Source organism: Sphaerodactylus townsendi, linkage group LG01, assembly GCF_021028975.2.
Source record: "Sphaerodactylus townsendi isolate TG3544 linkage group LG01, MPM_Stown_v2.3, whole genome shotgun sequence".
Lineage (NCBI taxonomy): Eukaryota > Metazoa > Chordata > Lepidosauria > Squamata > Sphaerodactylidae > Sphaerodactylus > Sphaerodactylus townsendi.
Window position 1 is genome coordinate 17,673,993 of NC_059425.1, and position 69,475 is coordinate 17,743,467.

Here is a 69,475-nt window from a genome sequence, read left to right on the forward strand (position 1 = left end):
GTGGGTGGGGGTGGGAATCGTTTATTTATTTAGGAATTTGATATGTTGTCTTGCTCAAAAAAGGTTACGGCTGCTGTTGAGACCGTTTGTGGGACGGTTATGCAGACAAATGGCCGGGAAGGAGGGTAGAATTGTTATCCCCCTCAGCCTTGTGGGGAAAAGCTGGTAATAGCTCTTACCGCTCCCTTTTATTAACCTCTGGATTTTATATTCACAATAGGAGCACATTACAAAATTGGCTGTAGAGGTATCCACAAAGGGAGCTCATTAGCACGAGGCCATCTCTGGCTAATTAGCCCCCCTCAAGGGACCGTCTACATCCATTTCCATTCCTTTGTCATAAGCCTTGATTCTCCTCTGGCCGGTCTCTTGCGGGCGAACCAGAGTTATAGATCGCTTTCCAGTATTCTGGGTGGGGGGGGGGGGGGGTGGGGGGGGGGGGGGGTGGGGGGGGGGGGGGGTGGGGGGGGGGGGGGGTGGGGGGGGGGGGGGGTGGGGGGGGGGGGGGGTGGGGGGGGGGGGGGGTGGGGGGGGGGGGGGGTGGGGGGGGGGGGGGGTGGGGGGGGGGGGGGGTGGGGGGGGGGGGGGGTGGGGGGGGGGGGGGGTGGGGGGGGGGGGGGGTGGGGGGGGGGGGGGGTGGGGGGGGGGGGGGGTGGGGGGGGGGGGGGGTGGGGGGGGGGGGGGGTGGGGGGGGGGGGGGGTGGGGGGGGGGGGGGGTGGGGGGGGGGGGGGGTGGGGGGGGGGGGGGGTGGGGGGGGGGGGGGGTGGGGGGGGGGGGGGGTGGGGGGGGGGGGGGGTGGGGGGGGGGGGGGGTGGGGGGGGGGGGGGGTGGGGGGGGGGGGGGGTGGGGGGGGGGGGGGGTGGGGGGGGGGGGGGGTGGGGGGGGGGGGGGGTGGGGGGGGGGGGGGGTGGGGGGGGGGGGGGGTGGGGGGGGGGGGGGGTGGGGGGGGGGGGGGGTGGGGGGGGGGGGGGGTGGGGGGGGGGGGGGGTGGGGGGGGGGGGGGGTGGGGGGGGGGGGGGGTGGGGGGGGGGGGGGGTGGGGGGGGGGGGGGGTGGGGGGGGGGGGGGGTGGGGGGGGGGGGGGGTGGGGGGGGGGGGGGGTGGGGGGGGGGGGGGGTGGGGGGGGGGGGGGGTGGGGGGGGGGGGGGGTGGGGGGGGGGGGGGGTGGGGGGGGGGGGGGGTGGGGGGGGGGGGGGGTGGGGGGGGGGGGGGGTGGGGGGGGGGGGGGGTGGGGGGGGGGGGGGGTGGGGGGGGGGGGGGGTGGGGGGGGGGGGGGGTGGGGGGGGGGGGGGGTGGGGGGGGGGGGGGGTGGGGGGGGGGGGGGGTGGGGGGGGGGGGGGGTGGGGGGGGGGGGGGGTGGGGGGGGGGGGGGGTGGGGGGGGGGGGGGGTGGGGGGGGGGGGGGGTGGGGGGGGGGGGGGGTGGGGGGGGGGGGGGGTGGGGGGGGGGGGGGGTGGGGGGGGGGGGGGGTGGGGGGGGGGGGGGGTGGGGGGGGGGGGGGGTGGGGGGGGGGGGGGGTGGGGGGGGGGGGGGGTGGGGGGGGGGGGGGGTGGGGGGGGGGGGGGGTGGGGGGGGGGGGGGGTGGGGGGGGGGGGGGGTGGGGGGGGGGGGGGGTGGGGGGGGGGGGGGGTGGGGGGGGGGGGGGGTGGGGGGGGGGGGGGGTGGGGGGGGGGGGGGGTGGGGGGGGGGGGGGGTGGGGGGGGGGGGGGGTGGGGGGGGGGGGGGGTGGGGGGGGGGGGGGGTGGGGGGGGGGGGGGGTGGGGGGGGGGGGGGGTGGGGGGGGGGGGGGGTGGGGGGGGGGGGGGGTGGGGGGGGGGGGGGGTGGGGGGGGGGGGGGGTGGGGGGGGGGGGGGGTGGGGGGGGGGGGGGGTGGGGGGGGGGGGGGGTGGGGGGGGGGGGGGGTGGGGGGGGGGGGGGGTGGGGGGGGGGGGGGGTGGGGGGGGGGGGGGGTGGGGGGGGGGGGGGGTGGGGGGGGGGGGGGGTGGGGGGGGGGGGGGGTGGGGGGGGGGGGGGGTGGGGGGGGGGGGGGGTGGGGGGGGGGGGGGGTGGGGGGGGGGGGGGGTGGGGGGGGGGGGGGGTGGGGGGGGGGGGGGGTGGGGGGGGGGGGGGGTGGGGGGGGGGGGGGGTGGGGGGGGGGGGGGGTGGGGGGGGGGGGGGGTGGGGGGGGGGGGGGGTGGGGGGGGGGGGGGGTGGGGGGGGGGGGGGGTGGGGGGGGGGGGGGGTGGGGGGGGGGGGGGGTGGGGGGGGGGGGGGGTGGGGGGGGGGGGGGGTGGGGGGGGGGGGGGGTGGGGGGGGGGGGGGGTGGGGGGGGGGGGGGGTGGGGGGGGGGGGGGGTGGGGGGGGGGGGGGGTGGGGGGGGGGGGGGGTGGGGGGGGGGGGGGGTGGGGGGGGGGGGGGGTGGGGGGGGGGGGGGGTGGGGGGGGGGGGGGGTGGGGGGGGGGGGGGGTGGGGGGGGGGGGGGGTGGGGGGGGGGGGGGGTGGGGGGGGGGGGGGGTGGGGGGGGGGGGGGGTGGGGGGGGGGGGGGGTGGGGGGGGGGGGGGGTGGGGGGGGGGGGGGGTGGGGGGGGGGGGGGGTGGGGGGGGGGGGGGGTGGGGGGGGGGGGGGGTGGGGGGGGGGGGGGGTGGGGGGGGGGGGGGGTGGGGGGGGGGGGGGGTGGGGGGGGGGGGGGGTGGGGGGGGGGGGGGGTGGGGGGGGGGGGGGGTGGGGGGGGGGGGGGGTGGGGGGGGGGGGGGGTGGGGGGGGGGGGGGGTGGGGGGGGGGGGGGGTGGGGGGGGGGGGGGGTGGGGGGGGGGGGGGGTGGGGGGGGGGGGGGGTGGGGGGGGGGGGGGGTGGGGGGGGGGGGGGGTGGGGGGGGGGGGGGGTGGGGGGGGGGGGGGGTGGGGGGGGGGGGGGGTGGGGGGGGGGGGGGGTGGGGGGGGGGGGGGGTGGGGGGGGGGGGGGGTGGGGGGGGGGGGGGGTGGGGGGGGGGGGGGGTGGGGGGGGGGGGGGGTGGGGGGGGGGGGGGGTGGGGGGGGGGGGGGGTGGGGGGGGGGGGGGGTGGGGGGGGGGGGGGGTGGGGGGGGGGGGGGGTGGGGGGGGGGGGGGGTGGGGGGGGGGGGGGGTGGGGGGGGGGGGGGGTGGGGGGGGGGGGGGGTGGGGGGGGGGGGGGGTGGGGGGGGGGGGGGGTGGGGGGGGGGGGGGGTGGGGGGGGGGGGGGGTGGGGGGGGGGGGGGGTGGGGGGGGGGGGGGGTGGGGGGGGGGGGGGGTGGGGGGGGGGGGGGGTGGGGGGGGGGGGGGGTGGGGGGGGGGGGGGGTGGGGGGGGGGGGGGGTGGGGGGGGGGGGGGGTGGGGGGGGGGGGGGGTGGGGGGGGGGGGGGGTGGGGGGGGGGGGGGGTGGGGGGGGGGGGGGGTGGGGGGGGGGGGGGGTGGGGGGGGGGGGGGGTGGGGGGGGGGGGGGGTGGGGGGGGGGGGGGGTGGGGGGGGGGGGGGGTGGGGGGGGGGGGGGGTGGGGGGGGGGGGGGGTGGGGGGGGGGGGGGGTGGGGGGGGGGGGGGGTGGGGGGGGGGGGGGGTGGGGGGGGGGGGGGGTGGGGGGGGGGGGGGGTGGGGGGGGGGGGGGGTGGGGGGGGGGGGGGGTGGGGGGGGGGGGGGGTGGGGGGGGGGGGGGGTGGGGGGGGGGGGGGGTGGGGGGGGGGGGGGGTGGGGGGGGGGGGGGGTGGGGGGGGGGGGGGGTGGGGGGGGGGGGGGGTGGGGGGGGGGGGGGGTGGGGGGGGGGGGGGGTGGGGGGGGGGGGGGGTGGGGGGGGGGGGGGGTGGGGGGGGGGGGGGGTGGGGGGGGGGGGGGGTGGGGGGGGGGGGGGGTGGGGGGGGGGGGGGGTGGGGGGGGGGGGGGGTGGGGGGGGGGGGGGGTGGGGGGGGGGGGGGGTGGGGGGGGGGGGGGGTGGGGGGGGGGGGGGGTGGGGGGGGGGGGGGGTGGGGGGGGGGGGGGGTGGGGGGGGGGGGGGGTGGGGGGGGGGGGGGGTGGGGGGGGGGGGGGGTGGGGGGGGGGGGGGGTGGGGGGGGGGGGGGGTGGGGGGGGGGGGGGGTGGGGGGGGGGGGGGGTGGGGGGGGGGGGGGGTGGGGGGGGGGGGGGGTGGGGGGGGGGGGGGGTGGGGGGGGGGGGGGGTGGGGGGGGGGGGGGGTGGGGGGGGGGGGGGGTGGGGGGGGGGGGGGGTGGGGGGGGGGGGGGGTGGGGGGGGGGGGGGGTGGGGGGGGGGGGGGGTGGGGGGGGGGGGGGGTGGGGGGGGGGGGGGGTGGGGGGGGGGGGGGGTGGGGGGGGGGGGGGGTGGGGGGGGGGGGGGGTGGGGGGGGGGGGGGGTGGGGGGGGGGGGGGGTGGGGGGGGGGGGGGGTGGGGGGGGGGGGGGGTGGGGGGGGGGGGGGGTGGGGGGGGGGGGGGGTGGGGGGGGGGGGGGGTGGGGGGGGGGGGGGGTGGGGGGGGGGGGGGGTGGGGGGGGGGGGGGGTGGGGGGGGGGGGGGGTGGGGGGGGGGGGGGGTGGGGGGGGGGGGGGGTGGGGGGGGGGGGGGGTGGGGGGGGGGGGGGGTGGGGGGGGGGGGGGGTGGGGGGGGGGGGGGGTGGGGGGGGGGGGGGGTGGGGGGGGGGGGGGGTGGGGGGGGGGGGGGGTGGGGGGGGGGGGGGGTGGGGGGGGGGGGGGGTGGGGGGGGGGGGGGGTGGGGGGGGGGGGGGGTGGGGGGGGGGGGGGGTGGGGGGGGGGGGGGGTGGGGGGGGGGGGGGGTGGGGGGGGGGGGGGGTGGGGGGGGGGGGGGGTGGGGGGGGGGGGGGGTGGGGGGGGGGGGGGGTGGGGGGGGGGGGGGGTGGGGGGGGGGGGGGGTGGGGGGGGGGGGGGGTGGGGGGGGGGGGGGGTGGGGGGGGGGGGGGGTGGGGGGGGGGGGGGGTGGGGGGGGGGGGGGGTGGGGGGGGGGGGGGGTGGGGGGGGGGGGGGGTGGGGGGGGGGGGGGGTGGGGGGGGGGGGGGGTGGGGGGGGGGGGGGGTGGGGGGGGGGGGGGGTGGGGGGGGGGGGGGGTGGGGGGGGGGGGGGGTGGGGGGGGGGGGGGGTGGGGGGGGGGGGGGGTGGGGGGGGGGGGGGGTGGGGGGGGGGGGGGGTGGGGGGGGGGGGGGGTGGGGGGGGGGGGGGGTGGGGGGGGGGGGGGGTGGGGGGGGGGGGGGGTGGGGGGGGGGGGGGGTGGGGGGGGGGGGGGGTGGGGGGGGGGGGGGGTGGGGGGGGGGGGGGGTGGGGGGGGGGGGGGGTGGGGGGGGGGGGGGGTGGGGGGGGGGGGGGGTGGGGGGGGGGGGGGGTGGGGGGGGGGGGGGGTGGGGGGGGGGGGGGGTGGGGGGGGGGGGGGGTGGGGGGGGGGGGGGGTGGGGGGGGGGGGGGGTGGGGGGGGGGGGGGGTGGGGGGGGGGGGGGGTGGGGGGGGGGGGGGGTGGGGGGGGGGGGGGGTGGGGGGGGGGGGGGGTGGGGGGGGGGGGGGGTGGGGGGGGGGGGGGGTGGGGGGGGGGGGGGGTGGGGGGGGGGGGGGGTGGGGGGGGGGGGGGGTGGGGGGGGGGGGGGGTGGGGGGGGGGGGGGGTGGGGGGGGGGGGGGGTGGGGGGGGGGGGGGGTGGGGGGGGGGGGGGGTGGGGGGGGGGGGGGGTGGGGGGGGGGGGGGGTGGGGGGGGGGGGGGGTGGGGGGGGGGGGGGGTGGGGGGGGGGGGGGGTGGGGGGGGGGGGGGGTGGGGGGGGGGGGGGGTGGGGGGGGGGGGGGGTGGGGGGGGGGGGGGGTGGGGGGGGGGGGGGGTGGGGGGGGGGGGGGGTGGGGGGGGGGGGGGGTGGGGGGGGGGGGGGGTGGGGGGGGGGGGGGGTGGGGGGGGGGGGGGGTGGGGGGGGGGGGGGGTGGGGGGGGGGGGGGGTGGGGGGGGGGGGGGGTGGGGGGGGGGGGGGGTGGGGGGGGGGGGGGGTGGGGGGGGGGGGGGGTGGGGGGGGGGGGGGGTGGGGGGGGGGGGGGGTGGGGGGGGGGGGGGGTGGGGGGGGGGGGGGGTGGGGGGGGGGGGGGGTGGGGGGGGGGGGGGGTGGGGGGGGGGGGGGGTGGGGGGGGGGGGGGGTGGGGGGGGGGGGGGGTGGGGGGGGGGGGGGGTGGGGGGGGGGGGGGGTGGGGGGGGGGGGGGGTGGGGGGGGGGGGGGGTGGGGGGGGGGGGGGGTGGGGGGGGGGGGGGGTGGGGGGGGGGGGGGGTGGGGGGGGGGGGGGGTGGGGGGGGGGGGGGGTGGGGGGGGGGGGGGGTGGGGGGGGGGGGGGGTGGGGGGGGGGGGGGGTGGGGGGGGGGGGGGGTGGGGGGGGGGGGGGGTGGGGGGGGGGGGGGGTGGGGGGGGGGGGGGGTGGGGGGGGGGGGGGGTGGGGGGGGGGGGGGGTGGGGGGGGGGGGGGGTGGGGGGGGGGGGGGGTGGGGGGGGGGGGGGGTGGGGGGGGGGGGGGGTGGGGGGGGGGGGGGGTGGGGGGGGGGGGGGGTGGGGGGGGGGGGGGGTGGGGGGGGGGGGGGGTGGGGGGGGGGGGGGGTGGGGGGGGGGGGGGGTGGGGGGGGGGGGGGGTGGGGGGGGGGGGGGGTGGGGGGGGGGGGGGGTGGGGGGGGGGGGGGGTGGGGGGGGGGGGGGGTGGGGGGGGGGGGGGGTGGGGGGGGGGGGGGGTGGGGGGGGGGGGGGGTGGGGGGGGGGGGGGGTGGGGGGGGGGGGGGGTGGGGGGGGGGGGGGGTGGGGGGGGGGGGGGGTGGGGGGGGGGGGGGGTGGGGGGGGGGGGGGGTGGGGGGGGGGGGGGGTGGGGGGGGGGGGGGGTGGGGGGGGGGGGGGGTGGGGGGGGGGGGGGGTGGGGGGGGGGGGGGGTGGGGGGGGGGGGGGGTGGGGGGGGGGGGGGGTGGGGGGGGGGGGGGGTGGGGGGGGGGGGGGGTGGGGGGGGGGGGGGGTGGGGGGGGGGGGGGGTGGGGGGGGGGGGGGGTGGGGGGGGGGGGGGGTGGGGGGGGGGGGGGGTGGGGGGGGGGGGGGGTGGGGGGGGGGGGGGGTGGGGGGGGGGGGGGGTGGGGGGGGGGGGGGGTGGGGGGGGGGGGGGGTGGGGGGGGGGGGGGGTGGGGGGGGGGGGGGGTGGGGGGGGGGGGGGGTGGGGGGGGGGGGGGGTGGGGGGGGGGGGGGGTGGGGGGGGGGGGGGGTGGGGGGGGGGGGGGGTGGGGGGGGGGGGGGGTGGGGGGGGGGGGGGGTGGGGGGGGGGGGGGGTGGGGGGGGGGGGGGGTGGGGGGGGGGGGGGGTGGGGGGGGGGGGGGGTGGGGGGGGGGGGGGGTGGGGGGGGGGGGGGGTGGGGGGGGGGGGGGGTGGGGGGGGGGGGGGGTGGGGGGGGGGGGGGGTGGGGGGGGGGGGGGGTGGGGGGGGGGGGGGGTGGGGGGGGGGGGGGGTGGGGGGGGGGGGGGGTGGGGGGGGGGGGGGGTGGGGGGGGGGGGGGGTGGGGGGGGGGGGGGGTGGGGGGGGGGGGGGGTGGGGGGGGGGGGGGGTGGGGGGGGGGGGGGGTGGGGGGGGGGGGGGGTGGGGGGGGGGGGGGGTGGGGGGGGGGGGGGGTGGGGGGGGGGGGGGGTGGGGGGGGGGGGGGGTGGGGGGGGGGGGGGGTGGGGGGGGGGGGGGGTGGGGGGGGGGGGGGGTGGGGGGGGGGGGGGGTGGGGGGGGGGGGGGGTGGGGGGGGGGGGGGGTGGGGGGGGGGGGGGGTGGGGGGGGGGGGGGGTGGGGGGGGGGGGGGGTGGGGGGGGGGGGGGGTGGGGGGGGGGGGGGGTGGGGGGGGGGGGGGGTGGGGGGGGGGGGGGGTGGGGGGGGGGGGGGGTGGGGGGGGGGGGGGGTGGGGGGGGGGGGGGGTGGGGGGGGGGGGGGGTGGGGGGGGGGGGGGGTGGGGGGGGGGGGGGGTGGGGGGGGGGGGGGGTGGGGGGGGGGGGGGGTGGGGGGGGGGGGGGGTGGGGGGGGGGGGGGGTGGGGGGGGGGGGGGGTGGGGGGGGGGGGGGGTGGGGGGGGGGGGGGGTGGGGGGGGGGGGGGGTGGGGGGGGGGGGGGGTGGGGGGGGGGGGGGGTGGGGGGGGGGGGGGGTGGGGGGGGGGGGGGGTGGGGGGGGGGGGGGGTGGGGGGGGGGGGGGGTGGGGGGGGGGGGGGGTGGGGGGGGGGGGGGGTGGGGGGGGGGGGGGGTGGGGGGGGGGGGGGGTGGGGGGGGGGGGGGGTGGGGGGGGGGGGGGGTGGGGGGGGGGGGGGGTGGGGGGGGGGGGGGGTGGGGGGGGGGGGGGGTGGGGGGGGGGGGGGGTGGGGGGGGGGGGGGGTGGGGGGGGGGGGGGGTGGGGGGGGGGGGGGGTGGGGGGGGGGGGGGGTGGGGGGGGGGGGGGGTGGGGGGGGGGGGGGGTGGGGGGGGGGGGGGGTGGGGGGGGGGGGGGGTGGGGGGGGGGGGGGGTGGGGGGGGGGGGGGGTGGGGGGGGGGGGGGGTGGGGGGGGGGGGGGGTGGGGGGGGGGGGGGGTGGGGGGGGGGGGGGGTGGGGGGGGGGGGGGGTGGGGGGGGGGGGGGGTGGGGGGGGGGGGGGGTGGGGGGGGGGGGGGGTGGGGGGGGGGGGGGGTGGGGGGGGGGGGGGGTGGGGGGGGGGGGGGGTGGGGGGGGGGGGGGGTGGGGGGGGGGGGGGGTGGGGGGGGGGGGGGGTGGGGGGGGGGGGGGGTGGGGGGGGGGGGGGGTGGGGGGGGGGGGGGGTGGGGGGGGGGGGGGGTGGGGGGGGGGGGGGGTGGGGGGGGGGGGGGGTGGGGGGGGGGGGGGGTGGGGGGGGGGGGGGGTGGGGGGGGGGGGGGGTGGGGGGGGGGGGGGGTGGGGGGGGGGGGGGGTGGGGGGGGGGGGGGGTGGGGGGGGGGGGGGGTGGGGGGGGGGGGGGGTGGGGGGGGGGGGGGGTGGGGGGGGGGGGGGGTGGGGGGGGGGGGGGGTGGGGGGGGGGGGGGGTGGGGGGGGGGGGGGGTGGGGGGGGGGGGGGGTGGGGGGGGGGGGGGGTGGGGGGGGGGGGGGGTGGGGGGGGGGGGGGGTGGGGGGGGGGGGGGGTGGGGGGGGGGGGGGGTGGGGGGGGGGGGGGGTGGGGGGGGGGGGGGGTGGGGGGGGGGGGGGGTGGGGGGGGGGGGGGGTGGGGGGGGGGGGGGGTGGGGGGGGGGGGGGGTGGGGGGGGGGGGGGGTGGGGGGGGGGGGGGGTGGGGGGGGGGGGGGGTGGGGGGGGGGGGGGGTGGGGGGGGGGGGGGGTGGGGGGGGGGGGGGGTGGGGGGGGGGGGGGGTGGGGGGGGGGGGGGGTGGGGGGGGGGGGGGGTGGGGGGGGGGGGGGGTGGGGGGGGGGGGGGGTGGGGGGGGGGGGGGGTGGGGGGGGGGGGGGGTGGGGGGGGGGGGGGGTGGGGGGGGGGGGGGGTGGGGGGGGGGGGGGGTGGGGGGGGGGGGGGGTGGGGGGGGGGGGGGGTGGGGGGGGGGGGGGGTGGGGGGGGGGGGGGGTGGGGGGGGGGGGGGGTGGGGGGGGGGGGGGGTGGGGGGGGGGGGGGGTGGGGGGGGGGGGGGGTGGGGGGGGGGGGGGGTGGGGGGGGGGGGGGGTGGGGGGGGGGGGGGGTGGGGGGGGGGGGGGGTGGGGGGGGGGGGGGGTGGGGGGGGGGGGGGGTGGGGGGGGGGGGGGGTGGGGGGGGGGGGGGGTGGGGGGGGGGGGGGGTGGGGGGGGGGGGGGGTGGGGGGGGGGGGGGGTGGGGGGGGGGGGGGGTGGGGGGGGGGGGGGGTGGGGGGGGGGGGGGGTGGGGGGGGGGGGGGGTGGGGGGGGGGGGGGGTGGGGGGGGGGGGGGGTGGGGGGGGGGGGGGGTGGGGGGGGGGGGGGGTGGGGGGGGGGGGGGGTGGGGGGGGGGGGGGGTGGGGGGGGGGGGGGGTGGGGGGGGGGGGGGGTGGGGGGGGGGGGGGGTGGGGGGGGGGGGGGGTGGGGGGGGGGGGGGGTGGGGGGGGGGGGGGGTGGGGGGGGGGGGGGGTGGGGGGGGGGGGGGGTGGGGGGGGGGGGGGGTGGGGGGGGGGGGGGGTGGGGGGGGGGGGGGGTGGGGGGGGGGGGGGGTGGGGGGGGGGGGGGGTGGGGGGGGGGGGGGGTGGGGGGGGGGGGGGGTGGGGGGGGGGGGGGGTGGGGGGGGGGGGGGGTGGGGGGGGGGGGGGGTGGGGGGGGGGGGGGGTGGGGGGGGGGGGGGGTGGGGGGGGGGGGGGGTGGGGGGGGGGCGGGGGGGGGAAGGGGGGGGGTGGGGGGGGGGGGGGGGCGGGGGGGGTGTGGGGTGTTGTGGGGGGGGGGGGGCGGGGGGGGGGGGGGCGGGGGGGGGGGGGGGGGTGTGGGGGGCGGGGGGGGGGGGGGGGGGGGGGGTTTTGGGGGGGGGGGGGGGGGGGGGGGGAAACACAGTCATAAAAGCTCAGCTGGAATGTGTTCCACAGGTTAGAAAAGGCAGCACCCAGTCCAAAAGAAAGCCACCATGGTTAACAAGAGAGGTTGAGGAAATTATCAGAAAAAAGAAAATGTCTTTTAGAAAATGGAAGTCCAGTTTGACTGATGAAGAATATGAGAGGGAACACAAATGGTGGCAAAAGAGAAGCAAGTTAGCTGTAAGGGAGGCAAAAAAGGATTATGAGGAACGCATGGCTGCGAACATCAAGACCAGCAACAAACAGTTCTTCAAGTACATCAAAAGCAGGAAGCCAGCAAGGGAAGCGGTAGGCCCGTTAGATGACAAAGGAACAAAGGGTGTGCTAAAAGATGGCAGGGAGATTGCAGAGAAGCTGAATGAATTCTTTGCATCTGTCTTCACCCAAGAGGAGGTGAGGAACATTCCTGCACCTGAACCAAGCTTCTTAGGAGGCGAATCCGAGGAACTAGCGAAGATAGTGGTAGACAAGGAAGAAGTTCTGGCAGCCATTGATAAACTAAATGTTACCAAATCCCCTGGCCCAGATTGCATTCACCCAAGAGTTCTTAAAGAGCTCAAGCATGAAATTGCTGATCTTCTCACTTTAATATGCAACTTATCCCTGAAATCAGGCTCCACCCCTGAAGACTGGAAGATGGCCAATGTCACACCAATCTTTAAGAAAGGATCTAGAGGGGACCCGGGAAATTACAGGCCAGTCAGTTTGACATCTGTTCCTGGTAAATTAGTAGAATCTATCATTAAAGATAAAATTATAAAACATGTAGAAAAGCAAGACCTGCTGATAGTTGATAGTTCCATGGGAATGTCAACTCAATGTATGGCAGCTGTGAAAAAGGCAAACTCTATGCTGGGGATCATTAGGAAAAGAATTGATAATAAAGAGCTGCAAAGATTGTCATGCCCATATATAAAGCCGTCAGATGCGACCGCTGCCGGAAGTACTGTGTTCAGTTCTGGTCACCACATCTCAAAAAGGATATTGAAGAGATAGAAAAAGTGCAGAGAAGAGCAACGAGGATGATTGAGGGACTGGAGCACCTTCCTTATAGAGGAAAGGCTGCAGCGTTTGGAGACTCTTTAGTTTGGAGAGGAGGCGTCTGACATAGTTAAAGTCTATAAAATTATGCATGGGAGGTAGAAAATGTTGACAGAGAGAAATTGTTCTCTCAACCTCTGTCTACTAGAACCAGGGGGCATTCATTGAAAATGCTGGGGGGAAGAATTAGAACTAATAAAAGGAAACACTGCTTCACGCAACGTGTGATTGGTGTTTGGAATATGCTGCCACAGGAGGTGGTGATGGCCACTAACCTGGATAGCTTTAAAAGGGGCTTGGACAGATTTATGGAGGAGAAGTCGATTTATGGCTACCAATCTTGATCCTCTTTGATCTGAGATGCAAATGCCTTAACAGTCCAGGTGCTGCGGGGAGCGAAAAAAAAAAAAAAAAAAAAAAAAACAGCCGCGAAAGGCCATTGCTTTCACATCTTACATGTGAACTCCCAAAGGCACCTGGTGGGCCACTCTTGAGGTAGCAGAGAGCTGGACTAGATGGACTCTGGTCTGATCCAGCTGGCTTGTTCTTATGTTTTTAGAAAGAGTCAGCATGGCTTTTGCAGAGGCAAATCCTGTCTTACAAACTTACTAGAGTTCTTTGAGGGTGTAAGCAAGGCATGTGGACAGGGGTGCCCCGGTGGACATTGTCTACTTGGATTTCCAAAAGGCTTTTGACAAAGTTCCTCACCAGAGACTGTTGAGAAAACTCAGCAATGAAGGAATAAGAGGGGAAGTCCTCCTATGGATTAAAAACTGGGTTGAGAAACAGGAAACAAAGAGCGGGTGTAAATGGGAAGTTCTCACAATGGAGAGATGTCGGCAGTGGTGTCCCCCAATGATCCGTTTTGGGACCAGTGCTCTTTAACCTATTCATAAATGACCTGGAAGTAGGGGTGGGTAGCGTGGTAGCCAAGTTTGCAGATGATACCAAATTAGGTAGGGTGGTGAGAACCACAAAGGATTCTGAAGAGCTCCAAAGCGGACCTTGATAGAATTAAGTGAGTGGGCTCGAGTAGCAAATGCAGTTCAATGTAGCAAAATGTAAAATTGATGCACATAGGGGCAAAAAATCCAAACTTCACATACTGCAGCTACAGGGGTCAGTGCTATCAGTCTGAGACCAGGAAAGGGATTTAAGCGTCTTAGTTGATATTAGTTCCGTAGGAATGTCAACTCAATGCATGGCAGCTGTAAAAAAAGGCAAACTCTATGCTGGGGATCATCAGAAAAGGAATTGAGAATAAAACTGCAAAGATTGTCGTGCCCTTATATAAAGCAGTGGTGCGACCGCACTTGGAGTCCTGTGTCCAGTTCTGGTCGCCGCATCTCAAAAAGGATATTGAGGAGACAGAAAAAGTGCAGAGAAGGGCAACAAGGATGATTGAGGGACTGGAGCACCTTCCCTATGAGGAGAGGCTGCAGTGTTTGGGGACTCTTTAGTTTGGAGAGGAGGCGGCTGAGGGGGGATATGATTGAAGTCTACAAAATTAGCCATGGGGTAGAAAATGTTGACAGAGAGAAATTTTTCTCTCTTTCTCCTACAATACTAGAACCAGAGGGCATCCATTGCAAGAAAATGCTGGGGGGGGAAGAATTAAGAGACTAATAAAAGGAAACACTTCTTCACGCAACGTGTGATTGGTGTTTGGAATATGCTGCCACAGGAGGTGGTGATGGCCACTAACCTGGATAGCTTTAAAAGGGCCTTGGACAGATTTATGGAGGAGAAGTCGATTTATGGCTACCAATCTTGATTCTCCTTGATCTGAGATTGCAAATGCCTTAACAGACCAGGTGATCGGGAGCAACAGCCTCAGAAGGCCATTGCGTTCACATCCTACATGTGAGCTCCCAAAGGCACCTGGTGGGCCACTGCGAGTAGCAGAGAGCTGGACTAGATGGACTTTGGTCTGATCCAGCTGGCTTGTTCTTATGTTCTTATGTTCTTAATGTCCCTAAGACAGGACACACACCTTTTGCTCGAAGAAAAGCTTTTGGATCTCTGGTCCGGCCTGGTGGAACGCTCTGTCAAGTGAGATCAGGGCACTGTAAGGCTTGGTACAATTTCTCAGGGCCTGCAAGATGGAGCTGTTTCACCAGGCCTATGGCTGAGCGTGACAACTAGCTGGCCCCCTTTCCCTTCTCTTTTACCCTTTTCTTTCAGCGGATGTAGGAACGGTTTGAGTTCATGGTGCTGAAACGTGGCTGAGTTCCGTCTATTGATCTTATTGTTTTATTGGATTACGTTATTGTTTATCCTAATTGACGTAAGCTGCCCTGAGCCCAAATGGGGAAGGGCAGCATAAAAGTTAAATGAATAAAATAACACAATGTGAAGCAGAGGAGCTTGGGCTCAGCCTCAAAGGAGGCAGCCGAATAAACTACCAGGAGGAGGGAAAGGGAGGGCCAGGCTCCAAGGGCCTAAAGGAGGGACAGCCGGCCTGTATGAGCCTCCTTGGAATTAACAGCAGACCTCCTTGAGAGTAAAACCTGTTTGAGAATAGGAGCCACTGAGTGAGTGTGGCAGGAGGAAAGGGGAATAAAAAGGCCAGTCGAGCAGGAAAAACAGCTTCACGATAAGAGTAGGTAGCCAGATAGCTGGTGGTCAGAAGAGATCAGACACCGGATCAAATAGAACTTATTTCTGAGCAGATCTGCTTAGGTTTTCTCTTTAAAATGTGTCATAGGGAGAAGTGTGTAAAAGAAAGAGTGTGTGTGTGTGTATGTATGTATACAGAGCCAGCATGGTGCAGCGGTTTAGAGGAGCAGACTCTAATCTGGAGAACTGGGTTCGATTCCATACTCCTCCACCTCCACCACTTGCAAGGTGACCTTGGGTCAGTCACAGTTCTCTCAGAACTCTCTTAGCCCACAAGGAGGCAGATGATGGCAAACCATCACTGAATGTTTCTTGCCTTGAAAAACCTACCGAGTTGCCATAAGTCAACTGAGACTTGATGGCGTATGCATGCACGCGCACACACACCCCACACACACACACCCTGTTGATCTTTCATCTGAGTACAAACCAGAACTGACCCTCAGCTTTGAAGAACTGACAAGATTGAACTAACCCGGGCTATCTAGGTCAGAGCAGCGAAATACATTATTGAGCCTTTGAAGCCGGTTTTCTTCCAGCATCCATTTAAAACTCAGTGATATACTGATTTTGAAACAGTATATAATTTACAGCCCAGTTCGGGTGGGCTGGGGGACACTTTTGAAGTGCTGTGGCATCTACTTGTTTGCCAACGTGTTTGCCCACCCTGCTGGCATAGGTGGCATCTACACTGGCAGGGAGGCAAATGGGCGGCATGTGAGCACCACACAGCTCCATGGCACCCAACAAGGAAGTGCCCACTACCCAGGAGCAACACCAGTGTAGCAAAGCATGCCGGTGGAGTAGGGGGCCTGCCAGAGCATTCCCAGGGGTGGAGCCAACTTTAGTCCGCTTCCACTGGAGTTTCCGCCCAAGAAGGCCACACTCTTTAGCCACAGACGTATATGTTACAGGAAATCGTGAAGTAAGTCCTTTTTCTTATAGGATTTTTCTTGGCAACCGGATTCCCCCCCTATTTTTTGTGTTTGTCTTGCACTGCCACAGCCCCTTTGGAAGTGGCACAGCGCTGCCTTCATTGGGCTGTCCCCAGCTGCTGGAGAAGTCCCACCCCCTTCCAGATTGGGCTGTTAATGTTTCTGCAACCATTTTTGGCAAATGGGTTTCATGAAGTCCTAAGAAAGTTTATTTTTATTTATTTATTTGATTTTAGTATCTTGCCTGGCTCAGGGCAGCTATCACATGTTTAAATGACATAGTAAAACACTATATCAAAAATCAATAATTAACACATACTCAAAGCATTCAATACATCATCATTCTCAGATGGCTATTTAGTAACATCACTCACATACCCTGTTTCCCCGAAAATAAGACATCCCCTGAGAATAAGATGTAGTAGAGGCTTTGCTGAAGTGCTAAATACAAAACATATATAAAACAAAGTAAGACGTAGCAAAGTTTTTGTTTGGAAGCACCAGAGCATGCAGCTGTGGAGCGGAAAAATAAGACATCCCCTGAAAATAAGACATAGCGCACCTTTGGGAGCAAAAATTAATATAAGACACTGTCTTATTTTCAGGGAAACACGGTATCAGTTCCTTGTGTGTTACTCCACTAGATGAAGTTCTTGTTTGTGCAGCATGAAACAACCATCTCTGTTTTCTATGTCTTTGTCAATTAATAGAGGATTATATAAAGAAGAGTTGGATTTATATCCCCCCCTTTCTCTCCTGTAAGGAGACTTAAAGGGGTTTACAAACTCCTTTCCCTTCCCTCCTCACAACACACACCCTGTGAGGTAAGTGGGGCTGTGAGAGCTCCAAAGAACTGTGACTAGTCCAAGGTCACCCAGCTGGCATGTGCACAAGCTAATCTAGATCACTGGATAAGCCTCCACAGCTCAAGTGGCAGATCGAGGAATCGAACCCGGTTCTCCAGATTAGAGTGCACCTGCTCTTAACCACTAGTCGTGCATCACGCTGGCATATGGTAATAGACCACTGATTCCATAACATTATTTCGTCATGCCCTTTATGTTGAAAAAAGATGGTTTGGAAGAGGAATGATACAGGCTGAAGAATGGCCACATCATAAATATTAAATATCTTAAGGCTGGTCTGGAGTCCACCAGTGAACGCCCTCCATTTATTACAACTGACCCCACGTAATTCTTTCCCCATGGTATGCATGAAAACCTAGAACTACATTCCAGATCTCTGGGATGGTGTCTCTCTTGCTACATCAAATCTGTCCTTGAAGTCTACCCACACACTGAAGACTTGTGGTGCAATTCATTTCCTTTCTCCAAATACGCCTCAGGGCATCTAACTGGAATAGGATTGCCAGCTCCAGGTTCAGAAATACCTAGAGATTTGGGGGTGGAGCCTGAGGAAGGTGCAGCTTGGGAAAGGACATCCATGAGGCATAATGCCCTAAGTCCACCTTCCAAAACAGCCATCTCCGCCAGGGGAACTGATCTCTGTTCTGTGCAGATCCGTTGCAATCTCAGAAGAACTCCACCCACCACCTGGAGGTTGGCAACCCTAAACTGGAAGCAGATCACATTCCTCCCTTGTTTATTGTCTCCTTGCTTTGCTGTCTTTCAACTTTGGATTGCAGGCTCCTTGGGGCAGGGATCTGAACTCTTGTAGGAGTAAACATTAATTTATCAACATTAATTTATTTCTTACTCAGTGCGTTGTAGAAGAAAATTTTGGATTTATACCCCACCTTTCTCTCCTCCAAGGAGATTCAAGGCGGCTTACAAACTCTTGCATTCTGTGAGTCGCGCAAGGTTTTGAGTTTCACCGGATGCTTCTTCAAAATCTGACTTGATGTCAAAGATTTCTGGTAAACTGAAAAGCTTGCATGGTTGGGGGGTCCTTGGTAGATGCAAACTCAGGTGGTGCTTTCTGCTGTCCCCATAATCCATTCTTCTCAAGAACCGGCTCACTTGCATCACAAACTGACTGCAGAGCTTCTACGAAGGCATGAAGTCATTTGGAATCAAGCCGGTGTGACGTCACTCCCGTAACATCATAACGAGGCACCATAATATGACATCACGGATAAGCCGATGACGGTTTTCCCCCTTTCCTGGGAAGAATCTGAGGTCAGCCTACCCTCCCCATCCTCACCATCGCACCTCCGCATTGGTGCACGTGGGAGGGGGTGTTTCTAAGCGAACTGGCGGTTACTTGGGGGATAAAAGAGGGAGGAGAAAGTGCTTCCGGTGCGTCTGGATTTGACCAGGAAGCGCTTCCTAGCGGGGTTGAAGCGCGAAGATGGCGGCGGAGGAACCTCAACAGCAGCCGGAGCCCCTCGGGGGGGACACGGATGGTAACGACGGGGAAGGGTTGGGGGTCATCAGTATGGGTGCGGGACCATATGTCCTGTCTCCATGGCAACACCCGCTTCCTGCGTGGACCACATCGTTTTCCGGAAAAATCCCCCCCATGGTCCAGCGACCCCCGCCCCTACTTGCCCTGCAGGGCGGCCCCCGGAGCCCTTCTGGCTGGGCCTCACAGTCTCCTTGGCAACGGTTCCCCCACCCTCTCCGTGGAGCGGAGCCTTGTCTCCATGGAAACGGCGCACCCTCCATTCCACCCCCCTCCCCACACCTTTGGCCGCAGGCGCCAAGGACCCGGCTAGGCTCCTCTGACCTCCGCGCTCTATGGAAAAGCCCCTTCCCTGCCCTAGGAGACCCCCCCAGGAGAAGACCATTCCTTTTCCTGCTTTAATGTTTTGTTTTAAATCCCCCTACTGTTACCTGGGAGAGGGTCTCCCTTCCACTTTTTGGCTCCTGTCCTCAGGGACAGTCGTTGAAGCGTGGGGCTGGCGAAGGCCTGGGTGCACAACCCTGCTAACATTTCCTGGGTGACCTTGGGCTGCTCTCTCTCAGCCTGACTTTCTCAAGAAGATGCTTTGGGGGCTGGAGGTCAAGCCCTATGACGAGAGGCTGAGGAACTTGGGAAAGTTCCGTCTGGAGAGCAGGAGGTTGAGGGGGGACATGGGGGTGGACCTGTTCGCAGTGTGGTGCAGTTGGGGGTGGGGAGAGTGTTGGACATTGTAACTGGGAGAACCAGATTGATTTCTGCACTCCACATAGAATAGAATAACTTTAATGTCATTGTCCACACAACGAAAATACAAAACAGCGAAAATACAAACATGAGCAGCGGACTCTAATCTGGTAAACAAAATTTGTTTCCCTAAATTAAGCCTCCTGGGTGTCCTTCGGCCCGACACAGTTCTCTCAGGGCTCTAAGCCCCACCTGCCTCACAAGGTGTCTGTTGTGGGGAAGGGAAGGGAAGCCGCTTTGAGACTCCTTAAAGGTAAAGAAAAGAAGGGTATGACAACCAACTCCTCTTCTGATAGTGGATTTTCAATTATGGAAGGAAAGGTAACGGACATTAGGAGGGATTTTTTTTTAACGTTTAGAGCCATTCTGCAGTGGGATTGGCTGCCTGTGGGGTGATGAGGACTTCCTTTCTTGCAGTCTTCAAGCAGCTGTACCCATTAGACTTCAAGCAGCAGCTGGATGAACACATATCAGCGATGTAGGCTGATCCTTCATTGAACAGGAGGATGGTCTGTATGACCCTTTCCAACTGTATGATTCTACTTCACATATTTATTAAGAAGCTGTAAGATTGCATGCCCATCCATTGCTGTGATCACCTTAGAGCAGTCCCACTGTGCTGTCTAACAATTATCAATACAAGTTCCTGCTCTTTCAGTGTATTTAATTCCAGCTTGAAACTGAAACGTTTTTGAGAGCACTTCGCTGATTTTTTTACTAAGAGAAAAACAAGTCCCTGCCCCTGAGGAGTTTACAATCTAAATATTGACCATGGGTAGGGGAGCAAGTGGTACAGGTGAGCAAATGAAAATGCAACAAACCATTCTCCATCCAGGTCAGTGCTGTCTACATGGACTGTCAACAACTCTTCAAGGACACAGGCAGAGGTCTTACCTGGTTCTGTTACCTGATACTCTTTAACTGGAGATGCCAAGGACTGAAGCTAGGATTTTTTCCATGCAGAACATGTGCTCTGTCATTAAGCCATGGCCATTAAGCTGAGTACGCATACATTGGCTTGATTATAATTGAGAGTGAGTAAGATTAAGGGGTTAAACCAATGGTTTCCTGGGAAGTAACATTTTTGAGATGGGCTGAAGGATTGGAGAGAGAGGGAACATCCTATATTTGGTCAGGAAAGTAGCTGTAGGTATGAGGGGAAATGGATTGAGTTGTTTGCAACAATATTTTTCAGCCTGTTTTGTTCTAGCTTTAAAGAAAAACTGCCCCTTTACCTGCTTTTATGCCTCTAGTTTCAGTAGATGTGATAGTCATCCTATACTTTTGAATGTAAATGGTATTCGGGGAGAGATGTCTTACTATTTAAATTTACATTTTTGAGTTACATTACTGTATCTTTTCAATGAATTTTCGTATCTAGTAACATATTATAATGAGGCATATATTAGCTAAATCTCTATTTTGATTCATTCTTAATTTCCAATTATATAATTAAAAGAATTTTTCTTGAAATTCTAAAATTGGTTTATTATGTACAGGGTGGATTTGGTTAAAATCCAGTTGATTTAAATCACCAGTCAGTAAGATTAGATTTAGATCATGGCTTTCTACATAAAGACTCATTCTTGCAGTTATAATCTTAATAAGTACAACCAGATGAAGGTTTCATTTTTAGAATGGTAACTTTTCAGATTAGTTTTACAGTTGTATATAAAAAATTACTGGTTTGTTTGCTCTATTACAGTGATGGCAAACCTACGGCACAGGTGCCAGAGGTGGCACTCGAAGCCCTCTCTGTGGGCACGCGCACACGGAGTTCATCATGGGGGGGGGATATCACATCCCCCCCACACACATCTAGGCTGGCCTGGGCCACTGAGACAACGTGCGTGCACCCTGACACACTGCTCGAGCGGGTGGGGTGGAGGAAGAGGTAGCAAACCGTTTTTTTCTAAACTAAAACCTCAGCATTCAGGTTAAATAGTTGGGTTGGCACTTTGCGATGAATAAGTGGGGTTTGGGTTGCAATTTGGGCACTCGGTCTCAGAAAGGTTCACCATCACTGCGCTATTAGAAACAGATAGATAGTTCACCTGGCAATAATTTCAGAATTATTTCAAAATAGAATAATTTCTATTCCCGGTTTCATTTGGCCACCAAGCCTTGCATTTCTTTATTGCAGTGTTTGCATTTTGCATGCATGCCTGGCTTACCCACAGGTGAACTAGATATTCCCAAACTGGGTCTCTTTGCCTGCTGGCATTATGAATGGGCAAACCCATCCACACTTGGTGGCAGGCCATGGGGCCAACGTGGCCGGTGTGCTGTCACTCCCGTAACATAATGAGGCACCATAATATGTCACAGACAAGCCGATGATGGTTTTCCCCCTTTCCTAGGAAGAATCTGAGGTCAGCCTACTGTCACCATCGCACCTCCGCATGGGTGCACGTGGGAGGGGGTGTTCCATGGAGGCAGAAGCCCCCATTGGGCTTAGTGGTTTTACGCTGCTTTTTTGGCAGCATAACGCTGGCGAAGGCAATCCTCTGGCCCACCCTCTGCTAGGCTGGCAGCAAAGGCCCTAATATGCTGCCGCAGCATCCAATGCAGTGTCTCAGTGCCGAGGAAGTCCGTGGTGGCCACACACTGGCAGCATTGCCCCTCCGTTGGGGCAGAGTGCCCTGGGGAGGGCAAATCCGCTGGTGCGACCATGCAGCACTCCCACAACTGGGTCTAGCCCACCCCTCTTTGGATGGGGCCGTTACTCCTCCAGGTAGAGAATAATATGATAAACCTCAGGCTGTACATACACAGATCCAAAAAATTGTGGAGTATTTGGCTCAAAAAGTTTCATCTTCACCTCTTGCCCTTCCCTCCTCGCACTTAGTGCAGATCTGCTCCATTCCAAAGAAACTTCTGCTCATTGAACTTCTTGAAACGTAGCTTTTAAGAGATAAATGTAGGTTCCGTGTACATAGATTCGCAAAAGATCAATGAGATTAAGAGGTCTTTTCCTCAACACTGTATGTTTATTTTATAACATTTTTGCTGTGAAGAAAACATTTATAACATTTTCTGCTGCTCTGCAGACACAAATTCACTGTTTTGAGAACTGCAAAACCAAGGATCTGTGATAATGTCTTCTAGATAGAAAACTTGCCCAAAACAGTATTACAGAAATCTCTGGAAGACCATGGCATTGTGAGTGGATGAATGAAATTCATTTGCCAAAAAAATTACCTTGCATGAATATACATCCTCATGCTACATAATTAAAAAATAACCCTTATTTCATGATGAATAGGATCATAGAGTTGGAAGAGACCACAAGGGCCACCAAGTCCAACCCCCTGCAATGCAGGAAAACCCCTTGCCATGCTTCTGTTTAAGATACATTGTGTTTCAATAACCTTTGGACCATAATGTATCTTAAACAGAAACTATCTTTAGATAGATTTTTCCTCAAAAAGCATTTTATTTTTAAAAACCTGATTGAAATTTTAAAAATCAGATTTGTTATTTTTAAAAAAATCATTGCTTTCTATCCTCCCTGGTCATGCATAATTTTGCCATAATTGCATTGTTAGTTAATTTGCTCCTCCATTCATTCAGATCTGGATTTTTCTCTGCCTTCCATTTTGCTGCTAATGTTAGTCGTGCTGCCGCCACCATCTACTTGAATAATATACTGTATATTTTTAAAATATTACTTGATAAGATATTTAGTCACATATTCTTCAGGTTCATCTCATATTTACATTCTAGACACTTTTATATTTCATCAGTTACCTTTATCCAGTATTCTCTTGGTTTCTTACATGTTTTCACAGTAAACGTCAAGTAAAGATGTCAGTAATGAGGTTGGCAGACTTATTTTACTTCTGCAACGAAACCATATTCTTAACTCACCATCTCTCAAAATACTTCTTCCATGTTGAGTTTGAATTATTCTTGAGGGCCTCTTAATCCATGGACAGTTTTGTATTCTTTTAATGTCAGCTGCTTCCAGTTTTACATTCCTTCCGTTTTGATTGTTAATCCAGTTTGACACCTAGATTAGTGTGGCAGCCGGACTGTACAATTTAACGTTTGGTACAGCCAAACCGCCTTTTTTCTTATTTTATAATGTTTTAAATCTTACTCTTGGTTTCTTTCCACTCCATATAAAATTGTTTATCTTTCTCTGACATTTTAAAAAAGTGTTTTTATCTATACAAATTGGAATAAAAGAATCAACTGTGACAGTGTATTCATTTTAAATGCAGAAATTCTTCCCAACCAGGTAAACTCCCACCTCACAGGGTGTTTGTTGTGGGGGGGAGGGGAGGGAAAGGAGATTGTAAACCCCTTTAAGTCTCCTACAGGAGAGAAGGTGGGGGGATGATATAAATCCAGACTCTTCTTCTAATTCTTAACTTTTCCCATCTTTGAAGATCTTCCTTGATATTTGTCCAAACGTTTTAATAATTACCTTTGTAAAGTCGTGTTCTAGCAGCATTCTCTCCTGACGTTTCGCCTGCATCTGTGGCAGGATCCTCTGAAGATGCCAGCCACAGATGCAGGCGAAACGTCAAGAGAGAATGCTGCTAGAACACGGCCATACAGCCCGGAAACCACACAGCACCCAAGTGATTCCGGCCGGGAAAGCCTTCGACAATACCTTTGTAAAGGTTATCATTTTGTCCTGTTATATATATTCCTAAATATCATATTGTGGATTTTTAAATAACAACACATTCTGTTGTTTTTCTTTCTCTTTGTCTGCTTCAGTTGCTTCTGCTAACATTGTCTTTTTATTCAGTTTGTATCCAGAACAAAATCTATTTATTTGTTCTACTTTCTGTGCTTTCTTTTTTCTCCTTTGTTAACATCACCAATATTAGTAGAAATTCCAAAGATGTTTTTGAAGCCCAATAGCACGGTTAGTTTTAAACAGATAAGCAGTTCAGGTGAAAAGAGAAAGGTCAGAAGTCAATATTTATTTGTTTATTCTGTATTGAAAAGTCTCAGATGCTTAATAATGGAATAAAATCTTTTGTAATCCCAGTAAAGATACAATGGAGGCCAAGTTTTTTAAAAACAAGCAAACAAACCAGCCACTCCATTCTCTGTCCTTGAAAATATCAATTGAAAAATGTAAAATAAAACACCCATCCGGTCTTAGCAACCTGCCTGCATATGTTTCCACAATATTTCTCTTCCTTTAATTTAATTAATTCACATCAAAATGAGATGACAGATTATCTTGTAAATTAGATCCATTTAACCTCTTTTTAATACTGGAAATGTGAAGGTCAAAACACAGTTCAGTGTCGCTCAGAGTTGTTATACTCTGTCCCACTGAAAGATATAAGTAGAATTGTGAATTCATCTGACACCACTTTCTCCCCCTCCCCAAACACCAAGCCGGAAGCACTACTGACTGCTCTTAGATCTTTTGGTGGGAAAGGGTATAGCTGAAGTTTTCGGGTAGCTGATAGTAAAAGTTCCAAATATATATGTAGTGCAGCTAGTGATGCTGGCAGACTTAAACAACAGCAGATCTTACGGTAGATCTTGCTGGCATTCTCCCACATCAGTCTCAGTGTTTTCGGCATTTTTGGATACAGAAGAATCCTCCCCTCTTCCCCCGCACGGGTCATTGGAGCCCTTCTAGTGATATTGAAGGGAGCTGGAGTTAATTATTCATTAATTGCATTTGTATTTACCCTTCCCCTTATTCTCAGCCCTGACTGGCAGTGAATGTCCATAACAAATGTTCTTTCAGTCGCTCGCCATCTTGGCTCTCTCCCCGGCACCCTTGATCTTTCTTTTAAATCATTGCAGGAGTCCTGCCCTGGGGGCATCCTTTTACCTTGGGACATCAAACCTACATGAAAAGGTGGTGACACAACCGCTGTGTCCCATCTTATGTCAGGGTGCTACGTACATATCGGTCCCAATTCAACAAGCAAAGATCATGGGCAGCAATCCCCTTGCAACACCTTCTATTAGAATTAGTGCCTTTCCCTAGCCTCCTTCCAATTTAGAAGGTGACCATCTTTTTCTTCAGTGCTATGTCTCAGGCCCCTTCCGCACACACAAAATAATGCGTTTTCAAACTACTTTCACAACTGTTTGCAAGTGGATTTTGCCATTCCGCACAGCTTCAAAGAGCATTGAAAGCAGTTTGAAAGTGCATTATTCTGCATGTGCAAAATGTGCGGAATGAGCCTCAGTTTGGACAACATGACGAGCCATGATTCAGACGTACTGGAGTGCCCAGTTGCCTAGAAGGTTTGCCGCCCTCTGTGTGTACTGTCAAGCATGTACTATCTTGTGCCTGTATTTGCTTGCACTATCAAGCATGTAGGAGCAGCAGTGGCATAGTGGTTAAGAGCAGGTGTACTGTAATCTGGAGGAACCAGGTTTGATTCCCCGCTCTGCCGCTTGAGCTGTGGAGGCTTATCTGGGGAATTCAGATTAGCCTGTGCACTCCAACACACGCCAACACACCTTGGGCTAGTCACAGTTCTTCTGAGCTCTCTCAGCTCCACCCACCTCACAGGGTGTTTGTTGTGAGAGGGGAAGGGAGAGGAGTTTGTCAGCCCCTTTGAGTCTCCTGCAGGAGAGAAAGGGGGGGAATATAAATCCAAACTCCTCTTCTTCTATGGCTCTTACATGTTAAATACCCTCTGCACTGGACAAGTACATTGTGTCTTGACAGGTCCTGTTGTGTATGTTGCGTTCATGTACAGTGGGGTAGAGGTCAGTCATGTGGTGAGATGTGATGCCTTTAACCTACTTTGGTTGGTACGAGGTTTGTGAGCCTGCATTTTTCATAGAATCATAGAGTTGGAAGAGACCCCAAGGGCCATCAGGTCCAATTTTTATCCTACTCAAGGTCCAAGGAATTCAGGGCAGCATATGTTCAACCTTCCTCACTTATCCTTGTAACAGCCCAGCAGGGATGAAAGAGAGGGTGTGGGCCAGGGTCACCCAGCAAGCCACCCAGTGGGAGGATGGGGGTTTCCTTATCTGTGCTCTGGTCACAGCCTGGTAAGATTACGGTGGCTTTCTCTAGGGCAGTATGGAAAGTTCATTGGTTTCAAAATACGGCAGCAGTGGCGTAGGAGGTTAAGAGCTCGTGTATCTAATCTGGAGGAACCGGGTTTGATTCCCACCTCTGCCGCCTGAGCTGTGGAGGCTTATCTGGGGAATTCAGATTAGCCTGTGCACTCCCACACATGCCAGCTGGGTAACCTTGGGCTAGTCACAGCTTCTCGGAGCTCTCTCAGCCTCACCTACCTCATGGGGTGTTTGTTGTGAGGGGGGAAGGGCAAGGAGATTGTAAGCCCCTTTGAGTCTCCTGCAGGAGAGAAAGGGGGGATATAAATCCAAACTCCTCCTCCTCCTTCTCTTCTTCTATAGTATTGCCTGGTGTAGCTCATAGCATCTCTGTCATAACGTAAGAGTTTAAATGGCTACTGATTTGTATCCTGGCACAATTCAGACTGCTGATTCTTAGCCTTCAAATCCTCAGGAGCCAGGCTCAAATGTTACCGCCTGAATTTGCCAAGCAGCTAAGATTCTCTGCGGAGGCCATCTCTGCATGTCTTTACCTTCAGGAGGGAGCTAGAAGGTGTTCTGAGCTTCCACGTCAACTTCAGTATGCCCTCCCTGTAGCTCTCCTTGTCTGCTAAGTATTATTTTCACATGTATTTGGTGCTTGGCTGCTGGTGGTTTAGGCCATTTGGTTTGTCTGTGACGATGTGCCTTCTCTTGTCTGTATTTTCCTCTTCCTTACAGCCTCTTCACCCGGGTGAGCCCGAATTCATCAGGTCTCAAAAGCTTAGCAGGGTGTACTCTGGTTAGTGTTTAGATGGGAGGACCACTAAGGAATATCAGGGTTGCTACGCAGAGGCAGGCAATGGCAAAGCACCTGTGAGCATCTCTTGCCTTAAAAACCTCAGCTGTGACTAGAGGGGGTAACCTTTGTTTTTAGTATTTTTTGGGTTCAGTAGACCCAGAATTTAAAAAAAAACCTCAAAAAACCTTATGCTAAATTTAGTTTTATCCCCAAATGTTGGGGGCTAATAAACTTGAACCTCGAATATACGCCTGCCTGAAGTCTCTACATGAGTCTGGGAGGCAGCAGGCAGCGCAGAGCTGAACCCAGGACGCCTGCCGCCTCCAAGACTCCTGTGGAGTGCGGAGACGGGCGCGGAGTTAACACTGTTCCCAGCCTGGCCAAGCCCAGTATTGAATGGCGGGTTTTTCCTTGCTGGGTCCAGGTTTATCCTGTTGGCTCCACCTCTTGATTGTTCCATTTTTTAAAATGGAAGCTTTTGATAGCTCCCCCATTAAAGCTTCTCTCCCCCCCCACTTAAAAAAATGAATATTTTTACTTGATTGCTGCCTGTGAGGGTCTTGGGATTGTTACCAATATCTGGTAGTTCTGTTCCTGAGCTAGTAAGCTACGTAACTTTTGCATCAGGCAAATGAAACTTTCCTTCTCTTCACTTTTGCTGGAGTCAGTTAAGGACAGCGGTTCTCAACCTGGGGGTCGCGACCCCTTTGGGGGTCGAACGGCCCTTTCACAGGGGTCGCCTAAGACTCTCTGCATCAGTGTTCTCCATCTGTAAAATGGATAAATGTTAGGGTTGGAGGTCACCACAACATGAGGAACTGTATTAAAGGCTCACGGCATTAGGAAGGTTGAGAACCACTGCCTAAGACTCTCTGCATCAGTGTTCTCCATCTGTAAAATGGACAAATGTTAGGGTTGGGGGTCACCACAACATGAGGAACTGTATTAAAAGGTCACAGCATTAGGAAGGTTGAGAACCACTAGTAGAATCCTCAGCCCCTTTGCCAGTGGTGCAATGCCCACGGTTCTTAGCGGGAAGTCATTCTGGTTTTCTTCATGTAAATCTGATCAATTTGTAACACAGATGACCCAGTGTGGGGCATCCTATGTTTTTCCATGTTCCCTCCCTGTTTGTAAATAGAAAATGGAGTCTTCCTTTCACTAGCTGGTAGGGAAAGAAGTCCGAATTCTTTCTCTCGGGACTCCACAGTTCCTAGCCTTCCATGAGTAACAGAAGTCTCTTTCCTGGGATTGTATCTCTCTGGAATTGTAGTGTCGTCAGCAGCTTTATGAAACACAAGGGTTGCTTTCCTTTGGCTAGGCAAACCTCGTATATCACCTCTATCCCTTGGAGGGCTCTTTGGTGTATCTGGGCCGCGCTCCCTGTTTGAAGGGGAGGCATCTGGATTGGCCGCCCTGCTGTGGCTCCGGAGTGCGGGGACGTGCAGCCTTCAGCCCAGCTGCGGGAGTCGCAAGCGTTTGCTCCTGCAGCCGGGAATCGGGACGTCTCTCCGTTAATGATGTATGACGTGGAATGATCCCCGGCCGGTTCCTCTGTTTTCTGCAGTGCTGGCAGCTGCTCTGAGCAGATGATGCCGGAGGAAGCATTTGGTGCCTGGCACTGCTGCAAAGCAGATAAATGCCATGCAGGCTGTGTGTGTGTGTGCAATGACAGGTTGGGGGTGGGGGTTTACAACTGCTGAGCAAAGGAGGACTGGAAATAAGCCCGTGATTAGGACAGGGAGACTTGGGTTTGAATCTCACAGTTAGAGGGTACCACACAGGCCATCTAGTCCATCCCTGTGCTCAGTGCAGGATCAGCCTAAAGCAGTGATGGCGAACCTTTTCGAGACCGAGTGCCCAAATTGCAACCCCAAACCCACTTATTTATCGCAAAGTGCCAACACGGCAATTTAACCTGAATACTGAGGTTTTAGTTTAGAAAAAACAGTTGGCTCTGAGGCATGTGTTACTCGGGAGTAAGCTTGGTGGTAGTTGGTGGCTTTGCTTTGAAGCAACTGTGCAACTCTTCCAATGGTGAATCACGACCCTAAGAGGATTTACTCAGAAGCAAGCCCCATTGCCAGCAACCGAGCTTACTCCCAGGTAAAGGATCTTTGCATGAAAATCAGTGAGGTTTAACAGCACTTAACAGGGTTACCTACACTGCTTCCCCAAAACTAGGTCTTAGGTTTAATGCTAATAATCAAGCCCAGCAGCCCAGGTCAGCCGTATGTGTGGTGGGGTGGGGGCAACTCTGTCTGCGCGTGCCCACAGAGAGGGCTCTGAGTGCCACCTCTGGCACCTGTGCCATAGGTTCGCCATCACTGGCCTAAAGCATCCCTGTCAAGTGTTCATCCAGCTGCTGCTTAAAGTCTGCCAGAGAGGGGGAGCTCCTTAAGCAACCCATTTCACTGCTGAAGTACCACCAGTGTGATTTTTTCCCCTCCTTTCCGCCCACAAATGATAACCAGCCTTGCGATTCCCTTCTCTGCTCTGAAGTTTATTGAATGACCTTGGGCCCCACTTCCACCTAAGTGTCCTCAAGGGAGTAAGCTAAACATGGGAAGGAGGTGACTCATGGAGGGGGAGATACTGTATTGTTGCAGTTCATATTGTCATGCTGATAAGGCAGGGGTGGAGCACTTGTTCAGCCTTGGGGGGGCTTTCATTGTTGTAAATTGGGCAGAGGGGTTCTGCTTGTGTCAAGTAACACAATCAATTAGCTGGGCTGGGTCCTGTAATTCCCTCCCTCCCTCCCTCCCTCCCTCCCTCCCTCTCCCTCCCCCTCCTTCCTTCCTTTCTTTCTTTCTTTCTTTCTTTTTTCATCCTTTCTTTCTTTCCTTCCTTCCTCCCTCCCTTCCTCTTTCTTTCCTCTGTTCCTTCCTCCTTTCTTTCTTTCTTTCTTTCTTTCTTTCTTTCTTTCTTTCTTTCTTTCTTTCTTTCTGACTTTGCTGCCCCGCAGCAAAGATTTTAAATGAGCAGGCCAGGGACATAGGTTTCACTTTGGTTTTAGGTTTTTTTTTTTGCTAATTAAAAGCTTTTCTTGACATTATAAAAAATGCAAAAAAAAGTCTAATCAACAGGCCACGGTTTACATTTCTTTTTCATTTTTTCATTTTTTAAATAATTTTAAAATAATTTTTCAACATATATTAAAAAGATCAGAAGAAGGAAAATGGAAGTAATAGAAAACAGTAAAAGCTACAGCAGAGAAGGTATCATCTGCCCACCATTATATTGAGCACATGTGGTTTTAGTTGTATTTTTAGAACAACAGGCGGACACTTGACCTTCAGTAGCGGAAGGCCTCAGGAGCCCTGTGGAGACCGAGATGGCGTGAGGGGCCCTTGACCCTTGTGGATTAATCTCCTTTCTCTTTCTCAGGGGTGAATTGCTTGGCCTACGACGAAGCCATAATGGCCCAGCAGGACCGCATCCAGCAGGAGGTGAGCGCTTCGGAGCAGAAAGATCGGCCTGCCGGCTGTGTCTGTTTTGTGTGCGTGCTGCGTTTCGGGTTATGGATGAGGAGCCCGTGACTGAAACGTTTCACAATTTGTGTCAAGCTGTCCTGCTGTAAAGTAAGCAAAGGAGGCCGGTGGCTTTTGGGAAGCTAACAGATTTATGACAGGCCAGACGCTGAAGGGCTGAAGCCCACTTCTACAGATGCTTTCAGCCAAGGATGCTGAACTCAGTTGTTGCAAGGGCCACGGAGATGACATAAATGTGACTGGGTGGAGAGCTGCTTCGGCTGGCCCCAGACCTGCACTGCGGGGGGTGGGGGGTGATGGTGCCTGAACTGGCTAGCCCACAGTGGGGTGGGGGCGGTGGCGTATCTACCATGGGGCAGGGAGGTGCGTGTCGCACCAGGTGCCCGCCTGGCAGGGCAGCAAAAATGTATTTTTGATATTTTTAGTGTTTTTACTTTGTCGGCCAGCAGGGGGCGTAGTTTTTAGAATTGTGGCACCAAAATTTCAGGATATCGTCCAGTAATACTCCTGCTGATATCAGCCAAGTTTGGTGAAGTTTGGTTCAGGGGGTCCAAAGTTATGGACCCCCAAAGGGGGTGCCCCATCTCCCATTGTTTCCAATGGGAGCTAATAGTAGATGGGGCTACCCTTTTGAGGGTCCATAACTTTGGACCCCCTTAACCAAACTTCACCAAAACTGGGAGGTATCATCAAGAGGGTCTCCTAAAGATACCCTGAAATGTTGATGCTGCTAGCCTAAAAACTACGCCCCCTGCAGGCTGAAAACTGAAAAACACTAAAAAATACAAAAAACACTAACATTTGGGGGGGGCAGCAACACTCCGATTTTGCACAGGGTTCCATTTCCCCTAGCTATGCCTCTGGGTGGGAGCACTGCCTTGTGGGGGCTCATCTGGAGCAAGATGGGGGCAGGGTTCTGCTGGCTCATGGGCCAGATAAGCCCCTTCAAGGGGCTGGATTCAGCCCCTGGACCACTTGTTTGACACCGCCTTATTCACAAAGCACTATTTTCACTTAGCCTATTCGCACTATTGTTGATAGTTTGTGGCCCTTGTTTTCTGTACTACTTGCGTTTTGTGACCTTTGAGTGCTGCTGTCAACAGCGTTTGTTTTCTGTGTCACGCTGTGTGCATATCTTTATCTGCCAATTGGGATTAACACTTCATGTATTTGAAGAAGTGGATTCTTATCCGCCTGAGCTTCTGCTGCAGCAAATCTGCTAGACTTTAAGGTCTAAATGCCAAATAAAGGTGGTGGTGGTTGTATTCTGACTTTAAGGTGCTGTCAGGTTCCTTTTGGTTTATTTGCTTTAACTGGACTACTCTTCTGGAAGCTGTTAAAGGATTCTTGATTGGCTGGTCCTGAATGCCAACGGATGCTCACAAAAAATATTTTCATCTGGCCTAAATGTTCAAACTGAGCGGGCATATGGCCCAGCTTCTCTTCCAGTCCCCAGTAGTTTACATACTGTATATGACTTCACCTCCCATCAAGGGAGTAACTGTGCCATCTAACTCCTGAGCTGTCAAGAATTGCTTGACCTCCTGGCTGGTCCACATGTGATTAGGGAACTTGGATGCCTGTTGTGAGGCAGTTCACTATATGAATTGGCACACTAATGCAGGACTTCATTTGGAGCTGTTCGATGCCTTCCAGGCATCAAAGGGAGCTCTGCCATGTTAATGGATCTTTACTTCCACTTCCTTCCCTTCCTTTGATCTGTACAAAGTAGCCGAAGTGGAGGCGCCCAAGAGCCGGCCACTGCCCTTATCTCCGGCCTTGAGGAGAGTATGGGCTGTAGCATTCCTGTTCTATTTCACTCTGTCTTTGATATGGAGGTGAGAAAGTGTGAAGGGGGAAGGAGAGTGGGTGGGATAAAAGGTTTTACCCAGAGACAGTTTGCCAGAACTGGCTTTCTCTAGCCATGCCATCCGATGTCTGTCAATAAAAGGCTTTTGATTCAAAAACCTAGAGTCTAGTGATTGTCTACTAGGGCTTGACATTTGGTAAACATGCAGGGGCACGAAGATCTCTCATGAGAAGGCTTCAGGGGCTGGAGCCTCCTAGAAGTCAGGGCTGGGTTGTGGTTAGGCAGAATGACGAAGCTTAAGGACCTGGAAACAAATGTCCACCCAAATGTCCAAATGTCTACCCAACAATAAAACCAGATGAAGAGAGCCAGTGTGGCGTAGTGGTTAAGAGCAGGAGGATTCTAATCTGGAGAACTGGGTTTGATTCCCCGCTCCACCTGAGTGGTGAACCAGATGTGTTTCCGCAATCCTACATTCCTGCTGGGTGACCTTGGGCTAGTCACAGTTCTTGCTGAACTCTCAGCCCCACCCACCTCACAAGGTGTCTGTTGTGGGGAGTGGAAGGGAAAGGAGCTTGTAAGCCACCTTGAGTCTCCTTGCAGGAGAGAAAGGAAGGGTATAAATCCAAACTCTTCTTCTTTTTCTTCTTCTTTGACTATCATGTCAGATCAACAGTGTCTGACTTCACAAAGTCACACATCTTTGCCTTGGTGCATTTTGTGGACTGTGGTGGGCTCAATTTGAAAAGATTATGAAACAAAGGAATGGCGGTTTATATTCCAATCTTACTTTGAATCAGGTTTAAGGATGACATCATTTTTACGTTAAACCACCCATTTTATTTATATTTTAATCCGGTTGAAATGCTTCCAGTATTGTCTTCATCCACTCAGCCTTCAAGCTGTCGGCCTCTGCCGGGGTCCTCAAGTGACAAGTCGGCCAGCATGAACCAGCTCTGAAGCGGGTGTGGGGAGGGGTGTGTGTGTGTTTCTTGCAATTACTTTTGAAATGTGACTCTGTATCAATGTGTGAGTGAGAGGCGGCTGGTGCAATTTGTGGCCCTGTGTGAGTGAGAGGCGGCTGGTGCAATTTGTGGAAAACACGTGGGAAAGACCTTTCTTTCATTCCTCCTTCTATTGACTCAAACCACAGCAGCTCCTCTGGCTTGGCATTGTCTCCTTTGACGGGCAGAGGCTCTCCGGGGTCTCAGGTGCCCAAAACTCTTTCCCCCACACCTCCTACCTGAGATCCTTGATTTGAAAATGCCAGGGCTCAGACCTGGACCCTTCTTCCTGCAAAACAGGGATTCTCTCAGTTTTCTTTCGCACATTACCATTTGCAGATCGCCGTCCAGAACCCACTAGTCTCGGAAAGGATGGAGTTGTTGGTCCTGTACAAAGAATACGCTGACGACGACCATATCTATCAGCAGAAGATCAAGGTGAGCATAGCGCCAGGTTGCTTATGCCCAGCTGTGCATTCTTTCTGGGGGTGGGAGAGCAGTGCGGGCGGCTGCGTGGGAAATGTTCCTGACTGGTGTGACCGGGCCTGCCCTCAGCTGCTCTGTGGCAGGACCAATCTCTTAATCTAGGCCAGGGGTGTCCAAAACCGGCGCTTCAGGTGTTCATGGGCTACAATTCCCATCAGCCCCTGCTGGCATGGCCAGTTGGCTTTATGAGCAGATCAGATGTTCCATATGTCGATGGTTCCTCGTGCAGGGAAGGAAGAACTCCCTTTAGTCGTCCCACATGTGGTTTGATAGTCTTCCATCATATCCTCCTGCCTTGTTGTCCTCCCCAACTGAGAAGCTCCAAACTCTTCTGTCTTGGGTCACAGGGAAGGTGCTCCAGCCCTTTGACCACAGTTCCTGCCCTTTTCTGCATGCTTTTCAATTCTGCAAGCAGGAATGATTGGAGCTGTGAACTGCTGTCAAGATGGCTTCTTCACATGTTGCCAACGATTGTGAGTCGGGTTGAAGGTGCAGGTGGATTCTAATCTGGAGAACTGGTTTTGATTCCTCCACTCCTTCACCTGAGTGGCAGAGGCTTATCTGGTGAACCAGATGTGTTTCCGCACTCCTACATTCCTGCTGGGTGACCTTGGGCTAGTCACAGTTCTTTCAGAACTCTCTCAGCCCTACCTACGTCACAAGGTGTCTGTTGCGGGGAGAGAAGGGAAAGGAGCTTGTAGGCCTTCTTGAGTCTCTTTACAAGAGAGAAAGGTGGGAAATAAATCCAAAATCTTCTTCTTCCAAAATAGTCAAGTTGTGAAGTTGTGTCTCAGGGGTTGCAAGCAGAGGTGGAGTCTTTTCTGTGACATTTCCATTGCTGTTTTTTTTAAATAGCTAAGCAACTTTACTTTTTTTGTAGGCTGCTGTGAAAGTGGGAAATAAATTTTTCATGTAAAAAAATAGCATGTTGGATAACGTGATTTACGTGATTCACGTTTACGTTATTGCCACAGGGCAGATTGGAACCATACACAGATAGTCTTGTGTTGAGATCTATCAGCTGCTGAGGTCTCCCTAATCCTGGTTCAATTTATCTCCGTTTTCCTCTTTCCCCTCACACAGGATTTGCTGAAAAAGTACTCGTACATCCGGAAGACAAGGCCGGATGGCAACTGCTTCTATCGGGCGTTTGGCTTTTCCCACCTTGAGGCTCTGTTGGAGGATAGCAAGGAACTGCAGCGGTAGTTCATGAACCGGGGAGGAAAGGGTGGGGGAGCTTTGGGGCACTGGGGTAGCTTAGCTGGTGTGGCCAAGTTGGGTTTCCAAATGTGGCAATGCTGCAGGGATTCCACCAAACATCAGGAAGAACTTCCTGACAGTCAGGGCTGTTGGACGGTGGAATCCACTACCTTGGAGTGTCGTGGAGTCTCCTTCTCTGGAGGTTTTTAAAGAAAGTCTGAATGGCCATCTGTCAGGAGTGCTTTGATTATGTGTTCCTGCGTTGCAGGGGGTTGGACTTGATGGCCCTTGGGGTATCTTCCAACTCTATGATTCTAGGGTCGGCCCTGCAGACTCTGAAGTGTTTCTGCGGCACAACTAGCCAGGTGCCAGTAAAAGCAGGTCAGAAGTGGTGTAGCCAGTGCTGGGCCTTCAAAATCCTGGGCTTGTCCCAACTCTCAGGAAAACCCAGCTGTGGGATAGGAAAAGGGATCGCCAAATGGAGGGTCATCTGCTGCCTTGGCTGGTCTCTCAGCTCCTGGGGACCCCGTTCCTCTGACTGGAAAAGCCTAGGCCCACCTTTACTTTGCTTCTTCCAGCTTTGGTAGCTTCCATTGTCCCTGACTGGGGACATCACTGGGTCATCATAGGTCTGGCAGCATCGTCTCACTTCCTCCGTGGTTTTGTTTATGTCAGTCAGGTGACTTAAGCTGGGTGTGCTGTAGAGCAGCCCCTGAGAAGCTTTCCCCCCTGGGGCCATATTTGGTGCTCAGGTTGAAGCACACGGGGCCCAGAGCCAGGGCTGGGGGTGACTGCCACTGGAGTGATTGGTTTCTGTATTTCCTCTCGTTGCACACAGCTTCAAAGAAGTGGCGGCCAAAAGCAAAGACGTGCTGGTTTCGCAAGGCTTCACGGAATTCACCATTGAGGACTTCCACAACACAGTGAGGCCTGCTTCTCTGCACCCCCACCCCACCCCACCCCTCCCACCACATCTAGGATAAGGAGGGGCCAGAGTGTTGATGGGGCAGGGACTCTGGGGCCAGCCGAAGGCAGGAATGAAGGCGATGAGGTTTTTGGAGGCTTCGTCCTCACTTGGTGAAAGGAAGTGGGGGGCAGTTCCTTTTGCTTGGTCATGCCCACATGTTCCTGTATTGGCCATACGGTCTGTTCAGCCAGGTAGGGCTCTGCTTCAGCCCCAAGCTGCTAAGGCAGAGGTGTCCAACTCTGGTGGTTCAAATGCTCATGGACTACAATTCCCACCAGCCCCTACAATTCCCCTAGTGGGAATTGTAGTCCATGAACATCTGAAGCGCCAGAGTTGGACACCCCTGTGCTGAGGCATGAGAACCTGACAGAAAGCTGCCCTTGATCACCTCCACAGAAGAGAGAGTCTGCAGATTTATCCAGCGGGCTTTTGCCACTCCTTCTGACCCTTGACCCTGGTCTCCCTTTCTTAATCGCTTCTGTTGCAGAAGTGGGCAATCTGCCCTTCCTCCGCTGTCCATATGTCCTAGTGTTGTTTTGATGAACTACAGCAGTGGTGGCGAACCTTTGGCACTGCAGATGTTATGGACTACAATTCCCATCAGCTCCTGCCAGCATGGCCAATTGGCCATGCTGGTGAAGACTTGTCAGAGGCCGAATCCATCTGTCTCGTCTCCTGCAGCATAGCCTCTTTAACCATAGGAGGAAAAGTAGGTTGAGGCTCCTGAGTGGGAGAGGTTTAGGGGTGACTGTGGGTGTGAGAGAAAGAAACCGAAGGGCTTCAGCCAGCAGCTGGCTGTTCTGCTTTGCTTGTGACAGATTCCACCTACAACCTCCTTTCTGCGCACCTGATTCAGAAGTAACCCTGAGGAAGGGTCTAGCACACATACGGCTCCCTAACATGGTACCCACAAGCACCATGGCATCTCCCAGCATCGTTTGTGGTGCCCACCGTGTGCTTTTAGAAAGTTGGAGGGTTAAGGTTGGAGGTTTTGCCCAGCAGAGCCCCTGATTGCCCATTGTACATCTGATTGACTGTGCATATTCCAAAAACCAGAAACCTTTGGCAGCAGCTGCCACTGAAGCACAAGGATCTTCACTTCATGACTGAAACTCTGCTGTATATAAGCAAGAACACACTTTTAAACAGTTTGCTTCAGAAGGCATCCTGTTAAACAGCCTCTGCTTGAAATGTTGAGGTCAACGTTAGAGCTATGCATCACCTCACTCACTGACATTTTGTTTGGCTCCGCCTCCTGTGGCAGCCGTTTTGTGGCTGCCCCCACCATCTTGTGACAGAATTCCAAAGGTGCTTACAGACTCGAAAAGGTTGGGGGACCTTTGACCTATCAACTTGATGCCACCTCAGAAGTGGTATAGGTGGTTCCCTCTCTGTGCCCCCCAGGCCCCCAAAATGCCACCCCTGTAGCCAGAGGAGCCCCCTTGCCTCAGCCCCGTCTCTTTCCCTGCAGTTTATGGACCTGATAGAACAGGTGGAGAAGCAGACCACCCTCTCGGATCTGCTGTCCTCCTTCAACGACCAGAGCACTTCAGATTACCTGGTGGTGTACCTGCGACTGCTCACCTCTGGGTACCTGCAGCGTGAGAACAAGTTCTTTGAGCACTTCATCGAGGGTGGACGCAGCATAAAGGAGTTCTGCCAGCAGGTGAGGATCGCTTGCAGATGAAGTGGGGAGGGGGAGGCAAGGGGGAGGACTTGCTCCTTTTGCCAGCAAGGAAAAGGTTTCTGGCCCTCTCTCCTTTCCTTGCTCACTTAGAGGATCGGGATGCTTTGGACAAGCAGTTCCTTCCGGCAGTCTGCCTGGCCACGCTTCCCATAGGAAATCCTTATTCAGCTGAGGTCTCTGGTCCTGGGAAATTGTGTGTGGGTGCTCTCTGGGGAAAAAGGAGAGCCTTGGGCAGGCTTTAGAGCCACAGAGGCAAGCCAGCAGCATCCGCCTTCTCTTCTGCCTCTGCACCTGTAGGCCTCTTGCTTCCTGGATGCCTCCCTAAGACACTTCTTGCCACCTGCCTCTCCAATTCAATCCCTGTACATGTATTCGAACCGTTTGAGGCAAAAATGAGGGAGGCCAGAAAATGGAGTTCGCCCTCCCCCGGGCCAAGCCTGGGGCAGGGGTGGGGGAGGAAGGTTGGGCTCCTCCCAGTCGCAATGATCATTCCCCCCCCCCCCCCCCCCACTGTTGGGAGAGTTGCCCCCTCATCTCCCTGAGCTTAAATGGTCCCGCTTTTAGCCGTACAAAAAAAGTAACTGCAGATTCTCAGCACCGGATTTGGGCTGGGGCTGGGGTGGATTTAGCTCAGCTATATCTCCTGGAGCGATGTGATCTCCCTGTGTGCTCTGCTGTCCGTCTGGCACAGAAACTTCGGAGAGGAACTCACACACAGAGCCTTGCCGGTTTTGTGTGACGCAGGACCTAATGTCTGATGTGAGACTGGGCATCCTGGCAAGCATTATGGCCATTCGTTCATTTGTTTGTTTTGAAAAAGCCGTGTTCTAGCTCCATCCCACCCTGTACTGCAGTGGAGCTTGACGGTGGTGTGAACTGTCAAAGATGACGGGCTAAAAGTTAAACACAGACCAGACTGAACAGAGCTGCTGCTGTCTCATGTCTGTTATATTCACCAGCTTCTAGTCCTGGGGTCTGCAACCTGCGGCTCTCCAGATGTTCATGGACTACACTTCCCATCAGTCCAATTGGCCATGGTGGCAGGGGCTGATGGGAATTGCAGTCCATGAACATCTGGAGAGCTGCAGGTTGCAGACCCCTGTTCTAGTCTATTTCTGGGCAGAACTTAGCATGCTGGTTTTGCCCTCCCCAAAAGGCAAAAGGCCAGTGTGATTTGGAGCTAGCTAAAAGGAATCCCTGCTTCCGAGGGAACTTGCCTGATCTTTGAGACCACCCTCTGAGGCCCTTCTCCAAACGACCCTCCCTCTTCAGAAATTAGGTTGGTGGGTGCAGAGGACAGGGCCTTTTTTGCGATGGCCCCTTGCCTAGAGAACACCCTCTTCGAACAAGCTTGCCTAGCGTTGCCTTGACGTCCTTTCAGGGGCCAGTCCAAAAAAGTGTCATTTTCAGGAGCTTGCAGTTGATTCTCCTTCTAGCCTGTTTGCTTTCTTGTGATGTTTCAAAATGGTATCAGTGGTGCTCCTTTATTGGAAGGACTTATGTTAATCATAATTATCTCTGTCTTACGTTATCATAATGATTGGCAAGCTGGAATGGGTCCAGAGAAGGGCCCCTGGTAAAGGGTCTGGAATCCATGCCCTGCGAGGAGAGACTTAGGGAGCTGGGGATGTTTAGTTTGGCGAAGAGAAGGTTAAGAGGTGACATGATAGCCATGTTTAGATACTTGAAGGGATGTCATGTTGGTGAGGGAGCAAGCTTGTTTTCTGCTGCTCCAGAGACCAGGACCAGGAGTAATGGGTTCAAGGGGAAGGAAAAGAGATTCCACTTAAACATCAGGAAAAACTGGAATTCACTACCTCGGAATTCACTACCTCGGTATGGTGGAGTATCCTTCTGTGGAGGTTTTTAAAGAGAGGCTGGATGGCCATCTGTTAGGAGTGCTTTGATTGGGTTTTCCTGCATTGCAGCTGGTTGGACCTGATGGCCCTTGTGGTCTCTTCCACCTCTACGATTCTATGACTGTGTGTGGGAGAGCGTGAGAGTCTTCAGGGCCACACTGACGATGCCACCTCTGTTTGCTCTTCTCTCTCTCACCCCAGGAAGTGGAGCCCATGTGCAAGGAAAGCGACCACATCCACATCATCGCGCTGGCCCAGGCCCTCAACGTCTCCATCCTGGTGGAATACATGGACCGGGGCGAGGGGGGCGCCACCAACCCCCACGTCTTCCCCGAGGGCTCGGAGCCCAAAGTGTATCTACTGTACAGACCAGGACACTACGACATCCTGTATAAATAAGGGGCAGCATGGAGAGGGGCTCCCTCTTTTCTCTGCCTTGCCCACGTCTCCCTGCCCACCTGCTAGGCAGCGTCGTCTGTGGTTGTAAATGGTGATCGCTCTGGCTGCCGTCTCGCTCACTTGATTTATTATTATTTTTTCCCCTCCTTTTGTTGTTACACTCACACTCTTCTGTGTTTTATTAAAGGGGATGCCGGTGAAAGGCTGGCCCGTGGCCTCTGTTCGGTGCTTTAAGGGGTGGGCTTCCTCCCCCCCATCCCCTTTTTGTCCTCCAAGCTTGCCCTAAGGACAGTTGTCTAACATGGGACAAAAAACCCATCGCTAAAAAAGTGAGCAGGCAGTGGCGGAGTTGGGAGTCTTCTGAGAGCAGGGCTCAGCACACCCGTTTGGAATCTGGCAGCTGGCATGGCGCAGCTCCTAAGAGGCAAGATTCTAGCTGCCGGGGCTGCAAACAAAAGGTTTTTGGGAGGTACAAATACCGTACCTGCTGGAATTGTGGGAATCGGAGGTCTGAAGAAGCCTCCTTGGCTTTCCAGTCATTGGCGCTTTGCAGGGGTTAATCTTCCAGCATGGCGTGTAGTGGTTAAGAGCAGGCGGATTCTAATCTGGAGAACCGGGTTTGATTCCCCACTCCTCTACCTGAGTGGCAGAGGCTTATCTGGTGAACCAGATGCGTTTTTGCACTCCTACATTCGGGCCAGTCAGAACTCTCTCAGCCCCACCTACCTCACCAGGTGTCTATTGTAGGGAGAGGTAGGGAGCAGAGCTTGGGATATAAATTTAGACTCTTCCTCTTCTTCTTCCTCTCTCTTGCTGTGGATTCCTGCCCCCCACCCCTCCATCACAGCACTTGGGTTTCCTGGGTGCTGAACTGATCAGTCCCGTCCTGGATAGCTCAAGCTAGCCTGATCTCAAACCAGCCCCGGGTAGTACTTGGATGGGGAAACCACCACAGAAGTCTGGGGTCAATACGCAGAGGCAGGCAGGCGGCAAACCACCTCTGCTCCTCCCTTGCCTTGAAACCCCCACGAGGGGTTGCCTGCGACTTGATGGCTCTTTCCACCTGCCCAAATTAAGCAGTGCCCGTTTTTTTCAGAGCTGGACGTACTTGAGAGGTTTTCTCGTTTCCTCGGCACAGAGAAAAGGCTGACTTGTGAAATGAGGCCTGAGGCTGTGAGTAGGGCCAGGCAGGAATCCTCCCTGCGCCAATCCAGCCTCTTTAAAGCTTCAGGGTGACACAGGAGGTGCCTCACCCGCTGCCAAGGTTGCTTTGAGAGCTATCTGTTGGTAGCCTCCACAGCTGCTTCCGCGCTTCATGAAGCAGCATTTTCCCCACAGGAAGCAGCTGATGTGAGGTGGGGCGGGGGTGTGGTCTGCGCTCCCTTTCCCTTTCAGGGAGCAGCAGTGGCGTAGTGGCTAAGAGCAGTGGCTAAGAGCAGGTGTGCACTCTGATCTGGAGGAACCGGGTTTGATTCCCTGCTCTGCTGCTTGAATTGTGGAGGCTTATCTGGGGAATTCAGATTAGCCTGCGCACTCCCACACACGCCAGCTGGGTGACCTTGGGCTAGTCACAGCTCTATGGAGCTCTCTCAGCCCCACCCACCTCACAGGGTGTTTGTTGTGAAGGGGGAAGGGCAAGGAGATTGTCAGCCCCTTTGAGTCTCCTACAGGAGAGAAAGGCAGGATATAAATCCAAACTCTTCTTCTTCTCTCGCTGGCCGGAGATTCTTCCCGGCTACCTCCCAGGGCTGCCCCCCATGAAGGAATCTGGCTGTGCAGTTGTAATGCTCACACGTCTCTTGGCACGACAGCACAGTCTTGCGTCAGTGAGAACTCTTGCACTTGGCCCACTGACCGACTTAAGGCAGATCGAAGTCGTATGCCCCTCCCCTCCCCCCCCAATACAGACCTAGATTATGCCAGAGGAAGAACTTGTGCTATGCTTAATGCACTGCCACATGCTGTGTTTGTGACTTTAATTTGGGAGTATGCAAATTCTTGGGAGACACGTTCTTAAGTTGGTCGTGATGGCTAATTGGAACCTCCATGTTCAGAAGCAGCATGCCCTAATACTGGGTACAAGTGTGAAAATCAGTGGGGAGCTGCTGCTCTGTGCCCAAATCACTTGTCTTCACAGAAGCCTCTGACTGGCCATTGTTGGAAACCAGCTGCTGGACTTCCGGACTGATCCGGCAGGGCTGCCCTCAATGGTCCAAAGAAGGCACCGTGTGTGGCGGGAGCATCTTGTGTCACAAATTCCCAAACTAGGCTTTGCAGGAGAGGACCGCTTTAGAGGAATATTTTCCTCTCACCCATGCCTGTTTCTGACTTCTTCCCAGTCCAGATGGACCAGGCGCTACGTCTGCTGACTTCTTCAGCTTGGCAGATGCCACTCCGTGCACGATCTGTTCCCGCCATGTCAGGTTCCCCTTTCTCTGCCCGCCCACCTCTGGCCTCTGTGCTATTCAGCTGATCCATATTCTACCCGTGCCTCTTTCTGCTGCTGACGTCTTTAGGGAGCAGCAGGCACGCTCACATGCGAGAGGAAAAGAGACAGAGAAGGGATTGCCGCTTCGATTCCCTGAAGAGATAATGGAGGAATTAATTTATACCACCCTGTTTGGAGGCCGTGTGTGGCTGCCCTTTTGCCTTTGGGTGAGAGGGACCCGAGGCTTGCCACACATGTTCACACATGCATCATTCTTTGTTGTCTCCTCCCGTGTTTGTCTAGAGACCCTTATGGGGGGGTGGGGTGGAGGTCTTGGGCAAAGACCTGGAAGCCCCCTTCTTGTGCTGTGCATCTTGCTTGTAACCTGAATCCTAAACATTCCAACTTTGGTTCTTTTTTAAAGGGCGTTTCTTTGTGGTTGGGAAATAGTTTGGCAGGCTTCTGCTAACGGACGTGTGATGTGGATTCTAGGATGTGGGCTTATTTATGACTACTGATTCCACCCCACCCCGCCCCCCACTCTTATTCTGCTCTGCCAGAACGGCTCTGCCCCCTCCCTTGCTCCCTCCACCAAATCCCAACCAGCCTTATAGTTGGAAAACACCCCAGAGGCGGCTGCCTGTTCCTTCCCAGACAAGTACCAAAGCCGCCTTCTGGCACGGAGTGTTCTCAGTGTCGGGGGTGTGAGTACGTGTTCCCCAATGGTGGTGTTTTTCTGCCAGGCTTGGCTTCAGCTCTTCTGACAACTCCCCCCCCCCACCTTCCTTCCCCCTCCCCCTTTTACGAGGTGTGCAACAGGACTGGAGGTGCATAATTTATTCCACAAGTGCTCGGAAGGAGGTCTGTGGTTTAGTTTCCATTCCCCAGCACGCACGGTCTTGTGTCGATGGGCCAGAGCGAAGGAGGCTCAAAGCCGCGAATGCGAGTTTCCGCAGGCATCTGGCGGGGAGAAAGAGGCCAAGGTCAGATCTCTAGGGGAAGGACTGTCCGCACCCCACCCCTCGCCTCCGATTCAGTCCCAGGGGGCTTCAGAAGCCGCGTTGCTTAGTATGCAGACTCCCCATACCTTCCCTCTCCCGTATGTGTGATGAGGTCAGTGTTATATCATTTGGAGAGAGGGGCTGAGATATAAAGGGGTGGGTGGGGTAGGGGGTTTAACAAAGAGGTAATTCAATTTGCCAGCAGAAAAAGACAGAGCGAGCTGGAGCAGTAAACACACCCCACCCCACTAGCCTCTTGTTAGTATGGAGATAAAAGGACGACTCTCGGTCACTCTACACCAGTGGTTCTCAACCTTCCTAATGCCGCGACCCTTTAATACAGTTCCTCATGTTGTGGTGACCCCCAACCCTAACATTTATTCATTTTACAGATGGAGAACACTGATGCAGAGAGTCTTAGGCGACCTCTGTGAAAGGGTCGTTTGACCCCCAAAGGGGTTGTGACCCCCAGGTTGAGAACCACTGCTCTACACGTTTCTGTCTTGGACTCTTGAGTTCTGGCTAGCAGCAACCCCCCCCCCCCCCCCCGCCCACTTTCCAGGTTTCTTGCCTGGGCCTTATGCAATCACTTTGGGCCGCCTGCTTGCAATTTTGCTGCTCACCACAAGCCATCTTTGCCCTGTTGTTTAGACTAGCCAAGTAGCGCCACCTCCCCACAACACCGTCTTTTTCCCCCTTGCCAAAATAATTTTTCTCCTCCTCCCCCACAGCGGAGGTAGCTCTGGCCTCTGAAGTTGCTGTATGCTGAATGTGGCCCTCTGTCCATCAAGGTCAGCGTGGTCCACTCATGCTGGCGGCAGCTCCTCACGGTCCCGGGCAGAGGGCCTTCACATCATCTGCTGCCTGGTCCTTTCAGCTAGAGATGCTGCTGGGGATTGAACCTGGGACCTTCTGCCTGCCAGGCTGATCTTCTAACCAGGGGATTTCACACAGACAGGAAGGTTCCTTTATCTATCCACTCCAGCTCCTATGCCTAATAGGGAGCCTGCTCAGGGAGTTTCTTCAGATAAACATGGGCTACAATTCCCATCAGCCCCTGCCAGCATGGCCAATTGGCCATGCTGGCAGGGGCTGATGGGAATTGTAGTCCATGAACATCTAGAGAGCCACAGGTTGCAGACCCCTGATCCAGACTGACCATGGCTTTCCTGAATCTCAGGCAGAGGAGGTCTGTCACATGACCTTGTGCCAGACCCTTTAACTGGAAGCAAGGAGGATTCAACCCAGGCTTGTCTGTATACCTGATGCTCTGCTGCTGGAGACCATGCCCCCTCCCAGCTCTTGAGGTTTTGCACACCCTTTCTTAGCTGGGCAGCCACAGGATCCCTTCTTTACCATCTTAAATCCCACCCCTGAAAAGGGGAGCTACCCAGTCATTGGTCGATGGTTCTGGAGGCAGAGGCCACCTTGCCTGTGTCTCCTGATCCTTCAGAAGACTCAGGCAAGATGGCCTCCGTTCCCCCAGGAGAAGATCCCTTCACGGTGAGTATCCAATGGGTCGTTCCCTCCCAGGGCTGTGGAGGGGACCCAGGAGAGCTGGCTGGAAGCATTAGTGAGCCGAGCTTGTGGGGGTGTTAAAGTGTCAGGCAAGCACCCAAGCTCCGCCCCGCCCCCCCGCTTTTGAAGGCACTGCAGCCGATTCTAGAAAGTTCTTACCCCCTGCAGAGACTGGGAAATGTGGTCAAGCTGGAAGCAGAGGAAGAAGATGTGAATCCCCACCAAGCCCCCTTTCCCCCTCGCCCTGTTGTGGGTGCGTGGGGGTATCAACAGCACCCGCCCCTTGAAAAAGCCCACAGGGAGACTGTTGAAGACCCACCAACGGGGAAGAAGCGAGGCAGTTTCTCCTTGTAGATCATCTCATCGGTCTCCAAGAAGACGCAGAGGATGATTCGATCGACCTGCCGGAAGGACAGGAGAAGACGATGTGTGAATGGAGGAGGCCGAGAGCAGCAATATCCAAACTGGGGCAATTCATACTTTGAATTGTCGGCAGTGGGTGTATGTTTCATACACAATATAGCATTCTGATCTGTGTTTTGACTTCTGGGTACCTGACCTGGATGGCCCAGGCTAACTCTGGAAGTCCGGCCCTCCGAAGCTAAGCAGGGTTGGCTCTGGTGAGTAGTCGGATGGGAGGCCGCCGAGGAAGCCTGGTGGGCTGAAGTATAATAAGAGGTAAGTAAATAGCAACTCCCCACCTGTTTGCCTCCTCCTGGCCTCAAAAAAAAACCTTAGAGGGGGGGAGGGAGTCACCGTAAGTCAGCTGCAATTTGACAGCGCTTTCCGACATCAATAAAACGTCCTGGTTTCATTGATGGTGATGAGTCTGGGGCCCCGGGCCCATCCGTTGTGGCTTCCTTCAACACTTTACAAAGTTCCTATAACCTTTTGGCAGGGCTTTATAAATCTCTTCTGTGTAATCTGCACGCAGCCGCTTCTTCTTTGTTTTTTTGGATAAAGGGCTTTTAAAAAATATATACCAGTGATGGAAGTAACCTTTCTAAGACCGAAAATTCCCAAATTGGTAAACTCCCAAACCTAATTTATTTATCGCGAAAGTGCCACACATGGCAGCCGAACCCCGAATACTCGGAGGGTTTTAGCTTCTAGAAAAAAACGGTTATTCCAGGGCATGGCGCTACTTCAGGAGTAAGCTTTCTAGAAGTAACTGTGCAACGCCTAAAATGCGTGAATTCATGATCCTAGGGAGGGGTTTCTACTCAGAAGCAAGCTCCCATTGCTGTGCAACTGAAGCATTCTCCAAGGATCATGCCCAGGTCAGCCTAGATGTGTGTGTGGGGGGGGTGATTTTCCACTCCCCTCCCACATGGTGAACTCTGTGCGCGAGTGCCCATAGAGAGGGCTCTGAGTGCCACCTCTGGCACCCGTGCCATAGGTTCGCCACCACTGATATATACATTTGTACATTGTTTGCCTCTAAAAATAATCCTTCACAGAAATGTCTTTTCGAGGGCTCCCTGTGGCTCCCCCCCCCTGTAAGAGGCCTGTTGGGATGCGCTGATGGGATTGCTGAGCTAGCTTTCCGGTAAGCAGTGGAGATGCTTCCTGTGAGTGGCGCAGCTAGCTGGTCTCCCCAGCCTTCACTGGGTCTACTCCCCCTGCCCCGCCTTACCTTCTCCTTGTTCTCTTCGAGCCATTTGTGGAGCACGTGCAGCACAACGTCGGCAGCGGCCTCGTTGGGGTAGCCTGCGGACCGCACAAGAGGGACGTTGTGGAAGAGGTTCCCACCTGGGCCTCTCCCTCAAGCAGGGTGGGGCACTGCAACCCTTTCCCACTTACCAAACACGCCTGTGGAAATGCAGGGGAAGGCCTGCGGACAGAAAGGAAGGGCTGGCGTTAGTGACAGTCTCTGGGTGGAAGCGCTTTTACAAAAGCCAGAAGTGCTGAGGAGTCCGACCCGCTTGGAGATCCTGCACTCTGGCTCTCTTTGTCCCAGACAGGGGTCTGCAACCTGTGGCTCTCCAGATGTTTATGGACTACCATTCCCATCAGCCCCTGCCAGCATGGCCAATTGGGTGCAGACCCCTGGTCCCAGATGTCTGGTTGAGCAGAGAGAGAAGGGAGCTAACTGCCTTTATACTGTGTGATGACAGGGGAGGAGCTCTGCACATGGACAGAAGCATATGCCGTGGCCGCTGCTGCAGAATTACAGGCTTAGTTCATGTAGAGAGACAGGCTTAGTTCATGATGCAGTGGACACGGGGGCAGACTAGGACCCTTGGAGACCTGCGTTCAAATCCCTATTTCTACCACGGATGCTTGCTGGGTGATGTTGAGCCTTCCTCAAACTCTTCACCTGGCCTATTTCACAGGATTGTCGTGAGGAAACAAGAGGCAAGGGAGAAGTTCTGTGCCATTTTGAGTGGGGAGAAAGGCGGGATGCAAATAAATACAAGAATATGTGGGATTTCGAGGTTCTCTCTGGTGGTTTTCTGAACAGACATTGAGGCTCGATGCCCATCAGTCAAAACAGAGCCCCTGTGTTGCTTTGCATCTCTACAGAGAGGTCGCACTCTCCTCTCTGAACGCCTCTTCACTGGCAGGCATAGAATCCACCCTGCTGAAGGTCTCCTATTTAGGATGATCAAAATGGAGAGTTTTGGCCCATGCAAAGTTTGTGTATCTAATCTGGAGGAACCGGGTTTGATTCCCAGCTCTGCCGCCTGAGCTGTGGAGGCTTATCAGGGGAATTCAGATTAGCCTGTGCACTCCCACACACGCCAGCTGGGTGACCTTGGGCTAGTCACAGCTTCTCGGAGCTCTCTCAGCCCCACCTACCTCACAGGGTGTTTGTTGTGAGGGGGGAAGGGCAAGGAGATTGTAAGCCCCTTTGAGTCTCCTACAAGGAGAGAAAGGGGGGATATAAATCCAAACTCTTCTTCTTCTTCTTCTTCTCTCCTTCAGTGCTCCACAGGTTGTGTCGGTCACTTCTCAACAGTCCTGCAAAGAGGGACCCGCCTCTCTGCTTTAAGGTGCAGGAAAAGAGATCCCACCTAAATATTAGGAAGAACTTTCTGGCAGGGCTGTTAGACAGTGGAATTCACTGCCTTGGAGAGTGCTGGAGTCTCCTCCTTTGGAGGCTTTTGAACACAAGCTGGATGAACACAAGCTGGATGATTGCCCAGCTGGCATGTGTTGGAGTGCACAAGCTAATCTGGTTCACCAGATAAGCCCTCACAGTTGAACTGGCAGAGCAGGGAATCAAACCCAGTTCTCCAGATTAGAGCACACCTTCTCTTCACCACTACACACTGGCTCTCAAGGTTGGGGTTTGGGACGTAGTAAAAAGGAGAGTTCCCATTCTCTCTTGGCTGGTACTGAACTCTTTTTCTTAAAGCTGCCATGACCCTGAGAATCTCTAAGCCTAGAGATCATCCAGATGGCCTCATGCAGTCGACTTGCGCAGTGTTGTGAAGTGGAATGACAACTTTTTTGTAACTGGGAAGTTTCTGCTGTCAACCAACTTCTTTAGGATGAGCGGCTTTTCCAGAGTTTGGAGAGGAAGGGGCGAGTTCCTTTCCTCCCCACTCTTAACTAGACATCTCCCTGTCATCTGTCCTCATCCTGCACGCTGCAATTAAAGACTGGAACTGCCTACTCTTCATCCGAGCTGCCGCACCACTGCCTTTAATAGCAGCTTGCTAGGCAGGTATTATCAAGCAATTGTGTTTCTGTCCAGGCGCCGAGAAATTTCCAGTGGTGATTTCTGTCCATAAAACCTGGTTTAAAGACAGAAGGGCACACTAGGTCAGCTTCCTTCTGGTCACTTGGCAACCTGATAATGCCCCCCCCCCCCCAGCTCAACTACAGGAGGAGGAGGAGGAGGAGGAGAAGGAGAAGGGGGAAGACGAAGAAAGAAGAATTTGGATTTATACCCCACCTTTCTCACCAGTAAGGAGACTCAAGGTGGCTTACAAGGAGCAGCAGTGGCGTAGGAGGTTAAGAGCTCATGTATCTAATCTGGAGGAACCAGGTTTGATTCCCCGCTCTGCCGCCTGAGCTGTGGAGGCTTATCTGGGGAATTCAGATTAGCCTGTGCACTCCCACACACGCCAGCTGGGTGACCTTGGGCTAGTCACAGCTTCTCGGAGCTCTCTCAGCCCCACCTACCTCACAGGGTGTTTGTTGTGAGGGGAAAAGGGCAAGGAGATTGTAAGTCCCTTTGAGTCTCCTGCAGGAGAGAAAGGGGGGATATAAATCCAAACTCTCCTTCTTTCCCTTCCTCTCCCAACAACAGACACCTTGTGAGGTAGGTGGGGCTGAGAGAGTTCCAAAGAACCATGACTAGCCCAAGGTCACCCAGCAGGAATGTAGGAGGGCGGAAACACATCTGGTTCACCAGATAAGCCTCTGATACTCAGGTTCTCCAGATTAGAGTGTACCTGCTCTTAACCACTACACCACACTGGCTCTCAAAGGTAAAAGTAGTCCCCCGTGCAAGCTTTAGATCATTACTGACCTGTGTGTGTGTGTGTGTGTGGATCATGCCCTCAGATGGTTTGAATGAAAACAGCCACCGCTCAGTCAGCAGAAGGATTTCTTTTGTGTGTGTGTGGGGGGGGGGGGGGGGCTAATCGTAAAATGAGGAAGAGGAAGACAAGGGAGAGACAAGCACTGTGGGGTGACACCACTTGGGGTGATCACATGGGGTGATGTCACATCATGATGCTTAAGACACAGACTGTGGCTCTTTCTGCACAGCACAAATAAAATGCCTTGAGGATGTTAAAAGAAGTGTTTTGGGGAAGAACTCTGCACAGCTTTTCCCCCCAAGATGTCTTCTCGGGCGGGGGGATTCTCGGCTGTGTGGTTTGTACGGAAACACTGTGTTTCCTGTGTGAACCCTCCTGCCTCCTGCTGCTAGGATCCCAACGATCCCGGCTGGCTGCTGCAGACACCTGATACAGATTCCATGAACCGGATGTGCAGAATCAGCCTTGGCTAGCCAGGGCCCACCTGGAGGTCAGCAACCCCACAAGCCTCGCTGGTGGTAGCTTCTTTTTTCGCTCTGGGTAGAGCCAGCGTAGTGTAGTGGTTAAAAGCAGGTGCACTCTAATCTGGAGAATGGGGTTTGATTCCCTGCTCTGCCACTTGAACTGTGGAGGCTTACCTGGTGAACGAGATTAGCTTGTGCACTCCGACACATGGCCACCTGGGTGACCTTGGGCTAGTCACAGTTCTTCGGAGCTCTCTCACCCCACCCACCCTCATTACAGTGTTTGTGTGTGTGAGGTGGGAAGGTGCCAGTCGAGATTGCAGTCTCCTGTTACAGGAGAGAAAAGGTAAAAGTTTCCCCTTCCAGTCGTGTTCGAACCACCTGGGGTTTTCCACCTACACGCAGTGATTTCTTTACAGGCAGAAGACGTTTTGTGGGGTAGTTCTGCCACTGCTTTCCCCAGCTATTCTTTTACCCTAGCTAGGAGCTGCTAGGTACCTGGCTTCATTTACCGACCAAAGGGAATGGATGGATGGCATTGAGCTGACCATGGAGCCAGCTGCCAGGATATCCCCTGACTCCACAGGGGGCTCGGAACTCCTGACTGCCGTGTGTGGAGTGGCCCAGGGCATGAGCATGCTTAACTCCACTCCTTGCAATGGCTTCTTTCACAGGAGAGAAAGGGGGGATACAAACAGTGATGGGATCCAAAAATTTTAGTACGTTTCCCATGATGGTGGGATTCAAACAGTGGCGTAGCGCCAATGGGACTGGGAGGGGCATGACGGGGGCATGGCCAGGCATTCCGGGGGCGGGGCATTGCTGGGTGGAGCTGTGGCAAGGACGCAGCCGCTGTGATGCCGGAATCCTTGAAGTAGCTGGAAACGAATGCACGCATGAGAGCCGCAGGGCTGCCACCTGCATCAGTGCACCTCCTGCTAGACTGCTTCAAGTTCTGCACGCTACTGTTGAGGAGTGGAGGAGGCAAAAATCACGTGGCAAAATCACCAATTAGCAACCCCCTCTCGGCACACACAAATAATTAGTAACCTACTCTCGGGAACCTGTGAGAACCTGCTGGATCCCACCTCTGGATACAAATCCAAACTCTTCTTCGTCATTCCCAAGTTGGCAAGTCTCCAGCCGCAAGGTTTTCTCTCATGGTGGATTCCCTTCCCATCACTGAACACCTGAACCCACCCTCCCTCCCTCCCTGCCTACCACGGTCCGTAGCTTATTCTCCACAGCAAGCTTCAGGCTCCTCTCGTAACAACCGCCGAGCTCGGCCGCTTGGGCAGCGCTGGGTTCCCCTTGAGCGATTGGGCCCACGGTGTGAATGACGCCTGGAAGGAGAGATAGGAGCCATAACCTGGAAGCGAAATGCACCACATCCGTGACACTCACCTGCCCCCAGCAACTGCGCAAGAGAAGTTTGTAAGAGCTCAGCAGCTGGATGCAAGCAAAGCTCCTCGCAAAGAGCTTGTGTGCTCATTTGATAACATAAGCTTTCCATGTAAGCCAATTCCTTGCCAGGGAGCAGAGCGGCGATTACTTTTGCTAGCAGGCCTTGGGCGCTTTTATAAATATTCCATGATGATTACTTATTGGCTTTATTTATTTTAAATTTATAGACTGACCTCCAGCTATACCAGGGCTCCGAGGTACTTTGCAAGCTATAACTCAAGACTTAAAATAGTGCTTTTGTACTGATTTTTTGGTTCCTTTTTGTATTAAACACACACTTAGCAGCACACTGATGAAGTAGCAATATATTTTTTAATGTTTCTATTTTATTAGCAAGTGAGGTTACACACTTCTACAAGAGCATATGCCAGGAATGAGTCATGTTAGGGACTTAGTATCGCTCATTGGCAATCCTCTCTCTTCTTGTGTATTGTATTCGTTTCGGTCTGCTTGTGTCCCTGTGGCCGCCCACTTAAAAGCCAAACAAATGTTGGTTCTTTGGTTAAAGGTATAAAGAAAAAACTTAATTGTCCTACCCTGCATAATCAGTGGTTCAGGCCAGCTAGAGTGTGTTTGAAATGGCAAAGGTGGAGGAGGAGAAGGAGGAGGAGTTTGGATTTATACCCCACCTTTCTCTCTTGTAAGGAGGCTCAAGGTGATGTACAAGCGCCTTTCCCTTCCTTTCCCCACAACAGACACCTTGTGAGGTAGGTGGGGCTGAGAGAGTTCCGAAGAACTGTGACTAGCCCAAGGTCACCCAGCAGGAGTGTAGGAGAGCGGAAACACATCTGGTGCACCAGATAAGCCTCTGACACTCAGGTGGAGGAGTGGGGAATCAAACCCGGTTCTCCAGATTAGAATCCACCTGCTCTTAACCGCTACACCACACTGGTTCTCCTACATTGCATGATCAGTGGCTCAGGTCAGCTAGAGCGTGTTTGAAATGGCAAAGGTGGAAATTGCATGCACATGCACTGGTGCACATGTGTTCCACAAATAAGAGATAAGACACACCCACATCCTATATACACACACAAATAGGGTTGGCCAGCTCCAGGTTGGGAAATAGCTGGAGATTTTGGGGGTGGAGCCTGAAGGGGGCGGGGTTTGGAAAGCACTTCAATGGGGCATAATGCCATAGAGTCCACTTTCCAAAGCAGTTGTTTTCTCTAGAGGACCTGTTGATTGGAGGCCAGTTGTGGCCCCCGAAGATCTCCAGCCACCATCTGGAGATTGACAGGGGACACTGCAGAAGATGCAGAAACTTTGAAGGAGGACAATAGCTGGTCACCCTTACACAATTCCTACCCTTGTGCCCAGTGGTGGGATCCAAAAATTTTAATAACAGGTTTCCGATGGTGGTGGGATTCAAACAATGGGGCCCCCGCACACACGCACCTCCAGTCCCTATTGGGCAGGTAGGTTGCTTTAGTAACCCCTTCTCGGCACTCAGAAAAAATTAGTAACCACTTCCAGAGAAGTGGTGAGAACTGGTTGGATCCCACCTCTGCTTGTGCCCCAGGCAGAGATTTATCAGAGGCAAGAGGCAGAAAATAGGGACAGTCCCTTGGGAAATAGGGACTGAATTGCTTTTTGAAGAAAGAGCCAAAGCAGCCAAATGAATCCGGGGACTTTGGCAGCACCCTAATTCTTTTAAAATAAGAAATGTTGAGATGCTACAGTGTTTCACTCAATGGGCCTATGAGCTTCTTCATTTGGGATAAGGCTGCCATATAGGAGAAAACAATGCGGCTTTGTGGGGGCATGAAAATAGGAGAAGGGCAACGTGGAGACCTAAACCACAGGGCTGGATTCCTGGCCTGCCAAACATATCCTATTTCCCTTCTGTGGATCAGAGATTAGCAGAGCTTACTTATGAGTAAACATCATTTGACTCCCATAAAGTCAGAAATAGTCTCTGCTGGGCAGCAGGGGGCGCTGTTGAGCCAGCCATCATAGTGCATGGAAATTGAAAGCGCTTTGCTGTGTGTGCGGGTGTTTGCCAGTATGTGTGCATCATGTACATTTGAATGTGGCCAACGCTTCAGAAATCCACTGCCAGCATCTGCCGTCAGGTTTGGATTTTGGCAGAATGGCATGAAGAACACACGAATATAAAAAAAGAGAGAAAGAAAGAAAGAGACAAGACCGCCACTCCGCAATCCCTGCTAGAACCACCTTTGATTATTTGCAACTCCAATTCAAAACAGTTTCAAGCGTTTACTGATAATAACATTGCTTTGTTGTAAGCCTTACAACAATCCTGTAAGACAGGCCCTATTATTATCCCCATATTGCAGATGGGAGGGCTGAGCCAGAGACATGCTTGGCCAAGAATACTTAGTAAGTTTGTGGCAGAAGCGAGCTTTGGACCAGTATAATCTGTTGGCAGCGCTTGGATTCTATGTTCCTGCATGGCAGGGGGGTTGGGCTGGATGGCCCTTGGGGTCTCTTCCAACTCTATGATTCTATGAAAACCCAAATGCAAAAGCCCCCTGCCTCCTTTTATTTAGCCCAACCAGAATGACACAACACAATGTTCCAGCTTTCAAATTCCGCAGGATTCGGCCCCTTCCGCACCCGCAAAATAATGCGTTTTCAAACCACTTTCACAACTGTTTGCAAGTGGATTTTGCTATTCTGCACAGCTTCAAAGAGCACTGAAAGCAGTTTGGAAGTGCATTATTCTGCATGTGCGGAAGGAGCCTTCCTCAGGCTAGAAATGAGAAGACACATTTCAGGCTATGCTCTTGAGGTCTCTGGCCGCATCCTCAACAGTGATACCTGTTGAGGCCGTGGGGCCCGCTGGCACTTTTGGTTTGCTGCCCACCAAGGATTTCAGAAAGTCGGTGGTGCTTTGGCCAAGCAGATCTTCTGCCTGGTCTCCGGAGATTGGTTGGACGATGGAAATCTTTAAAAATGTTGCTTCGGCAGCACCTTCCACCGCAGTGCCTGAATCTTCACGCAAGCTAAGCTTCGTATGTGCCAAAACCATATTTTTGAACGATACTTTCATTTCAAGACACATCCCTCCTGATACGTGGAAAAAATTACGCATAATCTCACTGCCTTACATTTTGTGGTTGTGCTCACCCTCCTGCGTTAGAATTTAAAGGTGCTCACAGATTGTGGACCCCTGCTCTGGAACACCAAGGCCTGCCAACTGGGTTGCATTCTTCTGCTCAGTCGTAATTAAAAATGGTTTTCATTTTTGGGTCTAGGATGCAGCTGGCTCTGGAGTGAGGCAGCAGCAGCTGTTGAGAGCCAGCTTGGTGCAGTGGTTAAGAGGCGGTGGATTCTAATCTGGAGAACCAGGTTTGACTCCCCACTCCTCCACCTGAGTGGCAGAGGCTTATCTGGTGAACCAGATGTGTTTCCGCACTTCTACATTCCTGCTGGGTGACCTTGGGCTAGTCACAGTTCTCTCTGAACTCTCTCAGCCCCGCCTACCTCACAAGGCATCTCTTGTCGGGAGAGGGAGCTTGTAAGCCACTTTGAGTCACCTTACAGGAGAGAAAGATGTGACATAAATCCAAACCTTCTCCTCCTCTTCTTCTTCTGTTGCTAACAAGGAATGGCTCAGCAGGCCTGCTCCATGTGGCACTACCATCCTCTAGTGGAACGGCAGGGAACAGCAGTTGGTTGAAAGACAAAACGAGGCTGTTTCCTGGAGGAGATTTCTTGCATCCCAGGCCTGCTCTTTGCTCCAGTGCAGTCGCCCCCCCCCCCCCCCGCTTCTCCAGGGAAACGCAATCAAAATGCAAATCTCCAGCTGACATGCCCACGATGCCCCTGATAATAAAGACGAATCGCTCATGCAAACACCGCAAGAGCTGCCAGCTATAAATCAACTTCCGCAGTAACCCTGCATGAGGGGCCGCGGCTCATCCCCTTGGGGGGCTGTCAGCCACACTGGAAGCTCATTGCTCCATGACCCCAGAGTGTGTATGCGGGGAACGGGCTGTCATTCCCCCTTGCCGGGCCAGCCTTAGTATTAGACCAAGGACAGGCAATTTGCCTCAAGCGGCCAGTTTGAGGATACTGCTCAAGGCAGTGGATAACTGTTTGTTATCTTTTCACCCCAATTGTTAATGGATAAAGGAGGAGGCCTTGAAGGGTAGGGACGAAGTGACATTTGGCCTGTCTGCCTTGGATATTGTCACTTCATCCTTCAAGGCCCTCTCCCGTATCCATTAACAATACACACACACACACACACACACACACAGTGGTGGGGTCCAAAAATTTTAATAACAGGTTCTGATGGTGGTGGGATTCAAACGGTGGCGCCAAATTGGCCACCACGTACACCCTCAGTCCCTATTAAGTGAAACCAGGGCTCTCAGCACTCCAGAAAAATTAGTAACCACTTTCTAGCGTGGTTTAGCTTTGCAAAAGGGCTTGGACAGATTTATGGAGGAGAAGTCAATCTATGGCTACCAATCTTGATCCTCCTTGATCTCAGATTGCAAATGCCTTAGCAGACCAGGTGCTCAGGAGCAGCAGCAGCAGCAGAAGGCCATTGCTTTCACCTCCTGCATGTGAGCTCCCAAAGGCACCTGGTGGGCCACTGCAAGTAGCAGAATGCTGGACTAGATGGACTCTGGTCTGATCCAGCAGGCTAGTTCTTATGTTCTTATGTTCTTAGAGAAGTGGTGAGAACTGGTTGGATCCCACCTCTGTGTGTGTGTGTGTATTATTTTCCACTTATATGCTGGAAAATATGTGACAATATCAAAGCCTTCATAAGCCAGAAATCTACTAGGGGGTTGTCGGTTTTCCGGGTTGTATCACTAGGGTGTTGTCGGTTTTCCGGGTTGTATGCCTGTGTTCCAGTAGCATTTTCTCCTAATGTTTCGCCTGCATCCAGCCACAGATGCAGGCGAAACGTCAGGAGAAAATGCTACTGAAACACGGCCATACAACCCAGAAAACCCACAACATCCTAAATAGAAAATATTTAATAAGGAATCAATACAAGGTCTAGGAAAGCCGGTACAGCCATTTTGAACAAAAGTCCAACCAAAGAATCTACTACAGCCCCAGATACCGACATTTCCATTCATACAAACATTGTACAGTGAACAGAAAAGGAGAAAAGATTTCTATGACCTAACATCTAAAATATTCTTTTCTGGCTTTACCTTCAATAAAATAGATACGGGAGGGTGCTAAGCAAAGACTCATCACATTCTTTAGAGACCGGTACACTTTGTCAATTGAGCTGAAACCTTCTGCACTCAAAATAAATTTACTTAGATATTTTAACTAGTGCAGGTATACCACTGGTTATTCACTTCTACAAGGGTTACCCTGGATGGTGAAATAATTAAATTCAGGAGACGACTACAGGGGCATTATTGCGACTCTGATTTTTCAATTTCAAAAGTAATGGTTGAGGGAAGGGGAAAAAAAGGAATCACATAACAAGACTACAGTTTTCTCCAACCTTATCACAGTTCATAACAGAACAGCTAACAAATAACAAAGCACTGAGAGGTGTCTAAAAGAGAAAGGAAAAAAAACCCTGGTAAAATACCCTTTACAATCTCCTTTTTCTTCTCAAAGAAGGCTCAGTGGGTTGTCAGAGGTATTGGATTTTTTTCACATAAATACTGTTGGTCCAGCAAATCTAACTCACTCCCCTCTTTTAGTAAACACTCCTCCTTTCTTCTCGTGGCACTTTCTTCTCTTTGGACACACACACACACCCATCCACCACAACCGTAATCTATGTCTGCCTCAGCAAAAATGTCGTTGGGAACCATCGTTGCTCAACAACAGGTCACTCACTCAAATGTCTCTGGCAGTTGTTAAGTATTTTTCAGGATGGGATGATCTAAACCCCATAATTATCCTGCTGTTCCTCCGGGAACCCCTTGGTAGCATGGCCTCTTCTCTAACTGATCATTTTTATCTGCACAACAACCCTTGGAGGTAGGGATGATTGATAGCATCTAGGTGAACCAGGTAGGACTGCTGCCAGGTGACAACTTGAGCCCAGTACCTTCCAGAGGACAATCTATTGTTGTCTGCACAGGATCCATTGAAATACTTAAACTGGATTAGCAGGAAGATAATTCCAGTGATACTACAGCAAGAGGACTCAGGGCGGGGGGAATGGTGCCTGGGGCAAAATGGTGCCCAAGGGCCCTCCCCGGTGGGCCACTGCCCCCCCAGTGGAACCCTGCCCCTGCCCACTTATTTTACTTTTAAAACATACTTTAAAACAGCCTGCTCTGGCTGCCGGGGCCCAGCTGGTGGGACAGGGATGGGGAAGGGGCGTGGGGGGTGCCCCCCACAGTGCCCCGCCCACTCACTTTAGTTCAGCTGGCTGATCTGCAGCCGACTGAAAAAACAGCCTGCTCCGGTCACCGGGGCCTGGCTGGTGGGGCAGGCGAGGGGGGAAGGGGAGAGTTGTGGGGGACAATTTCCTCCCCCCACGTGACCCCAATGGCATGCACCTGAGGTGGGGCTTCCCCCCTTGCCGTTATTGCTACACCACTGTACTACAGTATTAACCACAGCGGTGTCAACTGTCTGTCCCTAGATTCTATTTTGTCTTTTCATTGGGCGAGGTGTCGTATGAATAACCAGTTAGATGGTTAGATCATCCCATGTTAAGTAGCATATTGGACAACAAGTGCTCTCCAGTATTTCTGGAGAGTGTTCCAGCCTCTTCCCCTGCAATATTCAGTGCCTTCAGGTCTTGCTTGAATGTTCTCCTCCAGGTGTTTGGGGGCATCCTTGCTGTTGTTTGACATCAGGAGGTATCCACCTCATTGCCGTCTTTGGGACCCGACTGTTCTCCATGTGAAGGGTGTGAATAATTAGGTGCAGGGGAGCAAAACCCATTCCTGTGGCACTCCCAGGCAGCAAGGAGCGGGAGGCGCGGTAGGATTTGTGACAATCATGTTATTTCTGCTAGCAGGTTTACCCGTAACAAAATCTGGACGGAGGGAAACATGCATAACAGGCCTGTGAAACGGAGCGAGCAAGATATATATATGTATTTGAAATGAATATTTTCACAAAACCCTTCTGCAAATCCATCTCTGGGGCAGAGGGTGCGGAATGATCTGCTCAGAGCCTTGTCGATTTCACTTCCCGGCTTCCCAAAACACAAAGCGAAATCTCTTCATTGCTGTGGACTTTACAGCTTCCTTATCCTGAAGGCTCAAGGTGTATAATGAACAAGATCCAACGAGCGAGCAAATCCTTGTGTGGCAGGAGGCAATGGCTTCACAGTCTAGTTAATTGGCATTTCTTCTTCCTTTCCCCACCTTAGCCCTGAGCAAGCAAATCTTTTGACATTTTTGGAAAGGGGTTCTGGCTTAGGTTTTAGCAAATGGATGCCAGGATGGGACTCTGTAACGTGGGACATGGCAGTAAGACAGTCTCTCTTTTGCCCCTTGCGGCCCAAAACAAGCCCTATATGGTGCCATTTAGAGTCTCAATTTTCGAGAATCCCTCTGGGGTGTTCAGAGATCGTAGCGGAAACACAAAGGAAGGACTGGACCTTGTGGCCACTGGAGCACGGGTTCTTTATCAACCAGACTTCAAATTAAAAAACAAAAATGAAAAAAACGAGATCATGCCACTTTCTCAAGAGCTCTCAAAAGCCAGTGTGTGCAGTGGTTAGAGTGTTGTAGGGCCGAATCCCCCTGGGGAAATTCAATCTAGATCAAACCAAGTTTGAAAATAAACTGCACCTTTTCATCGAGGTTTCAACCTACCCACTGCATCATGTTTCCAGTGAAGACACCTAGGCCTACTCTGATTCAAGAAATGTAACAATCCCCACTACCACGCAATCGGTTTGGCGGGTTTCTCCTGATTGGCTGACGTGCTGTGTTGTGGCAGGACCCTTTTTTCTCCCGCAAAAACATGCTCACGTTATGATGTCAGCACGTCAGCACGTCTCCCCCACCCAAGTTTCTGGTTGGCTATCGTTCTCTTGTGCTCTCGCAAGAACAGCACCGTGCACACTGATTGGTTGTAAGGCATTTGCATCACGCTCCACGGTGGGAAATTTGAACCAGGATTAGACCCCTGATCGTCCCCTCCAGGCTGGATCGAAGATGTGTTTTTTGAAAAAGTAGTACTTTCAAGCAGGTTTGGCAAAGACGAGGGATAAGGGGGAGAATGAATGCCAAAACCAGGATGAATCCTTGTTGGTCGATCAGGCAGTGGGGAGTTCTTCCTGAATCCTTGATATTTCATGTGAGTATCGCGCAATTAATTGACCGTGGGGTATTGGCCTAGGCTCTGGCAGATGAAGAAGAGAGAGTAGAGTTTGGATTTATATCCTCCCTTTCTCTCCTGTAGGAGACTCAAAGGGGCTTACAATCTCCTTGCCCTTCCCCCCTCACAACAAACACCCTGTGAGGTAGGTGGGGCTGAGAGAGCTCTGAGAAGCTGTGACTAGCCCAAGGTCACCCAGCTGGCATGTGTGGGAGTGCACAGGCTAATCTGAATTCCCCAGATAAGCCTCCACAGCTCAGGCAGCAGAGCTGGGAATCAAACCCGGTTCCTCCAGATTAGATACACAAGCTCTTAACCTCCTATGCCACTGCTACTCACAAGATCCAGGTTTGAATCCCCTACTTGGCCGTGGAAGCTTGCAGGGTGACTTGGGACAGATTGCACATGGTCTACCTAACCTACCTCACAAGTTTGTTGTGAGGACAGCAAGAGAAGGACATTGTTAACCAATTTGGGTCCCCTTTGGGGAGAAAGCCAGGGTGTAAATGAACTAAACAAACATGTTCAAAATATGATTTTTAAAAAAGAAAGTGGGAGAAGGTCTGGGTGTTAGGAGAAGAAGAAGTTTTGCAGCTGGTCCATCGTCTTTTCTTTTTTTAATTTACTGAAAGATGCAAGAGGAGCCTTCCTGGACCGAAGTGCTCCTCCAGATGTGGAGCAATAAAGATGAACGAGAGCAACCAAACACGGCCCCTCAAATGGGAGGCAGGCACGGAAAGCGGATCTGTCACTCATCTGTAGAGACTGTCAGAGCAGTACTGATAATCTCACACCCACCAGGGCGAGGGCATTCAGAATCACAAGAGGGTGGTAAATGGAATAGAGGGGAGGAACAGTGGTATTACTCATCAACTGTGGGGGTGGGACAATGCGGTCCAGTGCTGTGCGAGCGGTTCAGTGCCAGGACCCATAGCAGAAGTCCCACAACGAAAAAAGTCACGGCAGCCCTTTATTTTCTATATTATCACAGGCCTTTTGAACTAAGGTAGTTGTGCAGAAATATTATTTGGCAGTACAGGGTTAATTTTTCCTGTTAAAACGATGAACTGTGCTCAATTTAAAATAAACAATAACCATAAAGTGAAAGGGGAAGGGGGAAAGGGTGAGGGGACCTCGTGGAAGAACAGAATTTTCCTAGATTCCCCAGGGGCCAATGAATAACAGCTGTTCGTGTGCGTATACACATGTGCTAGAAGTGAGAGGATAGCAAGATGTTGAGGAGGACTGCTGGGCCTTTAACAGGTGCATAAAAGTGGGAGTCTTGGCCCATGCGCTGCTTTCTACTAATTCAGACCCTTGGTCCCATTAAGGACAGCACTATCTATTCTGACTGGTGTCTCTCCAGCAGAGGCGTAGCTGCAGTTGGGATATCCGGGGCAGCTTGCCCCGGGCACTGGGAGGGGACGCACGGGCAGTTCATGCCCCAGGTGCAGTTCCCCCTCCCTTCGTCACTGCTTTCCAGTGTCTCAGTTAAAAGTCTCTGGCATCATCTGCTACTGGATCCTTCAGCAAGAGGTACCGGGGATCAAACCTTCTGTGTGTGAAGAAGATGCCCTAGCCATGAGCCACTATCCCTCTGGACAGGGGCATAGCTTCATACAGTGGCACCTACAGTTGCATCCCCACTTGGAACTCATGGGGGCTGGGGCATGCCCCACTTGGTGGGGTTCAACTGTGCCCCTACCCTGAACCCCCAGGGAGTTTGGGGCAGGGGTGCAGCAGCGGCGTAGTGGTTAAGAGAAGGTGCACTCTAATCTGGAGAACCGGGTTTGATTCCCCGCTCTGCCACTTGAGCTGTGGAGGCTTATCTGGGGAACTAGATTAGCTTGTGCACACACGCCAGCTGGGTGGCCTTGGGCTAACCACAACTGTTAGGTCCCACCCACCTCACAGGATGTTTGGTGTGTGTGTGTGTGTGTGTGTGTGTGTGTGTGTGTGTGTGTGATTGTAAGCCCCTTTGAGTCTCCTTATAGGAGACAAAGGGGGGTATAAATCCAAACTCTTTTTCTTCTTCAGTTGCGAGGAGGGATGACCCTGCAATGTGTCCCCAGGAAGTGGGGTCCAGGGCTCCCCACATCCTAGCTACGCCAGTGCCCCTAGAGTCTTGGTAGATAGATTTGTGGTGGGTTAAGAGATGCTTTCTCATCAGAAACACCTTTTTCTACCCACATGCTATAGGGGACAGGAGTCTTATTGTTCCTCCTTAGCAACTCGCCACCCCCCACCCAAAAAACTAATGTAATTAACACCCCTCCCCCCCTCCTTTTCTTCTCATCTGTTGTGCTGTGCCATTTGCATACATCTGAGATAGGGCATGTCCAAACGGCCTCCGGGTTCTTTCCAACTCGCGTATTCTCCGAATTCTTCTGACAAATTGTCTCCCAGCCCATCTCAGAACTGAGAGAAACATGCTCAGAACGATGCCGTCAGCAATTTGGGAGTGGTGATTACATTTACAAAAAATATAATCCCAATTTAAAAGAAAAAGCCAGCCTCGTTGATCTCCTGTTTTGTGAACAAATCGATTTAATCATGTAGATTGCAATCGCTGCCGCACCACTGGCTTTCGGCAAGCCCGAGAAGACAGAAGGTAGAAGAGAACAGAAAAGAAAATTTCCCCCGTCGCTGCCTTGTGGTGAGCGAGAAAGAGAGAAAAGAAATTCGCAGCCAAAATATTAGTCAGAGGCGGGCACCCAGCCTGGCGTGAAATTCAATTACAAGGCAGGTAGGTGGAAACACAAGAGCCCCAGGAAGGAAGAAATGCAGCTCGGGAATAGATCTAGCAAGGAGTTAAAACCCTCGTGAATCTGCAGCAAGAAAAGACCTATTTCCCCCAATGATATGTAAAAGGGGGGAGAATCGGGGGGGGGGGGAGAGAGAATCAGGCCTGCATTTGTGGTACAACTGTGACTCTCAGTGCCTTGGCTGAGCTGTGAAACACGTGACGAAACTAGCTGTTAAGTGCCCCTGAGCAGCTACAGAGGGCTGTTTGTTCACTGCAAACTTGGCAGAGAGCGGAAGAGATGGAGTCCTCATACATCACAAACTTGGGAGACGGCATGCCTGTCAGAGGTTGGTGTTTTCCTGAAGATTTGTAGGTCTAGGGTTGCCGCCGAGTTCCTAATAGTGGTGGGCAATCTCCTGCCTTAGCCACTTAGCCATTTAGAGCAAGAGGTTGAATTGCAAGCTGCCCCAATAGGAAGCCAACGAGTAATGCCAGGTGAGGAGCAGGGAGTGGTGTAAGGTGGAGAACTGAAATTTTGGCAGGCAGATATGACCTCACAGGAAGGGGTGGGTTTGAGAATGTGAACTAGAAATGACATTGCGATAAGCGACCAGTTGACCTTTGACCTGCAAGTGACATCCCAGGACATGACAATGACGCCATATCCTGCCAAATCTCCAGCTGTTTCCAAACCCAGACCTGTCGACTGGATTGAATGGTATAGCTAGGATGGCTGAATGTAACCTCCATTTGCCAAGGAAACGTGTTTCTGAGTACCAGATGTTGGTGGGGGTGGGGAGAAACAGCACTCTTTTGGGCCTTCATGCCCAGCTTGTGGGCATTCCAGGGGCATCTTGTGGGGGACTGTGGGAAACAAGAAGTTGGATGGGGGGAGGACGCTTTGATCTAGTCCAGGTTGGCTGTAGCCCTGTTCTCATTCAAAAACAGTCACAAGCAATGACAGGGAAGGAGCTGTAGCCGGTGACATTTTTCTATCTCCGGGTAGTGTTTTAAGCACCAGAATCCATTCCGGAAGTCCACATCCTACCAAGCGTGGAAATGCTTGCTTCACGGTATAGGGTCCTTGGGGTCCCTCTGCCACTGTGACTGTTCACATGTGGCAGCAACCTCTGGGCTTCAAAATGATGAACGGGCAATAAACGAATAGCAGATACTTTGATGCTTCCAGCCTTAGAGGCAAATTCAAATTCTCACACACCCTCAAGCATTGAATCGTAAAGTCGAAATAAAGGACTGAGGGTCAAAAGAGGTGTAAAGGTGAACGGACCCGCTGCCATTCTTAGAAATGCTCTTAGGAGCTGCATTTATTGGAATGGAGGTCAGATCTGAACTGTGGCATGAAGTAGTTTATTTATTACTTTAAACATCCATATGTTAACTTTCTACCCATACAGGATCCCCTAAGTGGTGAACATCAAGTTATTAAATCATTTAAATCATTTAAAATGTGTATATAAATATTTAACCAAACAATAAAACCATGCATACATATATTCAAACAAATACAACCAGAGAACTAATAAAAATTTACTGATGGTACAACAAATGAAACCGCGTGGCAAAGCGGTTAAGAGCAGAGACCTCAGATCTGGAGAACCAGGTTTGATTCCTCACTCTTCCACATGAGCAGCGGACTCTATTCTGGTGAACCAGGTTTGTTTCCCCACTCCTCCACATGAAGCTTGCTGGATGACTATGGGCTAGTCACAGTTTTCTCAGAACTCTCTCAACCCCACCTACCTCACAGGGTGTTTGTTGTGAGGGGGGAAGGAGCAGCAGTGGCGTAGGAAGTTAAGAGCTTGTGTATCTAATCTGGAGGAACCGGGTTTGATTCCCAGCTCTGCCGCCTGAGCTGTGGAGGCTTATCTGGGGAATTCAGATTAGCCTGTACACTCCCACACACGCCAGCTGGGTGACCTTGGGCTAGTCACAGCTTCTCAGAGCTCTCTCAGCCCCACCTACCTCACAGGGTGTTTGTTGTGAGGGGGGAAGGGCAAGGAGATTGTAAGCCCCTTTGAGTCTCCTGCAGGAGAGAAAGGGGGGATATAAATCCAAACTCTTCTTCTTCTTCTTCTTCTTCTTCTACCTCACAATGTAGTTATCATTGGGAGAGGAAGGAAAGGCAATTGTAAGTAGCTTTGAGACTCCTTCAAGATAGGGGAAAGCACAGAATTTAAACCAATTCTTCTTCACCTCTCCCAGCTCATGTCATTTTTTCTACGTAAATTCCCTTTGCCCCTGGAGCTTACATTCAGACCGTAAGACAGGGAAGGGGGGGATATATACTACTATCTGTGTTTTCCCCTGTGGAGCAAATGGCATCTTTAGGGGCACTATTTGCATTGGGAAAATGGTAAAAGGTGAAAGGGTTGAGCCCTATGCCCTATGCCCCCAAGTCCAAACTGCTCTCTCTTATTGGTAGCTATTAAGAAGTTTAAAAATGAGGGATATTTGTTCATGGCCATCTCCCATGACACCCTAAAAATATACCAGTGTGATTCAAACATGAATCCTCCCGGTTCTGGTGGGTTTTCTGGGCTGTGTGGCCGTGGTCTGGTAGATCTTGTTCCTAACATTTCGCCTGCATCTGGGGCTGGTATCTTCAGAGGTGTATCACAGAGGGAAGTCTGTTACACACTGTGTCCAGAGAGAAGGGAATGTTTGGGGTACATATTGTCCATAACCCAGGGTGGGGAACCAATAAATAAATGGGTGGAGTTCATTGTTGATGAACTTAGCATGCCCTTGGGGTTTGCTTTTGGTGTTTTTAAATGCTGGTAGCCAAGCTTTGTTAATTCTCAGAGTCTCTTCTTTCCTGTTGAAGTTATCTTGGTGTTTGTGAATTTCAGTGGCCTCCCTGTGCAATCTGACAAAGTAACCTTCTGAATTGTCCAGAATTTCATTGTTTTCAAATAAAATGTTATGTTCAGTTTAGTTTAAGACATGTTCTGCAACTGCAGATTTTTCAGGATGGTAAAGCCGACAGTGTCTTTCGTGCTCCTTAATACGAGTCTGAATGCTGCATTTTGTGGTTCCTATGTAGACCTTTCCACAGCTGCAGGGTATGCGATAAACTCCTGCAGAAGTGAGGGGGTCTCTCTTGTCCTTTGCTGAGCGTAGCATCTGCTGTATTTTCCTGGTAGGTTTGAAGATGGTTTGTAGGTCATGTTTCTTCATCAGTTTCCCTATTTGATCAGTGATTCCCTTGATGTATGGTAGGCCTTGCAATAACATGCTTTAAAGAACTCCACACATATGGTTACAATCCTTACAACAGTCCTGTAAAGCAGGCTGATATAGAGAGCACAGCTCCCACAAGCAAGCTCATGGCAGAGGTAAGATTTGAACCAGGGACAGTGCATCCAAGTCATAGGGCCTTTCCCCACTTATCCTGCTGCTGCCATCACTGCGCGCTGCTCTCAACGCGAGGCATCCCTGGCGTGCGTTCGGCTGTCCCCATGACCCCGCATTCTGTGCGGGGTCATCAAAAGGCACCGTTTTCACCAGCGCCAGGGGGGCGCGAGAGCGGCAGCGTCGGGGCGGCTGCCCTGTCACTGTCCCTGACGTGGGGAGTGCAGTGGGACCCCGTGCTACTTGTGGAGAGTAGCACGGGGCTTAAGGTAAGTGGGGAAAGGGCCATAGTTCAGCCTCTGAGTCACTACACTGCACAGGTTCCTGGAGATAACAAAAAGATGGTTTTTGAGAGCGTTGTGATGAATTCTTGCCGTAGTCTTTTGAACACACACTTTATAAGAAGCGAGCCCTAGAGATCCATCGGGAGATTCAGGCGCATCAGAATACATCCCTTGCCTTTGCGGTGCGACGTGGTAAAGGCGAGCTGCTCGGCTGCTTTCTGTCTGGGTGATTTATGGTCTCCAGGCCAGCCCGTTATCACCACTCCATGTCCGATTTCTGTCAATAGTGGACTCGCCTCCATCCTTGCCCTCCGAAGGGTGATTTAGAGACCGCTGGCATTTGCCATTAAAGAGGTGGTTTTGCTATTAAAGCAAGGCAGGGGGAGATTGACTCCTGCGGATGTGATTTACAGAGGGATGGGGCGCCTGGCATCCAGCAGCTTTTATTGACGCCTGCCCCGTGCCGTCCTTCTCCCATGACAGCCCAATCAATAGTCCTTTGCATTTGCCGTCTCAGTCTATAATATCGGCATGATAAATAGCTAGCAGCCCTCGGATGCCTGGGCTGCCTTCGCCAGTGTACGAGGCTGCCCTGTCAAGATGGTTTTAGAAGCAGCGGCCTCGTTTTGAATCGGCCCGCAGGGATGGCAGGGGCACCCTCTTCCTGTGGCCTTTTGATTCCCTGGGGGAGGGGATGTTTTTGGGTTCCTTTTCGCACGCTGGGTGTTCGTGTGGTTGCAAATCTGGTATTGAGTACGTGGAAAGTCAGGTCTGAGAGACTAATTTGGAGTCCTCAATATTCAATATTACATATCGAAAGAAAAATAAACAGCGCTCCTGTTTTGCAGTCATGCCACTGGCTTCTAACTAGTTTCCACAGTCCAATCAAGCTATCACCGAGACAATCCTTTATTGTTTGGGATGAGGATTGTCAGGTCTCCTGATATAGCAGGACAACATCTGCCCTGAACTCTCATTCCCCATCACCATTCAACAGCACAGTGAAGCAGTGTGTGTGTGTGTGCATGTGTGTGTGTGTGTGTGCGCGTGTGTGTAGAGGGGGAACCAACCCTACAATGTCACTTCTGACATGAACCTTGGCTCCTCCCTTGAGATCTCCAATTCACTCAGCCAGTCAGAGGGGATCACAACGTTTTGACGCTCTAGGAATTGGATTCACCCTAAATTCTATGGTTCACCACAGAGTTCTGCGAATCCTAGAGTATTGCGCCAATGAGATGACATCTTTTCCTGTTCGTGCCGGAAGTTGACATTGAAGCATTAGCATGACACCAATCAGGTATGTTCCCGCCCTCCACAATCTTTCATTGGGTACAAGCTCTAGACCAGGGGTCTTCAAACTATGGCCCTCCAGATGTTCATGGACTACAATTCCCATCAGCCCCTGCCAGCATGGCCAAGTGGTAGGGCTGATGGGAATTGTCAACCTAACTGAGGCATCTGGAGAACCATAATTAGACAGACCCCTAGATGTAACAACAACCTTGTGTGGGAACAACGTTATCTACAGGACCCCAACTGCCAATATGCTGTAGTGTGAAAGTTTCCCTCAACAAAGCAGGGCCTTTTGAAGGTGCTGCACTACGAAACAGCAAGACCAATGACTGTCCATCCCCCAGTGATCTCCATGGGAGACCCCACCAGCTGGAATAACCTACCTGACAAGCTTAGGAAGACTCTCACATAGGAGCCTTTCCACAGGCTGGGAAAATGGAACATTTTAGGGGGACATTCTTATGAATGAGAAGCTACCAAGGTATAGTGGTTTAGGTGTCAGACTAGGATCTGGGGAAACCTGGATTCAAGAAGGACACTGATAAGCTGGAACGGGTCCAGAGGAGGGCAACCAAGATGGTAAAAGGTCTGGAGTCCAAGCCCTCTATGGGGAGAGACTTAGGGAGCTGGTATGTTTAGTTTGGTGAAGAGAAGGTTAAGAGGTGACATGATAGCCCTGTTTAGATATTTGAAGGGATGTCATGTTGATGAAGGAGCAAGCTTGTTTTCTGCTGCTCCAGAGACTAGGACAGTGACAGCGAACCTTTTCGAGACCGAGTGCCCAAACTGCAACCCAAAACCCACTTATTTTTCGCAAAGTGCCAACACGGCAATTTAACTTGAATACTGAGGTTTCAGTTTAGAAAAAATGGTTGGCTCCGAGGCATGCATTACTCAGGAGTAAGCTTGGTGGTAGTTGGTGGCTTTGATGTGAAGCAACCGTGCAACGCTTTGAATGGGTGAATCACGACCCTAGGAGGGTTTACTCAGAAGCAAGCCCCATTGCCAGCAACTGAGCTTACTCCCAGGTAAAGGATCGTGCTTTAGTTCTTCGCATGAAAATCAGTGGGGTTTAACAGCGCTTAACAGGGTTACCTACACTGCTTCCCCAAAGGTAGGTCTTAGGTTTAATGCTAATAATTGAGCCTAGCGGCCCAGGCCAGCCTAGATATGTGTGTGTGTGGGGGGGGACTCTGTTTGCACGTGTCCACAGAGAGGGCTCTGAGCGCCACCTCTGGCACCCATGCCATAGGTTCGCCACCACTGGACTAGGACCAGGACTAATGGGTTCAAGGTAAAGGAAAAGAGATTCCACCTAAACATCAGGAAAAACTTCCTGACAGTAAGGGCTATTGGACAGTGGAAGGCACTACCTCAGAATGTGGTGGAGTCTCCTTATTTGGAAGTTTTTAAAGAGAGGCTGGATGGCCCTCTGTCAGGAGTGCTTTGATTGTGTGTTCCTGCATTGCAGGGGGTTGGACTTGATGGCCTTTGGGATCTCTTCCAACTCTATGATTCTATGATTCAAATCCCCACTTTGCCATGGGGACCACCTGGATGACCTTCGGCCAGTCTTTCACTCTTAGCTTTGGCCCTGGCAAGCGTTTGGATGGGAGGCCTCCAAGGAATACCAGCAGAGGCAAAGCGAGGGGAAACTGAGCCTGGGGTGCGCGTGCCACAGCAGCGCCCGCTCCCGCCCCGGAAGGCCCCCGCCCCTGCCACACCCCCTCCAGGGCCCGGCCATGCCTCAGCTCAACCAGGGCGTTGCACCCGCACCCGTCCTGTGGGCACTATGCCACTGAATACCAGGGGCGTGAGGCAGAGGCAATGGGAAACCACCTCCAAACATCTTTTGCTAGAAAACCCAATGGCAGGGCTGTCAAACCCCTGACTTGGCCAGGCCAAAACTGACTTGGCCAGGCCAGGCCAGGCCAGGCCAGGCCAGGCCAGGGTGTGTGTGTGTGTGTGTGTGTGTGTGTGTGTGTGTGTGTGTGTGTGTGTGTGTGTGGGTGGGTGGGTGGGTGGGTGGCTGCCTTGGCTGGCCCCAGAATGGCAAGGGGAGGGTTTGGCTGGACTGGTGAGCCCACAGCGGAGTGGTGGGGCTGACTTGAAAGGGCAGATGAGGCAACCCCCACTACCAATCTGGCCTGGTGAGCCCAGCAGGGGGTGACTGGTGGTTGCCTCAGCTGGCTCATAGGCCTGATAAGTCCCCTCAAGGGGTCAGATTAATGGTGTAGCTTCAAGGGGACGGGGGGGGGGGTTTGCGACGCACAGGGGGCATCCTGGGGTGTTCTGGGGGGCACGGTGGGGGTGTTCCAGGGCAGAGGATGCACCGGTGGTCTGGGTGCTTTTCCCCCTTGCTATGCCTCTGGGTTGGATCCATCCCTCAGGCCGCATCTTTGACACCCCTGCCCTGTGGTGTCGCCATAAGTCAGCTGTGACTTGACAGCAAAAACAGTTGTTATGAACAGGATGCTCACTGCGCTTGTAAAGGTTTGCTGAAAGCTTGTTTATGACTTTTATTGTACTTATTTATTGTTGGCTTTTAATTTTTGCAATCTGCCTTGAGTCTTTATGAGATAGACTAGAAACACCAGCACTGAATAAATTTTAAAGAATCCTGACAGGGAGTCCTGTCTCCTTTCCCCCAGTCGCAGAGTGACTGGACAAGTAGGGTTGCCAACAGACCAGCAGAGACATAACTTGCCCTGAGAGCCAGTGTGATGTAGTGGTTAAGTGGGGTGGACTGTAATCTGGTGAATCAGGTTTGATTCCTCACTCCCCCACATGAGTGGTGGTTCCTAATCTGGTGAACTGGATTTGTTTCCTCACTCCTACACAATGAAGTCTGCTGGGTGACCTTGGGCTAGTCACAGTTCTCTCAGGACTCTCTCAGCCCTACCTGCCTCACAAGGTGCCTGTTGTGGAGGGGGAAGGTGATTGTAAGCCACTTTGAGATTTCTTCTTCTTCTTCTTCTTCTTCTTCTTCTTCTTCTTCTTCTTCTTCTTCTTCTTCTTCTTCTTCTTCTTCTTCTTCTTCTTCTTCTTCTTCTTCTTCTTCTTCTTCTTCTTCTTCTCCTCCTCCTCCCCCCCCCTCCTCCTCCTCTTCCGTCCTCCTCCTCCTGGCTGCCCCTAAACCTTTCTCAACTGTTGGAGCAACAGAAATCAGAACAGGAAGCTTCTTATAAAAACACCTGAAAGTACCGTTTCCCCGAATATAAGACATCCCCTGAAAATAAGACGTAGTAGAGGTTTTGCTGAAGTGCGAAATATAAGGCATCCCCCGAAAGTAAGACATAGCAA

General features: G+C 55.1%; 2 protein-coding genes across 4 annotated transcripts in view; one reads left to right on the forward strand and one right to left on the reverse strand.

The window, feature by feature from the left end:
* Window positions 1–17,251: 17,251 nt before the first annotated feature.
* On the forward strand, window positions 17,252–39,061 carry OTUB1 (OTU deubiquitinase, ubiquitin aldehyde binding 1). Its single transcript, XM_048512053.1, has 7 exons — window positions 17,252–17,403; window positions 29,344–29,405; window positions 32,601–32,699; window positions 33,831–33,949; window positions 34,786–34,870; window positions 36,386–36,580; window positions 38,662–39,061. Exons 1-7 carry the CDS (start codon window positions 17,349–17,351, stop codon window positions 38,857–38,859), a joined length of 813 nt encoding a protein of 270 aa, XP_048368010.1. The 5' UTR covers window positions 17,252–17,348; the 3' UTR covers window positions 38,860–39,061.
* A 3,048-nt stretch (window positions 39,062–42,109) lies between these two features.
* MACROD1 (mono-ADP ribosylhydrolase 1) overlaps window positions 42,110–69,475 on the reverse strand; it is a 419,553-nt gene continuing 392,187 nt past the window's right edge. For 2 of the 3 annotated variants that reach the window (XM_048512020.1, XM_048512041.1), the window contains 5 exons: window positions 49,988–50,109; window positions 45,610–45,640; window positions 45,443–45,516; window positions 44,126–44,207; window positions 42,110–42,247 (listed from right to left, as the gene is read on the reverse strand). In XM_048512020.1, the coding sequence (XP_048367977.1) occupies window positions 42,216–42,247; window positions 44,126–44,207; window positions 45,443–45,516; window positions 45,610–45,640; window positions 49,988–50,109 (341 nt within the window). In that variant the 3' untranslated portion in view covers window positions 42,110–42,215. Of the gene's footprint in view, window positions 42,248–43,965; window positions 43,996–44,125; window positions 44,208–45,442; window positions 45,517–45,609; window positions 45,641–49,987; window positions 50,110–69,475 lie in introns of all 3 variants that reach the window. The other variant, XM_048512030.1, reaches the window with a different exon arrangement.

Bases quoted from the DNA above. Each gene is read 5' to 3' on its own strand.
- OTUB1 (XM_048512053.1), top strand. From the start codon at position 17,349: ATGGCGGCGGAGGAACCTCAACAGCAGCCGGAGCCCCTCGGGGGGGAC. The intron at 32,700-33,830 runs GTGAGCATAGCG...CCCCTCACACAG, and splicing joins TCTATCAGCAGAAGATCAAG to GATTTGCTGAAAAAGTACTC. The intron at 36,581-38,661 runs GTGAGGATCGCT...CTCTCACCCCAG, and splicing joins TAAAGGAGTTCTGCCAGCAG to GAAGTGGAGCCCATGTGCAA.